General features: G+C 39.1%; 2 protein-coding genes and 1 long non-coding RNA gene across 3 annotated transcripts; 2 read left to right on the forward strand and 1 right to left on the reverse strand.

The window, feature by feature from the left end:
- The first annotated feature begins 33,709 nt into the window (after nucleotides 1-33,709).
- On the forward strand, nucleotides 33,710-40,640 carry LOC119772712 (UV excision repair protein RAD23 homolog A-like). The gene is made up of 3 exons (XM_038269261.1): nucleotides 33,710-33,864; nucleotides 38,862-39,023; nucleotides 39,424-40,640. The coding sequence occupies exons 1-3, from the start codon at nucleotides 33,799-33,801 to the stop codon at nucleotides 39,697-39,699; spliced, it is 504 nt and encodes a 167-aa protein (XP_038125189.1). The 5' UTR covers nucleotides 33,710-33,798; the 3' UTR covers nucleotides 39,700-40,640.
- LOC119772713 lies at nucleotides 36,723-37,238 on the reverse strand. Its single transcript, XR_005279294.1, has 2 exons — nucleotides 37,010-37,238; nucleotides 36,723-36,904 (listed from the first exon to the last, which is right to left on the reverse strand). It is a non-coding gene; the product is annotated as an uncharacterized LOC119772713 (long non-coding RNA).
- A 2,544-nt stretch (nucleotides 40,641-43,184) lies between the features above and the next one.
- On the forward strand, nucleotides 43,185-57,829 carry LOC119772705 (UV excision repair protein RAD23 homolog A-like). The gene is made up of 9 exons (XM_038269247.1): nucleotides 43,185-43,428; nucleotides 45,568-45,729; nucleotides 47,098-47,306; nucleotides 49,156-49,199; nucleotides 52,429-52,556; nucleotides 52,783-52,870; nucleotides 55,384-55,514; nucleotides 55,598-55,759; nucleotides 56,803-57,829. The coding sequence occupies exons 1-9, from the start codon at nucleotides 43,363-43,365 to the stop codon at nucleotides 56,914-56,916; spliced, it is 1,104 nt and encodes a 367-aa protein (XP_038125175.1). The 5' UTR covers nucleotides 43,185-43,362; the 3' UTR covers nucleotides 56,917-57,829.
- The last annotated feature ends 10,997 nt before the right edge of the window (nucleotides 57,830-68,826 follow it).

The following is a 68,826-nucleotide window of genomic DNA, read 5'->3' on the forward strand; positions in this document are numbered from 1 at the left end:
CGAGTGATCCGGTAAGGTCCGATGAATCTCGGGGAGTTTTCGAGACATCCCCTTGAGGGGGATGTCTCGAGTGGAGAGCCATACCTTCTGGCCCTCAGAGTACTCGGGGGCGGGACGTCTCTTGGCGTCGGCTAAACGTTTTGCAGATGCTGAAGACTGGTTGAGTGTGGCGATAGTTTCCCTCCAGATCCTCTGACAACGACGGATGTGATGATTGACGGACAGCACCAATATCTCTCTCTCATCTGCGGGGAAAAGAGGCGGTTGATACCGAGACTGACCTGGAATGGGGATTGTCCAGTGGATGCAGAACGGAGGGAGTTGTGGGCATATTCAATCCATGGAAGAAATTGGCTCCAGTCCACGGGGTTATTTGACGTGATGCAGCGGAGGGTGGATTCCAACTGTTGGTTCATGCGTTCTGTCTGACCATTCGATTGGGGGTGGTAACCTGAGGTGAGAGAGGGTTTGCAGCCGAGAGCAGAGCAAAAAGTCTTCCATACCTGGGAGATGAATTGAGGACCTCTGTCCGAGAGGATCTCTTGGGGGATGCCATGAAGCCGGAAAACATGTTTAATTAGAAGTTGAGCAGTCTGGAAGGCCGTGGGAAGCTTTCTGAGGGGAACAAGGTGGCAGGACTTCGAGAAGCGGTCAACAATGGTGAGTATAGTGGACATACCTCAGGAGACAGGGAGACCGGTGACAAAATCAATGGCGATATGGGACCATGGACGCGAGGGAACAGGAAGTGGTTGAAGCAGGCCAGAAGGAGGTTGGTGTGAGGCTTTGTTACGGGCACATGTGGGGCAAGCCAACACATACTCCTTTACGTCCCTGTGGAGAGTGGGCCACCAGAAGCGTCTGGAGATGAGAGCTATGGTTCTACTGACTCCTGGATGAGCAGAGAATTTGGCGGCATGCATCCACTGGATGAGACGGGACCTGACGGAAGATGGGACATAGGTACGATTAGAGGGACCGTTACCTGGATCGGGTTCAGTGGCCAGAGCTGAGTTGATGAGGTCAGTTATTTCCCAGTTGACCACCCCTACGATACAGGAAGCCGGAAGAACAGGTTCAGGAGTCTCGGGATGATCGACGGAGTAGAGACGAGAGAGAGAATCGGGCTTCACGTTCTTGGATCCGGGTCTGTAGGAGATGATTAGGTTGAAACGAGAGAAGAAGATTGACCACCTGGATTGGCGAGGATTAGCTTGTTTTGTTGACTGGATGTAAGCCAGGTTCTTATGGTTGGTCCACACAAGAACCGGGTGCTCAGCTCCCTCCAGCCAATGCCTCCATTCTTCCAACGCCAGTTTGATAGCCAGGAGCTCTCGGTCACCCACATCATAGTTTTGTTCAGCGGAAGAGAGCCTACGGGAGAAGAATGCACAAGGGTGTATTTTCTGGTCTGAGTCGAGCCTCTGGGATAGGACAGCTCCAACACCGGAATCTGAAGCATCCACCTCTAGGATAAACTGCTTCGCAGGATCAGGTTGAATAAGGACAGGTGCTCTGGAAAACAAGGATTTTAATTTTTCAAATGCTGCTTGAGCCTCGGGAGTCCACTGAAATGTGCGTTTAACAGAGGTCAGGGAGGTTAGAGGAAGGGCGGTCTGGCTGTAGTTTCTAATGAACCGACGATAGAAGTTTGCGAATTCTAAAAACCTCTGAAGTTGTTTTCGGTTCTCAGGAACTGGCCAGTCTAAGACTGCCTTGATCTTGTCCTCAGAAGGTTTTACCTGGCCGCCCTCTAGCACAAACCCCAAAAAGGTGACAGAAGGTTGATGAAATTCGCACTTCTCGGCTTTCACGAACAGCTTATTCTCCAGAAGTCTCTGTAAGACAAGACGGACATGTTTCTTGTGTTCATCGAGGTTCTTGGAGTAAATGAGAATGTCATCAATGTACACGAAAACAAACACGTTGAGAAAGTCTCTGAGAACATCATTTACTAGAGCCTGGAAGCAGGCTGGAGCATTAGTTAAACCAAAGGGCATCACTAGGTATTCGAATTGGCCTAAGGGTGTCTTGAAGGCAGTTTTCCATTCATCGCCCTCACGGATCCTGAGGAGATGATAAGCGTTTAGTAAATCCAGTTTGGAAAACACTGTTGCACCCTGTACTGGTTCAAAGGCAGAGGCGAGAAGAGGCAGTGGGTATTTGTTTTTGATTGTAATCTGGTTCAAACCTCGATAGTCTATACAAGGCCTCAGGGAACCATCCTTCTTCCCCACGAAGAAGAACCCGGCGCCCAATGGAGAGGATGAAGGACGAATTATTCCAGCAGCTAATGATTCGTTGATGTATTTTTCCATTGTTTCTCTTTCGGGCTTGGAAATGTTATACAGTCTGCTGCTAGGAAGAGGAGCACCAGGTAAAAGTTCGATGGCGCAATCGTATGGTCTGTGTGGAGGTAGGGACGTCGCACTGACCTTACTGAAGACAGGGGCTAAGTCATGGTACTCAGAGGGGACTGAAGAAAGGTCAGGAGAGTCCATCTCCCCCCCACCTCTAGGAGACCCCAACACGGGGGCAGCAGAACGAAGGCATGTCTCGTGGCACGGAGTGGACCATGATTCCAGATGACGTTTAGTCCAGTTAATGTGAGGGTTATGCTTCTCCAACCATTCGAACCCGAGAACCAGCGGGGAACAAGCAGAGGGAAAAACAAAAAATGTTATTGTCTCTCGATGGTTACCTGACAGAAGTAGCTCGAGGGGCTGGGTTTGGTGGGTAATTCGATGGAGTCTTTTCCCGTCAATAGCGGATACACAGAGAGGCTGAGAGAGAGGAATGGTTTTAATCTGGAGTTGCTGGACGAGGTTAGAGTCGATTAGGTTACGTTCACAGCCTGAGTCGACGAAAGCAGAGAAGGAGAGGCTTTGATTATCACAAAAAAGCGTGGCAGGCAACAACAGTCGAGGAGATTTCTTCGTGTTTATTTGGCCCGCCAGACTCCTCAGATCCTCTGGCGTGCCCCGGCTTTTGATTTAGCCGGGCAGGAGGCGATGAAGTGTCCACTCTCACCACAGTAGATTACATAGTTTGCTAAGAAAACGCCTCTGTCTCTCCTCTGGAGTGAGCCTGGTGTGTCCCACCTGCATGGGTTCGACATCCCTTTCGCCCGAATGAGAGGCCTGAACAGGCAACGGTAGAGACTGGGGCTTAGACCTCTGAGTGGGCAACTGCTCTGTAGAGGGAGAACAAACAGTCACGTTATGTGAGGCAGAAGAAAATGTACTCTGCTTCTTAGAACTGTTTCTGGCTCGAATTCTATTATCTAATCTGATGGAGAGGCGAATTAGATCCTCGAGGGTGGCAGGTTCATCGAGGGTTGCGAGTTCATCTTTAATCTGCTCGTTCAATGCCATGAAAAAGGCTCCTTTCAAGGCGCTTTGGTTCCATCCGGAAGCTGCCGCCTTAACCCGGAAGTTAATTGAAAATTCAGCCACCGAAGAATTTCCCTGTTTAAGGTTGAAAAGGGCTCTAGAATCAATTGTTTGGTCAGTTTCTTGGTTGAAGACCTGGGTAAATTCAGCAATGAAATCAGAGCAATAGCAATTTAAACTGTCGTCAGCGGCAAATCTTGCCTGAGCCCATTCCAAGGCTCTTCCTGTTAACTGAGAGAGAATGAAAGTTATCTTCTTGTGATCCGTGGAAAAACAGCCAGGGGAGTTCTGAAAGATCAACCGACATTGAAATAAAAATCCTTTGCAATCCTTCATGTTGCCAGAAAATCTTTCTGGGAGACTAGGACGGAACTCTGATGACGTCACAGCCTGTGACCTCGGAGGTGGGACTGGACCCGGAAATGATTGTGGTGCAGCATTAGCGCTGTTCAGAAAATTAGCACAACTCTGTAGCATTTGGTTATGAGTTCCAACTAGATGGTATAACTCACGGAGCGTTTGGGTTTGTCCCTGAAGTTGGGCATCCTGCTCCTCCAAACGACGGGTAAGGTGATCTGCTGGGCCTTGAGTTTGGCCGCAGTGTTCTGTCATGATGGGTTCACTGAAGGAGACCCAGTTATGCAGAACACCACTGACGGACACAAGGATGAAAAGTTGAACAGTTTATTAAAGCACAAAACACACAGAATGTACTGATTCTGGTTCGGGCCTGGGAACTGGTTCACCGGAGTCTGCGTGAGAGACAGCACAGTTAGTGACTGCTGACAGGGTTTGATTTCCACTGGTTCACTGATTGTACCTTGAGGGTTCTTCAGGTTAACCTTGGGAGAGTCACTGTTGGTTCTGGAGAAGGGTTTGTCAGCAGAGTCCGTTTGCTGCTTCAGCATCTCACGTCTTAGCTTGAACAGACCTTGGCTTAGATTTCCCAGCTCTAGTCCTGAGCTGCTTGGGGGCTCTCTGTGAATCTTCAGGGCTTGGCTCAGAGGGTCGGCTCGGCAGGTTAGCTCTTCCAGAGATCTCACAGAGGAGGCACGGGTTTCCTGGAAAACAGAGACAGTAGTTAGAATCCAGACTGGATTCAAAGTCATGGAGATACACTGAGGATCTAGGCTTTAGCGCTGACCAACTGGAACAACACTGCGGCGTTGAGGCAAGGTCTGAAGACAGCTTATATAGTGGATCCTCTGATGATCTTTGACGAGCTGCAGCTATGCAGGAGGCTCCCTCAGAGGATCCACGGCGGACTCTGCTGGAGAAAGATGGGATTTCTCCAGCTCCCAACAGTGTCTGACATTTTATAATAGCTGTTATTACACAGGTACAAGCAAATCTTTTACATTTTAATTTGACTTCAAAATCTAAAAAAGAAGCTTTTTTATATATATATTTATATATTTTATATATATTTGGCAGACATGAAACTAATAACTTACCCTAATAACTAATAATAACATCAAACAATCAAAATCTAGATAAGTAATTTTTTCTTAAAATAAGTGCATTTGTTCTTGGATTGAGGAGGTAAAAGAGACATTTTACACTTAAAAAAAGAAAACACAATTGCATTTTCTTATTTCAATTTCATATTATCTAAATATCTTATTTTAAGAGTAAAAAACATTAATTCCACTGGCAAACTATCTTACCTACTCAAATTATGGGTAAATACACTTAATTTAAGAAAATTTAACTAAGATCGTTTTTCCAGTTTGCAACACTAATTTATTCAATTATTAAAAACTAAATAACTTACTTTTTTGGATTGCTTTTACATCAAAAATAAACGTTTCTCAAATTGTCTATTATTACAGCTAACCGTTGATCTATTCAAAATCAATCAGGGAGATCAAACTTTTAGGCTGCAAGACGAAACCTGGAATAAAGGACACAGAATATAATGTTCTTTTCTCGGACGTCATCCTAAGTATTGAAGCTTATGGAGAGAAGATTAATGATCTACTTCATAATGATCTTAATTTAGGATCTGATGCTAACACTGAAGGACGACAATTGACCTCTTCTGTTTCCCTAAGATGGTAAAGTTCAACTCCATCTTTCTCAGCGTACTCATCGCTCACAACCTCGCTCCCTCTTGTATGTTCCGGTTTATCTGTCCCTCTTCCTCCCTGGCCTCACATTGTCGCAGTCCCTCGTCTTCCTCTGCCCGTTTGACGTTTCTCATGTATAAATGAAAAGATATGGCCCTTCCACTTCATTTCCACCTCTTGCCGCCAGTGCGTCGGGAGATGTGGGTCAGACAGGGGGCAAACTTCATTTCCGTAAATGAGGACAGAAAAAGAAATCCATCCACGGCGGTTATTTAACAGCACCCTACCGCTGTCTCACCCCAAACACGCACACACGCTGCAGAGCAAGCAGAGACCTGTTTGTGGAGCTAATTAGCATCGACTTGCTCCGTGTGCGGGTATGTGTGCGTGTGAGCCCACACGCTTGTATGGATGTGCTTCCCTGTGCAGCAGCTGGGCTGCAATCAGTGGCCCACTTTTGGCTGAATAAGGTAGAATACTGTAGGCCGGATGAAGATGCAGGGGTCACAAAGGGCGGGTATAGATAGAAGTGAGAAAACGAGAGGGTGGGACGGCGGGAGGAGGGGGAGGAGGGAGGCAGCCGTGCAGGAGTCGTTAGCAAATCAAGCGCTGGTGTCTCTGGTGGATTCAATGTGTGTGTTTGTAGCTGTGTTTTTTTCCTCCGAGGGTGTCATTACCGGTTGTCCCTCTCTCAGGGGAGCACATGTTTACACAGCATGGCCTCTGAGCCATCACTGTGGGTGTCACGCATCTGTAATCACTATGGCAACCGATAAATGTACTGTTTGCTTTCACCTTAAATGGTTAGGAGCTGTTTTTTAACTCTGCAGTATTTAAGATTTCTGGTATATGTTTTAAACATTTCCATTTTTTCTAAGTTTTATTTGACACTTCAGATGTTTTACTTCTTACTTTGACTGGGAGTTCCTGGTTGGTATCTACATGGATTACAGAGGAAGGAAATGTTGTGTTTGTGCAGTGCCTGGAAAGGTCAAAGCTGCTGATGGGAAAATAAATCAAGAATCTCAAATGATTCGCTATCAATTTTGGTCTTTTTCATCTATTAAACAATTTTTTTTGCAGCAATGTCATCCTATTAGTGACTACCTCTCTATTTCTGTTAACAAAGGCCGTTTGGACCATGCATTCAATGACATGCCCCTGTAGTCAAATAATTTGTCACACATCTGAAGCACTCAAAGAGTTTTCCCTCAGTTCCTGAGAGGCTAAAATACATCTCTCTCTCGCTCTATATATCATATAGCCAATATTTTTTGTGACATTACAATGTTACAAGTACAGCACAACTACATTTATCCCCAAGGGGATGGGTTAACAGTGGGCTGCCTTTTACAGCACCCCGGAAGCGGTGTGGGGTTAAAGGTCTCGCTCAGAGACCCAGAGTGGCAATCTGTGGAAGTGGGTTTCAAACTCACAACCTCAGGATTCCAAGCTCTCTGCCCGAGGTCACACATTAGCGGACCAGGGTCCGGATCCGGACCCACCTGCTGGCTAATCCGAACCCAACCTCTTAACCTATCGAACCCACTTAACCTATTGTTAAGTGCACATTGGCTAATGAAGCTGAGTTCGACAAGCTGCACAAGTGGTTCTCGGGAAGTTATCCAAACTTGTTCTCCAAACTTGGGAATGTTCTTAATTTTACAACCTTTTGTGCTTCTTTAAAATTCCCAGCACATAAAGATCAATGCAAATAGTTTTGAGATGCTCTGATAATGTTCTACTTATTTGGACAGAATTTTGACTTTTTTTTGTAATTTGAGGTCAATTCCTTTTTTCATTCTGCTTTTGTTTTTAAATTATGCACAAAAAGGGTCCTTTTTTATTTTGCGTCTTTATAAGTATTGTGTGTTTTTGCTTTGTTTCCTGTTGCTGGGATCTTGTTAAAAGTCCAATATTGGACTTAAAAGACATAATGTAGCAGGATTATTAGTGAAAAGCTTTTAGCTGGTTAATATAAAATGTTTTAAATTTGAAACCAAAAGTTTAAATTAGTTGATTAGTGCAATTGTATGCGCTCTATTGTTTTTGAAGGTAATTTAAACATATTGTGATATCAGTATATCAAATAGAAATCTTACATTTATTCATATTAATTGATTAATCTATTCATATGTTTCTTATTTAGTTATCTTACCCCATATTTAAGTCACATCTTTACATCTCACCACTAAAAACTCTGCAGAGGTACAACTTTTACCAACCTTTAAAAAAACAAAGATGCTCCAACAGGCAAAGATCCCGGATCAAGATAAGTTTAATTTCCCAACATAATCCACTAGAGGTTTGGAGTAAATAGTCTATTCTCCCACTCTCTAGTAATTTTTAGTGCAATCTCTAAAGCTACGTTCTCTATTTCTCTCCTCTCTTTTTCTCATAGCAGCTTCATCCGGTCTGTTCCTGTTTGGCTGTGACTCCTGGAGAGAAATATCAGCTGTACTGCTGCCATCAATGCCTTACTGTATAGATGATTGAGCTTGGCCTATTTTTCAGTGTAGTCCTGTTTCTCTGGCTGTGACTGTCTGGATGTGCTCTCTTCGTCCTCTGACATTGGAGCTGGCTCAGAGCTTGTACGCCTGGCTGTGTGTTTCTTGGACGGGGCCAACTTTTACAGTTGCTTTTTGTATCTCTGCTTCTGTCTCCTTGAACCCCAGTTGGCCTCGGCAGATGGCCGCTCACAATGAGCCTGGTTCTGCTGGAGGTTTCTTCCTGTTAAAAGGGTGTTTTTCCTCTCCACTGTCGCTTAGGGATTGCATTTGAGTCAATGAGTCGATGCAATCAACTGTATTTCCTTAGATGACACTGACACTCTCTGGAGGGAGAAACACAGGTAAGGGACCCCTATCATCTGATAATCTGTGTGAGTCACTTACCTGGTTTAACAGTTCAGTCCATCCGCTAGAGCGAGGTAGGATTCAGCCGATAACTGTGATACCTCAACCTTGATGGCATGTTTTCTCATGGAAGTGCTTCAGAAGAAAACCTGACAGAGGACTATTTCTCAGCATAAGTACTGGATGCTTGACAGTAGGATGTAAGTTGGCATGAGTGAGGTGTCAACCAACACGAAGAATGCCTTGCTCGTCCAAAAATGGACAGAACTTGTGTAGCTGGTTAATTTTGCCTTTAGACAGCAACGTCTTATATTGTTGAGGGATTGTATTTCTTGAATGAAAGCTGACCCTTGAAACATTTTTAAGAGTGTTAACTCTGTGTAATTTCTTTTCTCTAACTTGCTGACTTCACATGATCTTGGTATGTGAGCCTTTGTTTCCAACACCATAGCAAACCAAGCGCTCTTTCCATATGCAGTCCACACATTGCCATGTCCATGTCCTTGAGAGCTAAGGCACTTTCTTCTTTAGGAAGCAAGCCTAGGACCTTAGGATTGTTGAAGTTGAAGTTGCACAAATTTGTACAATTGTGAGGGATTGCATTCAAGTCAATGAGTCGATGCAATCAATGGGTTGTCCTTAAATATAAAACTTTTAATCAATTTGACTGTATGATCTGGTGAAGTGTAATGTGTCTGAGATGACATGTGTTGTGAATTGGTGTTATAGAAATAAACTGCATTGAACTGAATTGGATTTAATAGTTTTTACATTTCAAAAACAGAACATTTAATTATGCATTTTAGCCCCATGTCATTCATTCACCCTATATCTTTAAATTAGATTTTAAAATGTTCTCACTCAAAGCTGAAGTTAATTAGAAATGAATCACTCAAACGGATAGTGAAATTATGTGTGTTTGTTTATAAAAATAATTCAGAATTTAATAATTTATCTTGAGCAAATCCTCCAAGTTGGTAAAGTAGCAAGGCCTTCTTGGCATCATCCTAATCTTTAGCTCCTTTCACCAACTGTTCAGTTAAAGTCACGATTCTGGCACCAAAACGTTACTATTACCTCCACCGAGATAAAACATGTTGGTTGAATAAAAAGATAATTTTAAACCCTTATTCTCTATGGGGTATGAATAATTTTCAGCTTCAGTAATACAGGCTGATTCTAATTAGCTAAATGTTGTGAGTGTTTTGGTGGTGAAGGCTTTGGGCGTCCCAAAGTCTCACATTAAGAACTGCATCCCCCCGGGTCTTCTATGTGATTCACTCATTGTATCAGTGACAGCAATAACTTGCTTGCATGCACACACTGAGCACTATGACATATCATGGTTATGCAGATGATAGCATGCTGTGTGGGTGTACCTGAAGAAGAATAGAGGATTTCTCCCAGAAGACACGGACACAAAGGAAAAGTGGAGGAGGAGTGACACAGTCAGCTACTCCTCTGCCAGTTACTCCCCAACTGATAAATTATTTCAAGATTTTTTTCCTACTTCTTCCCAACGTGTTTGTGCATCTGTTTCTCTTCACCATTTGAAATGATTTATCAAAGCTTTCATTTTCCCAAATAATATAGCATTTTTTGACTTGTTGCCAATGTGGAAAAAGTTCTTTTAGCAGCTTATGCAAGAGAAAATCAAGATATTTCAACCCATTGAGTGTAGAGCACCTTTCCTGGTCTTTTCTGAGGCCTTCTCTCTTGTTGAAACAAGCAGAGAAATAGTTTTGACTAGACATTTTTCCACCAAATATCGGTGATAACCTAAAAAAATCCAAATGTAACTTGTGCTGATAATAAGTGAAGGGTTTGGTGTGACCGTCTGTCATATAGGACCAGACTATAAATGTCCCGACAAATAAACGTCTACAGAACAGATCCTGAGTGTCAGGAATCCAGTTTTTGTGGGTTGTTTTTGTGTTTCCTTTTTTCCTCCACCAGGTGGTGCCCCGTCCTCATTGGGCCTCCCTGCACACCTGCAGCTCGTTGCTTCATTACCTGTGGAGTGCTCTTAAGCTGCTGACTGCTACTACCTCAGGGCCAGTGTGTTTGCCAGTTTGGGGTACTCTAGCGATGCTTAGTTTAACAGAGTCTAACCTGAGTTTTTGTTTTGCCAGTTTTTGGTACACTAGCCAAGCTGAGTTTTGCTGAGTCAAACCTGAGTTTTAATCTTGTTTTTTGTTGTCTTTGCCTCTCGACAGGAATTCATCCTGGAATCTGGATTTTTCTGACCTTCTCTCCCTGAAAGGATCAGCTGAGCTTCAAACTGAGCTGGGGATACAAACAGGAGGTTTGGATCCACTTTCCCCCGAGGAATCGTTTGAGCTTCACATTGAGCAAGGGATTCATCTGCACTACAGTCCGTTCAAGTACCGCAGGAAATCTGAGTGGCAGTCAGCTTCTCCGTTCACCAAGGAACAACCACAGACTGAGTAAACCCTATCAGCCCACCATCAAACAAGACAATCACTGGAACATCCCACACAGACTGGATTCCATAAAGGACACCTTTTTCTGGAGAGGTGAGTCTGTAACCTATTCCTCCTCTTCAAGCCAAAGAATCTAATTTCCCACTGATCCTGAACTAACCGCAGTGTCTTCCCCTCACCTTTCAGTTCCGGTTGAGCTGTGTTCAGAGCAGCACTGGACTAATTTCACTATACTAAATAAACCTGTTAAACATTTTTACCTGGTCTCTCTGTTTGGTCTTCTGCATTTGGGTCTGATCTTTAATTAAATCATGACACTGAGCAGAAAACGCAGGATGCTAAACCAAGAGGTAATTTGGAGGAAAGAAAAAAAAGGTAATTTCTCCTATCTAATCTTTTTTAAGCGCTTGATCTCTTCTTTTTGAGGTTTAATGGCGGTTGGCAAACAACTTGAATGTGAATTACCGCCACCTACCGCATGCATTATGAAAAAAATGGCTGATATTGTATTCTAGCTAATACATTTACCTGCTTTAGATTGTATCCTAAATATAATAATTGAATATCCTCCATTTTTATCCTATACTAATACTATTTATAATCAACAATATCCTAAATTTATCTAAAGCTCCTGTTCTTCCCTCTATCTCCAACCTTGTCACTATATTTTCCCAACTAACTTCTTTGAGTCCCAAAATCTTATCAGCTCCTCTCACAATGATTGGGATTTTCTCTGTCTTATTCTTGCTTGGTCTGTTCAGTTGATGATATAGGCTATGAATAAAAGGAGTTTCTCTGGTGTCAAAATTAATTATCTTCTTTTTCTACTTTATTTTGCTTTTTAACCCGATTCTGCGCTTGATTCATTTTCACCTGTCCTTTAACTCTCTTCTCTGCTTCTGCGTAGCTTATATTTTTGGTTGGTTTAACGTGTTGCATCTCCATTGCTTTCTTTCTCACCTCATATCCTCCATAGTTAACTCTGTGCTTGCCTCCACTTTTGCAGCATCTTTCTTCAGCTTCTTCCCTGCATTCCTCGATTCTGTATTCTTCTCCTCATCTTTAACACCTTTGCTTTCCCCTACAAACTGCTGACACAGCTGTTTTCCATTGGGAGATGTGATGAAAAGGGAGCCAGACTCCTATAGTTTCAACGTTATTCAACATTCCTATTTTGAAGCGACAGTTTGTATATATTTAAATGTCAAATTATTCTGGCTTAAACATGTATATAAATATACTCTTTATCAGACCATATTGTCCCAAAAGTTAGAAAATTTCTGGCTATAAAAAAATCCTGTATTAAAATCTGTGTTTTTTTTTCCCATTATCTTATGCAGACCAGTTAGTTATATGTCAGCCTGAACACCTAAATTGAGCCAATCATATATCAACGGTCATCTGTCAATCAAATCTTTTCGGTCATAGCATCTTGATTCTTATGTCGCAGCTAATATACGCAACGGTTGAAATAAGAATCATTCCCTTTCCCATTGAGTTCCGTCCCAGTGTTCACGGGGATGGACGTCTGTGTCTTCAGCAGGCGTAGAGCTAACAGAACTGGCAGCGTTGCGAGGCAAGGGCTCAAACATGTACGGCTGTAAGCCTTCTACACCAAACCAAGCTTCTGCCGCCCTGGCGTCCTCTTCCACAACATCTTCGTCCCCGCTTTCCTCGTCTAAATAAAAAATGGATGACGGAGGAGACTCATCCATGACCTCCGACACTAAACTCTCCTCCTCTTGCATGTTTCCTCTGTCCATAGCGTTCCTTGACAGTGTCGTTTCTAAGTCACCAATTTAGTGCCACTTGGTCCCAATGGAATTTCCCATTGATTGGGAGCTGTTGTTTGTTTTGAATGATTAAAAGAGAAGAAATAAAGCTTAAAATGTTCATGCTTTGTTCCGATGCATTTTAGATGGCAGTTTTTGGCGACAAATGTAGGCCTACAATATTATGTTAAAAACGTCAGCCACAGCCCTCAACATAATGACGTCATGTGTTTTCCAACCCAGCCATCAGCCCCCCTCGCTTGAAACAGCTTCCAGCGCGCCTGTTAGCAAGATGCTTCCGACAAACCAGCCACAATCAAACTTGCTTGCGAATGTTCCGCCACAACAATCCCACCGACCAAACGACCAATCACATTCACTTTATTTGATTCGGAAATGCAACAGTTGGAACAGCCGCTTCCCTACGACTTTAAGTAATTAGTGTCATTCTCTGTCTGACCAGAACAGACAGAACATTGGTGAGGACTGTATCTCTTTTCTTTACAAGAATTGATACATTCTGCTTGAATTCTGCTAATTTTTTCAACTGCTGGCTTCACAAACAGGATTACGATGACTGTTTTTTCCTGAAGCAGAAAAGACTGATCTACCTGGGATTATGTCCTGGCCTCAACAAAAAAAATAGACCCTTTAAGGGACTTCTGACTAAATGTTTTTCCAGAGATCAGCAGGAGATTATAAACTGAATTTATTTAGGGGGTTTTTCAGACGGTGAGAAATATAGAATCTTTATGTTAATAATCCTGGTTGATAACTTGCTGATGTGTCTTGCTTGATTTTAGATCTAATGACACCTATAATTAACTTAAAGGGATAGTGTGTAACAAATGTGTCTTTTTATTTATAATAATAATAACAATAATTGAACTTTATTGATCTGACATTGGAGAAATATAATCTCTGCATTTATCCCACCCCCTTGGGGACCATCGTGTGGCACCCAGGGAGCAATCAGGGGTTAAGGGTCTTACTCAGGGACTCAGAGTGCAGGCTGTGGAATCGAACTGGGTACTCACAACCATCCCAGAGCACAAGTGCACTTCTCTAACCACTAGGCCATCACTCCCCTATTAACAAAAATCAAGTACTACTTTAATAAAAACACATTCTGTTAAGATTTAATAATATTACATTTTTAATAAAAGCGTTATCGTAGCTTAGAATTTGTATTTTAGAAAGAAATAGGGGGTGGTGCACCCAGAGGGAGAAGCCATGTTGCATCGCCATGTTTGATCGGAGTAGCCAAATGGGGAAAAGAATTGTTATCCTTACGTATTTTACCGGTATCTAAAAAAAACATGTCAGGGCTCGATGTTAACCATTGCCCGATCCCCCGGGCAAGTAGTTTTTATTGTCGTGAGAGTACAAATTTCATTGCATTTGCCTGCCGGGCAAGTGCAATGATGGCAAAAAAAAATTATTTATCACTCAAAATTACTTTAAAATCACCGACATTCACTGAAAACGACCCACAAGCGTTGCCGGCGCCATTTTTGTTGTTTTGTACACATTCTCGCGTGATTTGAAAAAGCCGCGAGATTTTCCGCCAGATGGCGTGATTTTTGTCCACCTAGCGGTAATTTTGATGTAGTTACCAAAACGACAAACAAGCTAGAAAGGTCTATCATATGGCAGTCTTCTGTACAGTGATGCAGGACACATTAAAAAGTTGTTCATTAAATTTTTTTCTCTCAGACATTGGAGAGGTGCATTTAAATGTTATAGAGCATGTTAAATTGGTGACCTGTTATATTATTGTCTTGTTGCTGCATTTATTTTGTCAGGGAAAACTAATCCCGAGTCAGTTAAAAGTCAGGGAATTATGAAATGATGTGAGACTGTGGAAACCCTGTATAAAATAACTATGTATAATGATTCTCTAGAAAAGTCACATTATATTAATAGTATTATCTTGTATAAACATACCGTAACTCTAAAATAAGTTATTCTTTTGTAACATTGACTTCTGTCTTGTGATTTATCTTAAGTTTTTAACCTGTCCAGTTTTTTTTTAGGTTTTTAACATTACAATTTATATTTTTCCAAGCACACAACAGTTTAAAGCAAAGTTTAGTTAGAAAAGAATGAGCAGGAAGAATTGAAAAGCATGTTAACACGGTAATGTAATGTAGGCTTGAGTTCATTATCTGACGCATGCAGATACACACCAGGAACTTGGAAACTTAAAAAATACTAAATTACAAAAAACATTTAAAAAACAAACATGTTTCAAAAATGAATATTAGGAACTCTATTTATCAAACATTATACTGGGCAAGTAAAAATTGTTTCTGGGCAAATGAAATGTGAAAGAAAAATCCTTAACGTCAACCCCTTCATGTTGTTGCTGGTGGAGGACTTTAGTATATATATTCAAATGTCAAATCATTCTCTTTATCAGACGATATTGTCCCAAATAGAATTCAGAAATGTGGTTGAAATACGGTTGGAATGGCCGCTTCCCTACATCTTTAAAACTAGGGGGGAACAAAATGTAGATCATTCTACCTTCTACTTTCTGGTGTAATGGAGGACCATCCATACTCTTTGTCCAGTGAAATAATTAGTTTGTTTTTTATCCTACACATGACGACCTCAAATTGCAACACTTATGACCTGCTGTTATTTTTCACAGAACTCATACCAGCTTGCGATCACCTGTTTTCAGAGTAATGTTTGGTGATGGAGGTTGATGTAGGGTGGCAAGACGTCCTCTTTTTCCAGGACATTTCCTACTTTTCATACCTAAAAACGGGGGAAAGATTTCAAAATCGTCCAGGATTTTGGTCGACTACAGTGCAGCAGAACCGAGCCGTCAGGTCCTGGGTCCTTTGGTTCTTTGGTTTTTGGATTTTTGCCTCACCTTTCAATTAAATCCTCAAGAACTCACCTCTGCCTCCTCACCTCACCATTTGGGTCCTCAAGACCTCAAGCAAACCCTGACATCTGATCCTTAGGCACAGATTTTGTTTTGGTTTCATAAAATACCTTACAATACCTTACTGTAAGATAGTTAACACTATTTTTTATAAAAACTGAATATACTGTTTTTAGAATCTTAAATCTTAGGAGCAGATAAAGTATATTGAACTTAGCTTCAGGAGCCTGCTTACTATCATCCAAAGGATCCATGTTTTTCCACTACCACACACTAAAACACCCCCAGGGGTCCTTAAAGTCCACCCATGCATATGTCAGAGCTTTTTCTTTCTTTTCTTTTTTTTTTAGCATTGTGAGTAAGTTGCATAGAGCATTAAATATTTACTTTTCCTTAAAGCTGTTTGGAGCTTTGACAATAACGTAGCTTCTAACTGTGTCAGATTCTGCACTAAAAAAATGCAACTTAACCTTATTGTTTCTTATGCATTTATTAGACAAACAACTAAGGATTTTGATGAAGTTTTCCAAATAAAAAAAGCTATTTTTATAAGGGATTCAAATGCATAAGGAAGAGGCTATTTCTACAGTTAAGATGTTGTTTTTAGAAGATAAATGTTTTTTTTTTTGCAAAGCCCAAATAAACTGTGCACACAAGAGCGCATATTTAAGCAGGTCTGTGTTTTGAGCCTTTTGCCTTGTGAATGTGGCTGGTCTCAATAAAACATGGCGGTGCGTTGTTAATCTTTAATAGTTCTGTCCTTTAGAGTTAACCCAAATTAACACACATTTAGGGCACCATCCTCACTCTTGCTTATTGTCTGCAGCTTCACAGCAAAAAATGGATGATTGACTGGAGCTCAATGGAATAAAAACTGATTTTAAGTAAATGCAAAATATTATTTTTAAATGATATTTTCATTTGTAGAAGTTAAAAAAAGAAATTTTGACTGTCTGACCAGCAGAATCAAGGAATCAACCAAACAGAACCTATTTGGCAACATGAAGTAGGCAGAGGTTCCCAAGCATTTTCATTTTCTGAATCACAAAATGGTCTCATGACCCCAAATATTGGTTTGAATGCAAACATTTCTAAAAACTCTTTAGTATAAAACTATTAAAACCAGCATCATCAACTGATGTATATTTGTTTTTTATAGTTTTTTTTTTGGAAGTGATGTTTGATTATCTTTAAATACTCTTCAAAATGATTATAATTTTGATGCGTAGCTTAATTTTTGTAGAGTATTAACACCCCATGGTTGTTACTTCGTCACCCCAAGTGGGTTTCTGACCCCAGCTTTGGGAATCATTGGGCAAGATTATGTCAAAATCAACACATCATACTGTAATTAAACAAGTTGCTCCTAAAGAACATCAACATTTCATCCAGGAGGTCACAAAACGATTCAGGATAACATCTAACAGCACAGCCAGGGGTGTTAAAAGTATTCATGTTTCTTACTCAAGTAGAAGTATTCATCCTACTGTTTAAAAACAGTTTTTTAGAATACCAATCGGCCTTGACAAGAATGAGGTTAAATGAGACATTACTAACAAGTTTATTTTTAAAATGTAAGGATTATAAAGTAGATAAAATTGCAAATAATTTAAGGAGAAGCAAAAAGTTGTTTAAAAATGTATTGCTCCAGTAAAATATAGATAGCAGAAATTTCTACTTAAATAAGGTAATAAAGTATTTGTACTTCGTTACTTGACACCTCTGAGAACAGCAGGCCTCTTTTCCCTTAGTTAATACCAGAGGTATCAAGTAACAAAGTACAAATACTTTGTTACTGTACTTAAGTTTACCTCATTACTTATTTTTCTTCCTACTTCTGACTTCTACTCATTACATTTTCACACAAGTATCTGTGCTTTCTGTTCGTTACATTTTTAAAACAAACTTTACTCGTTACTCTTGGCTTCGGCTTTATTTTAATAAATATTTATTCATGTCATGTGCGCCATCCAATGCAGATCATTGGCTCCATCCACATCTAGTGAAAACTAGTGTCATTGGATGAGTCATATAACGCAAACACTCATTGGTTAGCTAAAGGAAGTCATCAGAAGCAAGCAGATGTTCTTCAAACTGCAAACGTGAATTGTCTATGCCATGCTACAATGTGGGATTCAGAAAAAGCTGTTGAATTGTCTGAAAGGTCGGACACAGGCGAGAGCGTATCGGTAGATGGAAACCAATCAGACCTCCCTCATCCTCGGCCCTATCTCAAAGAATTCTTCGAAATAGTCGAAAAATTGAGCTTTCAATTCATATAGTGGCATCTGGCTGTTTTTGTTTTTTTTTACTTAACTTTAACTTTATACTTTTATACTTTAAGTAGTTTTTGGAGCACATACTTTTTCACTTTTATCAGAGTGTTTTTAAGCTGCAGTATCTATACTTCTACTTAAGTAACAAATGTGTGTGCTTTTGACACCACTGGTTAATATCAATGATTGAGAACTGGTGGATAAATAGTGCTTCTTTTTCATCTGTAACTCGTCCCTCCAGGTCAGATCAGTTCAATTAAGATTCATTTATTTTCCATTAAAATGGAGAAGTATCTCAGTGGGGCCATGATCTTTATTGGCAAGGAGGTCGTACAGTCCAATGTGTTATAGTTTACAGATTAACCACAACAAGCTGCTCCGTTTATGGCTGCTGTCAGACTCTGAGTGAAAGCGGAGTACCAAAGAAGGCTGTGGGCAGCGAGATGAAGCAAACTGGATATGAACAGCAGAGAGAGAGAGAAGCTCTGCAGAATTAAATGGAAGAATACGAGCCACGGCACATGTAAAGTTAGAATAACACTACCACTGCTGGATTGCTATAATAGAGCTTATATAGTACAGGCCTAACATAAAATTATTAAATTCCTGGATATCCATCCATTCTTTTTCTGTCATGCTTACCCCAAGCGGGTCGTGAGGGTCGCTGGTGCCTATCTCCAGCTGTCTACAGGTGAGAGGCGGGTTCCACCCTGGACAGGTCGCCAGTCCATCGCAGAGACAAAAAGGACAAACAACCATTCACGCACACACTCACACCTAAGGGGACTTTTAGAGAAGCCAATTAACCTAACAGTCATGTTTTTGGACTGTGGGAGGAAGCAGGAGTACCTGGAAAGAACCCACACATGCTCAGGGATATAAAGGGTTATTAAAAATAGCTGTGACTAGTGACCCCGCCCCCTGATCAATGAAAAACTCAAAAATGAAAAATGGGACGGAAGTTACATTTCTATAGTTTAAATGTAAGGAGTAAGTAGTAGAGATAATTGCATAAAAATGTAAGTTTTATAATTAATCTCTATAAAAAATAATAACCCCTAAAGCAGGGGTCCTCAACGTTTTCCAGGCCAAGGACCCCCAACTTGACTTGGTGAGATGGAGCGTGTTCTATCAACCTGGTCCTATATTCACTCTTTTACAGATGGAGTCATGTAATGAAAGTAATTCCACCCTGGGATTATTAAAGTATTTTTGATTAGTTGAAATTGTGTTTATTTTCCATTATATTCAAGCAGTCTTTAGTTACTCTCTGTTGCTCCCTTGTGCTTGTTTCCTTTCCCCTTGGCTTCCTTCTAGTTAGTTCCATCCACACCTGCTCCATATTCAGCTCATTAGTCCATCATTAGTTATATTCCCCTTATATACTCCAGGGTGCAGTCACTCAGGCTACGTTCACACTGCAGGCCTTGATGCTCAATTCCCATTTTATTGTGAAATCCATTTTTTTTTGCAATGCCCTTCAAATTTCAAAATATATGCAACTTGTATGTGATCTCTTGTGTGAACTGCATTCACACAACGCAAGTGTCCAGCATGCTCAATAGAGGACGCAATGACATCACAGCCCAGCGTGCTCTGTCTTTACGGAAGTAAACATGGATGGTAGTGCCGAAGCGCATCTAGCGATCTTTCCCAACCATAAAAAAACAATATATGTAAAATGGTTAAACATAAATACTGCTCTCCGCATTATCATTTTTGTCGTTTTGTTGTTTTTCTTGCCGCTTATTCATAGCAGGACCCAGAATAGTGACCTTTGTCTGGTATTAATGACCTTCAGGTCAGATGAATGCAACCTGGTGGTTCAGACACAGGTCGCATTTGAAAAGATCAGATTCATATTGGATTCAGGACCACATAGCCAAGCGGCCTGGGTTGCATTGGAAAAAATCTGATCTGTACTGTTCAGACTGCAACGAAAAGATCAGATCCAGGTCGCATATGGGCCAAAAAATCAGATTTGGGTCACTTCAGGCTGCTGTGTGAACGTAGCCTTAATGCTGGTACCTTGTTGTTATTTGCTTCCTCTTCTCTGGCTCCCCAGCTGAGTTTTCCCTGATGTTTTCTTTCTTTTTTTTTGGTTCTTTGTATTTTGGATTTTTGGATGTCTGCCTAAGTTTTCATTAAACCTACAAGAACTCATCTCTGCATTTGGGTCCTCAAACAACCAACGTTCCCTCTAATCTAAACACACAAGCCCCCTGAGTACATTGAGGAGCACTGTGAACAACATCAGATGTATTTTTTATTACTGATTTTTATTATAATAATGATACATTGGTTTACTTTTAATTTCAGTGACTTGGCCCACTTACAGTGGAAAAATAAATATAAAACTTGCAGATCTAACCTTTTGGTCACGTTAAATCGTTCACATTTTGCACAATGAAATGTGTGCTGAAGCTTGTGATACAGTGGAAATTCCTGTAACTCTTTGTCTGTACATTTATTAATTACTCAGTGTTTTAGAGTTTCTACTTGCATAAATTATATAACAGTAAAATAATTTCATGGTTTATATCCATAAATAAAAAAATAACTTTAAAAATGTCAGAATATGAATAAATGTGATTTAATTTTGATCTACTTTTCATGCTTTTCTGCCGCTTTAAGACTGTTTGATCTGATTCATTGAACTAAATGTACTTTCCCAATCAGCACAGGATGGTTTAAATGTTTAAATGTAGCACACATAACCAGAAGCAGTGAGATCTCTTCATCTATAATAAGTGCTGCAGCCACCATATCTGAAAATTTATTTCTGGAATTCATTGACCCTGTTTACATTTTTGTGTCATGATGTACTTCGATTTAGCGAAAAAGAGGGAAAAAAAAGTAACAGAGCATAGCGCTGGGTGGTGAACAGGTGCATCTTCAGCTGTGTGCACAGCAGGGCTGTTAGAAACCGTTGAGTTTCATGGTTCCAGAAGCCCATACTGGCAAATAATTTGGCCAGCCATATATTCTTCCTGTTGAATTATTTATTTATGCACCTGTAGTGATCCGTGATGTGCTGAATAACATAATAAAGACTTTTTCTGAACTATTTTCAAAAGGACACTCACAGTTTATTAAACATATTGAAGAGAATCCAAATACGGAGTCTAAGGCTCAAGGTGGTTTCTTGCAGATTTAATAAGAAAAGGTGGCAACTAAAGAAAAAAATCCAAAAACAAAATACAGAAAAACAAAATCCATCATGCATGAGAGGACGAGGAACCAGCAAACAGTGACTGAACAGGAGGTGTATATATAACAAAGACCAGGCTAATCAGCTGATTGGGAGCAGGTGTGGACAGAGGAACCTAGAAGGGAGCTAGGAGAAGGAGACTGACACTAGAGGGCACCAGAGGGCAAAGAAGAATATATAAGAGCTCAAATACAATCAAAAACAACTAGAACAACACAAAAGTAAAAATAAAACCAATGAAAACTCGAAAAGAAAACTTAAACAGATCCACAACCATGACAATAACCAAATAAAACTCTTAAATGTTTCAGTTTTTTATTATAAAACTTATTTGATAGTAATATTTGAATAATATTTGAGCAGCTGATTTTCAGTAAAGCCGGCTGGCACATCCAGCAGGCAGCAGGCTGAGGTCAGGTGCTATAAGACCCATATGAGCCAAAGAAATAGAAATAAGAGGAATGTATTTTCTACTCATTTGTTTTTTAATACATTTAATTGAATACAGTAAGCAAAAATAACAGTTCTCCATTTCTCCACAATGTAACGAAGTTTTAAGTTGAAAAAAAAACTGATGTTTCTTGTCTCTTCAGTGCTGGTTGTAAGTTGAAAAATGAATGATTCATGGGTTCAAAATGATACAAAACAGTTTATGCTGGATTTTATTTTTGTGCTGCATGGATTTTGTTGAGCACAGGGAATGTGTGCAGTTTAGAGGGAACACTGAACGGAACCAGTGAAAAAGGAGCTTAATTTTCAGTGGAAGAGTTTAAAGAGTTAACCCTGCTGACTGAAGAGCACACAGACCAATCTCATTTGCAAAACAAAGTTGCGATGATCCTCACTAAACTGGGGAAGAACGTTCAGTGAAATGATCAGTGGTGGTTCTACACCGAATTTACAATGGGGGCCATGATGGGGGCAGCAATTGTTACATGAGGGTACGGAAAAATAATAAAGCAAGTAAACACAGGAGAGTAGCTTTATCTTTAATTCATCAAATGAGCCAGAGAGCCACTTGTGAATCTGAAGCTGCAGGTTGCAGACCCCTGATCTAGCAGAAAACTTTGATCATATGTTGTTGGTGAAGTGAAGTCAGCCTTGTTTCCCCAAAAATAACTATAATAGAAGACCAGATAGTTAAAGAGTAGGCATGAAACATCCAAGCTGACTGTCTGCACAAATGATCAGCAGCAAAGGAGGAAAGTAGGGCATCACCAAAACGCAACGATGCTTCCTCCAAGAAGATTCTCCAAGTTTCTCCACACCAATATGAGCTTCTATACTTATATGTTACAATGCAATCAGACCAGAATGACCTGTAATATATCTTTTATATAAAGCAGCAGCCATTCAAAATGCCAACTGAATGGCAGCCAACTTCCAGCCACTGGAGTGACCCCCACACTTCTCCTGGCCGTGCATATTCTTTACTCCGACTCCACCCTTTCACTGATTACAGGGTCTGACCAGGAGATGATGCTTCTTTTTAGATCTTAATGTCCACAAATCATGACAGAATATTTTAGTACAAAGATTGATGTTTAAAAAAGGAATCGGGGACCAGCCAAGGGCCCATCAAGGAAAGTGGGGAAATTATGGCAGCACATAGGCATACCCTTATTCTGGGATTTGGAGTTTGATTATTCTTAGACAGAACAGCATCTATAAGCGACTCTACAGGTTGCTGCATCATGGCTCTGAGCAAGAATGAACTTCATGGCCAGTTGTTACAACAACAACCAAGTGGAAATACAGAAAGGTTTACATTTTAATCTTGACTAAAGACGAAACATCAGAAATGAAATGGGTGGCAGGAGGACCGTGGAGAAATCAGGCAACATGTGACGAATCGAGCAGAGACTCACTAAAAAATGTATGGTGGGAGATTTAACTGGTGTTCACAGAAGGTACAGTGTGTTAGGTATGGTGTGAACATGTGCATCAATATCTAATCTACTAAATGGAGGTTGAACCAAATCAGCAAATAGACTCGTTCATTGGGTTAAATCTGATTTTGGAGGATTCACACTGCAGCCATTCTGCAAAGCTTTTTAAAAAATCAGTCTACAGACCATATATGTATAGATATATGACTAACTAGATCTATTTCCTGCCTCTCTGCAGGAAAAGTTGCATAAGTTTCATGAGTCCACCCACTCGCCTGTCCACCCATCCCGCTCTGAGAGAATCTCACTGGTCTCTTCTTTTCAAAAGCTTCAACATAAACAAGCGCAGTGCTGACACAGACAAACATCCACAGACAGGCAGAGTTTCATCACGGAAAAAACACATCTTCATTTTCCACAGTCCCTATCACCACTCCATGCTCTCTGTGTATGGTGTAACTCTGCCCCCTGCTGAAAGCATTAGAAAACAACATTTACTTTGTTCTTTATTTTTTAACATAAATAGCAAAAAGCAGCTGGTTTCATGTTGGTTTTCTGCTGATACTCTATTGATAGGTGAATTAACCACTCCATTTCAAGGCAGAAATTTTAAGTCATCTTATGTTGGATTGTACACATCAACTTAAGAGTCATTTTAGAGGGTTTTATTTGACTAAGTCAGGAAAATATCCAAGAGGCCCATGGTAACTTTTAGAGGTAACCACAGCTCAGGAAGAAGATTCTGATAACAGGAAAAATATTAGTTATTCAACCCAAAAATATGGAAAGAAAAAAAAGCATGTTAAAAAATAAAAACTGTAATGAATCATCTTATGCAATTTGTAACAAAAAAAATTTAGATTTTTTTTTAAAGGTGCTCTGGTCAGGACAGACTATTTAATTCAATTCAGTTTATTTCTATAGTGCAATTTCACAACACATGTCATCTCAAGGCACTTTACAGTTCACCAGATCATACAGTCAAGTTTTTTTATCTAAGGAAAACCAGCTGATTGCATCGACTCATTGACTGGAATGCAATCCCTCACACTAAGCATGCTTGCAGCGACAGTGGAGAGGAAAAACTCCCTTTTAGCTCATTGTGAGCGGCCATCTGCTAAGGGCCGACTTGAGTTCGAGTAGACAGAAGCAGAGATACAAAAGGCAACTGTAAAAGGCGGCCCCGTCCAGGAAACACAAAGTTAGACAGATGAGCTCTGAGCTCCCATGCCAGAGGATGAAGAGAGCACATGCAGCCAGTCACAGTCAAGAGAAACAGGACTACACTGGAAAACAGGCCGATCTCAAACATCTATAAACAAAGGTGTTGATGGCAGCAGCACAGCTGATATTTCTCTCCAGGATGGAGTCACAGCCAAACAGGAACAGACCAGATGAAGCTACTATGAGAAAAAGCAGAGAGAGCACAATGTTAGAGATTGAACTAACAGATTATGCAGAGTGGGAGAATAGAGATAGAATGAAGAAGAATGATGAAATAGGGCTCCCTATGTCCTCCAGCAGTCTAAGCCTATAGCAGCATAACTATAGAGATAGCTCAGGAACTGAAATTTTCTGCTCACATGCTAACATGTTTGGCAGAAAATTGACAAAAAAAAAATCAATTACAGTGAATTTTGTTCCCCAAATGTAGCAAGTAGAAATCATATTTTGTCAATAGAAATAAAAGAAAACAACATTTAGTAAAGTAAAATAAAAAAAATCCAATAACATTAGATTTTCAAATCTAATATTTTCAATTATTTTTACAGATTTGATATTCAAATTTCTGGGTTTTTTTTTAGCTAAAGTTTTACTACTTGCATTAATTTTAAATTGCTTTTTACAGATCGTATTCTCTTCACTTCCACCCCAGTACAAATGCTCACTCTTGATGCACACTTTGACCAATAGAAATGTTGTTGCTCATGCAGGCAAATAGAAATGCATCTATGCTCCTCGCTCCAGAGGAAAACCCACTCAAGAAGTAAAGATAACTGTCTGAAAAAATGCAATTTGAAAAGAATGTAAAACTCATTGTGAAAAATTATGGGGAAAAAACCAACATATAAAATCTCAAAAAAATGTAAAACATAATATTTAAAAAAAAAAATCCATATGTAAAAAAACTGTTAAATAACATTTGGAAAAATAAATAATAAAAAATTTACTTGATAAAAAAAAATTGTACACCAAAGTTCCTCTCAAAACCTTTTTTCTAAATAAAATGTCTTTTAAAATTTAAAATCTGGAATGCTTCTAATTTCCCATTTCTATTAACAGAGGTTGCCCTTTGCTTTCAACAGTAATGGAACAAAATTCACTACATAAATAAATTTTACAGACTAAAGCTTAGTGGTGGAATTAAGATTGTCTGCAGGGATGGCAAAGCTGGCCTGGGTGAGATTAGCTAAAAGTCTCCTAGTGGACATTTTAGAATCTGTGGCAAAAAAACAGAGAACTGATTTTCACAGACTCTGTATTTCAATAAATGTGAGCTGCTTCGCTCAAATATGACGTCTTTTCAGAAATTTAAAAGCAGAGTTGCTTTTGGCTTCAAGCTTCTGCTTTTACTTTCTCCCCACACGTGCATGAGTTCTCTCCAAATACTCCTGTCAGGATTCCTGTCTGTGTGTTTGTGTTTCTGTGTTTGTCTCCCTTCCCAGGAGGCGCCTTGTTCTGGTCCGCCTCCCCACACACCTGCAGATGGTTACCTCATTAACGGAGTGCTCTTAAGCTGCTGACTGCCACTATCTCGACGCCAGAGTGTTTACCAGTTTTGGGTACTCTAGCCAAGCTGAGTTTTGCAGAGTCAAACTGAGTTCTTGTCAACCTGAGTCTTAATCTTGTTTTTGTCTTTGCCTCTTGGCAGGAAGTCATCCGGCAAACTGGATGCTTTGGACCTTCTCTCCCTGGAAGGATAATCTGAGCTTCAAACTTAGCTGAGGATTCGAGCTTGTGGTTTAGATCTACTTTTCCCCCAAGGATTGTTTGGGCGTCTCTCTGAGCAGGGGATTTATCTCCACAAGTACCGTTCAAGTACCGCAGGAAAATTAAGTGGCAGCCAGCTCCTCCGTTCCTCAAGGAAAAACCGCAATCTGGGTAAACCCTGTCCGCCCTCCAACGAGCAAGTCATTCACTGGAACAACTCACACCGACTGGATTGAACAAGAGATACCTTTTCCTGGAAACGCGAGCCCGCAGCATTAATTCCATTCTTAAAATCTAAGACACAAATTTCCCACTGAGCCTGAACTAACCGCAGTATCTTCCCCTTCATTTTTCAGTCCCAGTTCGACAGTGTTCTGAGCAGCGCTGGACTCTTATCACCAACTCTCAATAAAACCTGTTAAACTTTTCCCTAGTCTCTCTGTTTGGTCTTCTGCATGTGCGTCAGAGCTCTAGATAAAATCATGACAGGGACCTCACAAATGCACTTCTGGAAGAACAATCAAAAATTCCCCGAAGCACAATCTTAAATCTTGTGGACAGCCTTCCCAGAAGCGTTGAAGTTGTAATGGGTGGACTGACATCATATCGGACAACTATGGATTAGGATTGGGATGCCACTTAAGATTGTATGTATGTGAGGAAAGGCAGGTGAGTGAATACTTTTGGTTATATAGTATGTGAACAGGAAGGAGGAGCAACGATCTGAGATATTCAGATTGAGCTCCTGTCTCTGGTATCCTTGTCATCAGCTGCAGGGTGGGCAGTGTGTGCAGGTGTCCATCATCCAGGCTGTGTAGCACAAGTGAACCATGAAGAGTGTTCCAAAGTTCACCAGCAGAGGAACGCAGTGGATCACCAACTGGAAATGCTGCTCAGTGGGAAACTTCCTGTTGGAAGAACTGCTCCCCCCTCCCCTACCCGCGAAAATCTGTGGATGTGCCCAGAGCTGTTGTGCCAGTTGATAAACTTCCATCTCATTAAATGGCTCATGGACAAATTGAATGCACTCATCAAACATACACAACTAATTTCTCAAATGTCAGATTAACTTCATGTGGCTCCAGTCTCCGATGTGACCCTCTACTGAAATGTTTGTCTCGTGTTTTATGTGTTTTTCTTGTGCTGAGTTTTTCTTTTTTCTTTTTGACATCTCAAACTGTATCCTGTCAAGGATAAAGTGTGAAATATGCTTTTTTTCCCGTCTCCCCAATGTGGCTCCTATCTTTCCACAAAATAAAGGCAGAGCTATAGGGAACCGCCTCACGGTGGGGCCCAAGGCAGCACCACTGTGGCGGCACGGATGGCCTCAGTAAACAATTCCCCATCTCAGCAACTGGCCCAACCCCACCCCACACCCAACCCAAAGTGTGCGATGAACGGTTTTCTACTGAAACAGAAATCTCGATTACAATGTAAATCGTAGTAGTTGACAATAAAGAAATTGATTGATTGATTGATTAAAGGCATAACAGAACAACCAAATGAGGAGAACAGGGAGAAACAACTAGTACAGCTGGTAGCCATTAAAATAGATGTATTTCAACACTTGCCCTGTTTTTGTAGAATATATCCAAAGACACACACCACAAAAGAGCACAGCTGAAGAATTAAAAAGCCCAAATTTCACTTCAAAATTGGCTTCCAAAACTTTCACAGATTTTCCTATTTTCATTTTTAGTAAAAAAAAAAAAAAAAACTCAGCTGAAAAGACCGTGCTAAGAAGAGGGGGGAAACTTGTGATTTCTATTAGGATTTCTTTTTTTTAATTAAATTTTGAGTTGTTTTCCCTAAACAGCAATGAGCTAGCACAGACATGTCTAATTGTTCATACTGAGAAACACAAATATATAGGTTTATGAACTATTTTCACTTACAAAAAAAAATAATGTAAATGTCCCATTTCACCACAACAAGCTTGTTTTTTTTATTATTCCCTCAACTAATACAAAAAAATCTATTTCTTTAGTATGTCCAAATATAAATCAGCAGGTTTGGATCATGAGCCTCAGTGAGCAGTCAAACTTAATGACTGATCTGAAAATGAGTTTGAATCTAAATCTGCCAGGGGTACAAATAATTTTAGGCTTAACTGTATGATAGAAATAGTTTAAAGAAATATCACCACAGATCTGTATCCAAAAACGAGGCAATGAAAACTAGGGCAGCTCAGTCATACACAGAAAAGGCCTCCAGGCTCCTAAGTTTTAGTTACTGCAGAAAGAGATTTTACAGTCGGTGAGTTGACCTGGATAGGAGGTCCTTCCAAAGTAAAAAAAACAAAACAATTGTTTAATCATTCCTCAGAATAATTATGACCTTAATTTAGTTACCTTTTTCCCTTAGAAATGTTTAATCTTTAGAAAGGCAGAGATAAGGAAGGAAGATTTCAGTGTTACTCCAAACGCCATCATTGGTAATAATGAGTTTAAACAGGAAGTGTCTTGAAAAATAGATCTGATTTCTCTCCAGAAATAATCTGACAGATTATCTTCTGGTTCTCAACATTAGAGTGAATCCTTTCCTCTGCGTTTGGAGAACAGAGCAGTTTTCATTCAACCTTAAAATGAAAAATCCCCAAACTGTCAGTGGCTCTAAGTTTTCTCAAGATCTTTTCAAAATTCCTCAGAATAATAAATCACATTTTTATCAGCAGGATGGCAAATGTGATTGAGGTCAACCGTATTAAAATATATCAGATGGATACATGAAGTGATGGTATTTTCCAGGATGAATTTAACACAAGTCTTTCCCAAAGATGATAATTCCATTAAATCAAAAACCTAAAAGAAGCTCTTTAAACATCTGACATGAGCTCAATAACTGTCTTTGGTACCTGTGACTGTAGAGAATAGTTTGAACTAAGATATTAAAGAGATGCACCAGAATAATGGGAATATAAAAATTTAAATAGCTGGAGGGAGTTTCTTAATATCTAGTGTGCAACATAATCCTCTTGTAGCAGCCAGGTTTCTGTACGACAACACAAATCAGTTTGATTATCACAGATTAAGTCATTAGTTAACAGCATTTTTGAAGTAATCACTGAAAAACAGGTCCAACTCTCTAATCCATAATGGAAGATGCTGATGCCATTTGCACAGCTGATACTTCCCTCCAGGATGGCGTCACAGCTAAATAGAAACAGGCCAGATGAAGCTACTGTGAAGAAAAAAGCAGAGAGAATATAAAACTAGAAATAAAATGAAGAAGAAAGAGGAACAGTGGTTTCTATGTCCTCCAGCAGTTTAAGTCTATAGCAGCATATAAACTCAGGATCACCTGAGCCACTCTAAGTATTAATTTCCTAGTTGTGCACACAAAACCTGTGAAAATATGTCAGCTTCTACTGCTTTTGCTCGACAGATCAGGCAGACATTTCTCTAGAAATATGTGGCAAGCAAAAACAATTTCCATTGCAAGTGGAAAGTCCCACTACATCTGCAGATCTGATGCTTTTCTGGTTCACCTCTATATGGCAGACAAGGATTTTCTTCTGGCATCCCTGAATCCAGCAGATTCAACAGACACTCCCAGTTTGGGGGATCCAGGAGCAACTGGATCAGGGCCACTCTCTGTAGAGCTTAAGGTAAATTGAGATGGTGTTCTGGACAGGAGTTGCAAGGAAATCAGAACAAGAACCTCAGCAGCGAGAGCACCAGATCCAGGATGATGCCATAGTGGAGGAGAGAGAATGGCTGGCCAGGGTTCACCCCTGGAGGCTAAGGAGCAGAGTGGTAGATCGGAGAAGATGAGAGGTTGCATCAGCTGGGTGGTATCTAAGGGCACTCAGGGAGGTTCATGAATAATCTCTCTAGGGCTAAGCTACCTACAAATCTCTTAAAGGAATAGTACACCCAAAACATGATTAGCCTTCATTTTCTACTCACCCCCATGCTGAACAACACTCTGGAGTACTTTCTTGACATTCTAAATGACTTCGTTTCGAGTAAATTATGGACGCTACCCACTCAGGACACTTGGAATACATTGGACGAGCAGTATGGAGGAATATTGACACGTTTTTTGTGGACTTTTATGGACCTTTCTGTCTCGGGCGCCATAGACCTCCATTATTTGAATGTCAGCAGACAGCAAGAAGCCTCCCAGATCTCCAGATGCATTTGAGATATCAAAAAAGTACTCCAGAGTGTTGTTCAGCATGGGGGTGAGTTGAAAATGAAGGCTAATCATGTTTTGGGTGTACTATTCCTTTAAGAGCATCCCTACTTCAAAGTTTGTCAAAATTTTGATTGAGAAAAGCTTGTCTCCGCTGGACTCATTCATGCTACAGCACAGCCATATTTAGTCCCTGATTTATTGTTGCAATCCAAATCTAAACAAAAGTTTGAATTTTACAACTCCTTATGTACTTCACAGCTGTGCCGGCGCTCTAGTTTTGCAGTATTTGCCAAAGACATGCCTTTTGCATCGCTAGAATCACAACCTTTACCCATCTCCTAGAGCTCATGAGCCACCCTCTATATACGGATAAGATTTAAATCGCTCGCTTAGTGGAGGAAATTCGGGTTCGGTGTGAGCACACCTTTAGAAGACCGTGTCATACCTTTCATTGGGGTCAGCCATATATCCTCACAAAACTAAAAGTTTCTGGCCCCTCCTTGCTCAGACTTTCTCTCAGCAATTAGCTGAATCACTTTGAAGCTTAAACGCATTGCCAAAAAGTGGTGAATATTGTAAGTGCAGTTTAATATAATACAAGTCTGAACAATTTTGTCTTAAATTAATGAAAATAGTTCATTTAAATGTCTGCAGGCATGTTCAAAGTCGGTCCTCAAGGGCCGCTGTCCTGCTAGCTTTAGAGGTTTCTCTGCTTTAGCACAACTGATTCTGATGATTGCAGTTCAGCAAAATCTTGTTACTCAACAATCATTTAAAATCAGCTGTGCTGGAGCAGGGAAAACTCTAAAACAGGGGTGGGCAATTCCAGTTCCTGGGGGCCGGTATCCTGCAACTTTTAGATCCATCCTTTGTCCAACACACCTGAATCAAACGGCTGAGTTACCTCCTCAGTATGCAGTCTGTTCCTCCGGAGTCGTTTTAATCACCTAATTATCAGATTCAGGTGTGTTGATCCAAAAGCACATCTAAAAGGGACAGGCCCTCAGGAACTGGAATTGCCCACCCCTGCTCTAAAAGCTGCAGGACAGAGGCCCTCAACGACTGACTTGGGGTCAGTGAGTCAGAGATGACGAGACTAATGTTTGGTTTATTGAAAGGTTTTATCTGTCTGTGCAAATGTGTTTGGTTGACATTTAAGAACAGATTCCAATACCTCTGCAGTGTGGGACTCCAGGTATGCAGGGTTCCTTCTGGAGGACGCAGCTGCTGAAACTAAACGTACCAATAGAGTCTATAGGGTGACCAGACATCCTCTAAAATTCCATGATAATTTTCCCATTTTTTTATTTTTATTTTATTAAACTGAAATCTTTTTTATTTTCTTGTTTAAAATCTTTGTCTTGTGCAGGACTATAATGTCTCGTTTTAACATAGAGGGAGTCAAGAAACAACAAAGTTTATTTTAATTAATAACTCATTTTATTCACAGATCCAGACGGATACCAGCGTCTCATGCCATTTATCATTAAGTTTTAATACGTTTGTCTCCTGTTATAAATCTTACATTTACTATTTTTCTCCCATTCACCCATAATCAAATCTTAACCTAACAAAAGCACTTTGACAAAACTATGTTGCAGAGTAAAACATTGGTTTTAGTCTCTTTATATTAAATTGGACATGATGGGTAATGTTTATATTTGTTTCATTACATTTTATTGTTTTATTTAGCTATTTTTAAAACTTAGTTTCCATGGGCATTAAGAGGTAGTAAATATAACGCAGGAGTGGTAGGTGAGTGTGAGTTTAGTACTCCTTCACTCAGGGAAATAAAGGTAATCTAGTTAAAAATCTTAAAATATGTAGAGAATCCTCCACCTATTCCACATCAGGGATTCTTTGAAGCGCAGGAAGTTTTTGAATAAAAAAATCTATAGTATTTTTTTTGCTTGAAATTCATAAGCAAGCAATTATTCTAATTTAGAGTACAAGAAAAAACAAATAGTTAAAATCTTTTCCCTCGTTTTTCTGATCAGTGTGTGTGTTTTTAGCGTTTATAGGAATTGGGCGAGTACCAAATATTTCACTATTAGCCGACATAGCAAATTGTAAAGCCATAAGATACACAAAAGTACGGAAGAGAATTAGGGCCACTGAAAAAAATTTAAAAAAGGTTAACTTTTCTTTTAAAAATTCAGTATAATAGCGAAAAAAGTCAGAATTCTGACTTTTCTCTTATTATACTGAAATAAAATTAAAAAAAATCTGTTTTTTCAGTGACCCTAATCCTCTTCCGTAGTACGGCAGGCATGTTGAACAAAATAAAGAGAAAATACTTAAATGTATAGCCTTTGTATGGAAATGTACAAAGAAAGTGGCCTTTGTTTTGTTAATCTCAGAATTCTTGACTTTTTTCACAGAATTCTGACTTGTTTCTCACAATTCCTACTTTAATCTCAGAATTCTGACTTTTTTCTTAAACTTTTTATTTCAATCTTTGAATTCTGATTTTAATATCAGAATTGTGGATCTTAATGTAGATGGGCACCATGGAGGCAGACATGTGGGAGCACTCAGCTTCACTGACAAAGATGTGAGTTGTTTGAAAACACATTGGGCGATTTATTATGTGCCCGAGGGTCCCAGTGATGCTATTTCATTAATGGAAGAGGAGAAGGTAATTAAAATAAGAGAGCTAGTTTAGTCTTTAAACAGACGTGGCTAATGCTTGATGCTAACATGTTTTTTTTTATCGGTCAGAATTCTGTGAAAAAAGTCAGAATTCTGAGATTAAAGTCAGAATTCTTACTTTAATCTCAGAACTCTGATTTTAGTTTTAGAATTCTGACTTTTTTTTCCAGAATTCTTACTTCAAACTCAGAATTGAATACAGTCAGAATTCAGAGATTAAAGTCAGAATTCTTCTGCGCGCTCACGATCCAGCCCTCCTCTCTCGCCGCTCCACCAACTTGTCACCAAAGAGGGCGATTTGCTGAGTGCTCATGGATACACACATTTGTCGGTTAGCTGTTATCCGAACCAAAACGACAACTTGAAAAACAATATGTACCGACTCAATGGCTATGCTAAATAGTCTTCTAAGTGGAAAATCTGAAACTAGGCAAGATTTAATATTTGAAGTATTTCAAAATCTATTTAGAATAAGGCAGTTAAGAATACTAGTATACTTTCTCTGGGTGCCAGCACATGTGGGTGTAGATGGAAATGAGAAAGCGGACAAGCTAGCAAAGAAAGCATTAAATCAGCAGCAAATAGAAATGAATGTATTTTTAAGTAATTCAGAAATGAAAACATTGATTACAATTGAAACTCGAAAGAAATGGCAAACGATATGGAATAATGAGTCAAAAGGAAGACATTTATATCAGATTCAAAAGTTTATTGGAAAGGAGAGGAAAAGATGTGGAAATAGGAAAAAATATATAATTATTTCAAGGCTAAGAATAGGTCACACAGCATTAAACTACAGTCTTTTTAAAATAGGGAAACATGAAACAGGAAATTGTGACAAATGCGGAGATCCAGAAACAGTAAAACATATTATTTGTGAGTGTACTGCGTATGTAAAGGAGAGAATGAAGTTCATACAAGAGTTGAGAAAAATAGGGATTAATGGGAATTCAATAAAAGCACTGTTAGGAAACGAGATAAGACAAACAAGAGTTAATGAAATATTATTAAAATATCTAAAAGATACAGGAACTATTAATAGGATTTAGTTATAGGATTCTTTTTTCTTTTTTTTTTTCTTTTGGGTATAGCGCAGTCTTCCAAAATTGTGCACTCCACACTCCAGAGCAGTAGGTGGCGGAAATGCACCTTTTACGTTGGCCTGCCAATCCGCCATAAAACAACAGAAGAAGAAGAACTTGGAAAAACAACCAACTGCTAAGCGAAGCAACCATTTCTTCATTGGAAGGACGCCGGACATCGCTACCATGCTGATCAAGCTGAAAACGCTGCAGCTGCAGACTATTCAGATTGAGATAGACCCCGAACAAACGGTGAGTGGCTAGCTGCTAACTAGCATTGCTAACGGCAGGACGTGTTGCTGTGAAGCAAACAGCTTTAGCGTGAAGTTTAAAGCAGCGTGTTTTGGGAAAAGAGGCGCTTATACTGCAAACTGGCAGCTCTGCTTAAATCCTGAAACAACGCGACATCTCCGCTGCATTCGGGGCTAACGTTAGCCTGCTAATGTTGCTACCGTTAGCTTGAGAGCCCAACAACAAAGTCCCATAAACGCTACCGTACACTAGTCATATGACAATCTAAATTTGTCAGTCGGGCAAGGGTTGTTTGTTGCTTCCTTTATACCACCACCGACATAGTTTATTACCCTGAAAACTAAATAGTTTAGGGATGAAGGAGGGGGATGCTAATGCCAATGCTTATGACTCTGCCAATTACGGTTAGCTTGGCTGCTAGCTCAGTGGGAAGCTGTCTCAGTTTAACATGCTTTCTAATGTGGGGTGGATCATGTGAGCCAAAATGCTAAACGAGCTGCAGGTGTGACAGATCAACTGGGGACGAGATTAACTGGTTAGAATCTATGCGCACCGCAGATGTTGCTGAAGCTTAGGTTGCTGTGTTGATGCCTGGCGAAAAAATATTCCTAACGTAACAAAACTGTTCGCCAAAAAACAATCAACCGACATATCTAATGAATAAATTTCTGTTTTGTTTTGTTTTTTCAGATTAGAACGATGTGGTAAAGAACAGCAAAGCAGAATCCCACACAGAGAACAGCGTCGTTCACAAGTGTAAAGAAAAAATACAAATAAAAGTCTGTCTCACACTGGAGTGTCATTTCTCCTGTTGAACGATAAGCTATAAATGAAAACCTGTAGCTTGGACAATAAAGTCCGCCCACTTTATAAATTCCTGAATGTAAAATTATCCATTAATGAGGCCTGTCATTCAGAATGCACGTGTGTAAGCAGCACATTTTAAAGAAAAACTGACTGCAAACAGAACAATTGGGCTTCTCATCCTTCCAACTATTCCCACTTTATTTTTTGAATATTGACAAAAAGTTATTTTCTTAGATTCAATGCTCTCATATTTCCTTTATTCTCCTGTCTGGACACAAATACAAGTCTCTACTACGGTGTTGTTTTTTTTAGTGGATCCCAAAACTTTGTCCCGTTTGATGAACTGTATCAGGTCAAACACCTTTATTTTTATTGCTATTGTGTTCGGTCTGTTCACAATATCCAGTTATGAGACCATAACGGGCTGCTGCTGAGCTGGTTTTACTGCCCCATGTGTAAAAAGGGGTCAAATGTATTTACTTAGGCGCATTGCAGCTCATAGAATCTGAATCACATACCTGTTGATGCGGAAACTTTACTTTTTCTGTCTTCACAGTAGAATTTAAATCCCAGAGTTAGCGGCTACCGCTATGGGGTGGGTATGAGTCGCCATGACTGCTTTATGTTTTATCCTGTAGAAAAATGCAGATATTCTTAAACGAAGAACTAGATTAATTTGTGACGGGGTTCACAGCACAGCTGTTTGGAGAGATTAGTTGGCTGCGTGGTTGCCCGATCAAAATACCGCAAATGTAAACAAACGGGTCAGAATAAAGGTTATAATTTATCCTGGCCTAATATCTATTCAACACACGTCTGTAGTCTGTGGATAATGTGAAATATTATGAGTAATTTAAGTTTGGGGATCAAATAAACGCATCGTGAGGATCTGAAAGCGTCAGAATCTGCAGAGTGTCACAGATTAACTTGTGATCCAGCGGGATCTGGAGGAATATGGGCTGTAAAACACTCCATCTCCTGGGATGTTTGGATGTTATTATCTTATCCTCAATTAGGGTTGTAGCAGGCTACTTTAAATTTTTAACTGTTATTGTTGATTATTTTTCTTACCGCAATTACGAACCTGTCATGATGTGTGACCGTGTTAATGCTGTCAGCTATCATCGGCACATTATTTGTTTTGCATGCAGAACAACTTTAAATCATTCACGTTTTTCAAGTTACTGGCAATAGAGTAGGCCTATTGCTTCGTCTACTTTTTACTATTGGTCTAAATTGTTTGCTTCACTGGTACAATTAGAATGACAAAAAGCAACTCAGCACAAAACGCTGATTGCGAGGAAATGTTTGTCATTTCAGAGTTAGGAGATAATATTATCTTGCCCATCTGTGGAAAATCTGTTAAAATAAAAGGAGGGCATAATAGTATATGTGGGATCCAACCCTCGTTATTTTAGTTTGCAAAGCGTCTGTTTACCTGCTGAGCTATAGATACGAACACTCCATCTGACCCCACCTGCGATAATGAACCTGTTGTGTGTGTCTGCTTTGCCTGTTGAACAGTTGGTCTAGATCAACTGGTGACAGTTAATGTTTCAGAGTCCGCTGTTCGCTTAAAACATGTTTGAATTCCAGAATATCAGATATTATTACTATTTTTTCCTTCTTTACTCTAAAAACAGAATGGGGTCACCCCGTTAAGAGATAGTTAGACAGTAGGTTATGCTATGCTATTAAAAGAAAAAATAATAACCAGATCTTTTTTTTTTTTCGATCAGATATCTACCGTAAAATCTCCCTGTTTTATTTATTAATTGTTTGGCAGCAGTTAGCCTGGAGGCTGTGCTGCTTCTTTTAATGCTTTAGTACAGCAGGTTCTGCATTTGTTCACCCGATGCCCAAAATATCACATATATTCACACAATATATAAACTGAATTCAGAGATTTCACTCTTCCCCGCAGCAGTTATGTTATTTTGCTTTGTTCCTGCAACACATCTTAAACTTTAGAGACATGTATAACTCCTCTGGAAACGAGTTGGGCTTTAAGTAATTAGTTTCCCTCCATATAAACAGTCAGCGCTTTTGAGAAAAAAAAGAGGAACATTTTATTTTCGCTCGTTTTAATTTACAAGATATACAGGACGACAGAAAAATGCAGAAAAATACACCGTTAGTTGTTCCCATTGACCTTTTATTGCACTGGCTGTTTTTACTTCTCATACAGCTTTCTGTGGTTTTTCTACTCATTCTTTCTCTCATCGCTGAGGCTCTGAAACAAACAGATAAACAACAGGACAAGTTCCTCAAATCTCTGTGTGCGGGTTTGGAGAAATCCTTAAAACATGCTATATGTTTTCTTAATGCAATTAAATACCTTGCTGATGGTGACTCCTTAAGATCTCAACGTATTTCGCATCAATCAGATAACAAAATAATTTGTAGTTCTTGGAGTCTACACGCAGTTTACTTCCTGTTTGAGGCGAGGGGTCCTGAAAAGCCCCGCCCACAAACACATCTGCAAAAGTCAGCGGTTTTCCAGCTGCCGTCACCAGTTGATCTCCTCCCCAGTTGATCTGTCACACAGGCTTCTTAACTGCGGTGTGACACACTGACACTCCTAAACATTAGAAAATAACACAAAGGGAAAGACACTGGCTCAGATGGTGAGCAAACAAAAGTTTTTATCTATTAAACTCTGTTTATGTGTCTTAGAAATGGAGTTTTGCTGTTTGAAGAGGTTAGAACAGAATAATCCTTACTGTTTTGAAGTGCTGAAATTCACACATATAAGCAGCAAGTTGTGGTGAAAAGTCAACATAAAAGGGAGAAATGCTGTGTTTGAAAAATAAAATGTGCCACTAAGGTTGAAATGGACTGAATTCCTGTCTTGTTTGATGTATTTTGGCACAAAACAGACTAGTGATCAATTCTTTCACATTTCATTACTTTCCAAAGTATTTTACTTTTATTTAATGTCATAGAGCATTAAATTAACTTTAAAGTCTTAGAGAAATTCTATATAATTGTCAAATCATTCTGGCTTAAACATGTATATAAATCTACTCTTTATCAGACGACATTGTCCCAAAATTTAGAAAATTTTCATAAAAAAATAAAATAATCCTGTCTTAAAATCTGTGTTTTTTTTGTTTTTGTTTTTTTGTTTTCTTATGCAGGCCAGTTAGTTATACGTCAGCCTGTACACCTAAATTCGGCTAATCATATATCAACAGTCATCTGTCAATCAAATTTTTTCGGTCATCTTGATTCATATGTCGCAGCTAATATACACAATGATTGAAATAAGAATCATTTCCTTTCCCATGGAGTTCCGTCCCAGTGTTCACAGGGATGGACGTCTTTGTCTTCAGCAGGCGTAGAGCTAACAGAACTGGCAGCGTTGCGAGGCAAGGGCTCAAACATGTACGGCTGGAAGCCTTCTACACCAAACCAAGCTACTGCCGCCCTGGCGTCCTCTTCCACAACATCTTCATCCCCGCTTTCCTCCTCTAAATAAAAAATATATGATGGAGGAGACTCATCCACGACCTCCGACACTAAACTCTCCTCCTCTTGCATGTTTCCTCTGTCCATAGCGTTCCTTGACAGTGTTGTTTCTAAGTCACCAATTTAGTGCTACTTGGTCCCAATGGAATTTCCCATTGGGAACCTCCTAGCACTAAGTTGCTAACTGGTTAGCAAGATGCTTCCAACAAACCGGCTACAATCAAACTTGCTTGCAAACCTTCCATCACAACAATCACGCCCCCTTCATAAACGACCAATCACATTCACTTTATTTACTCGTGTAAAGTCCTGCACCACTCGGGAGAATACGGAAATGCAACAGTTTGAAAAGCCGCTTCCGTACGACTTAAAAGAATCTCTTGCTTTCCGATTGTTATTCGAATAATAATAAAAAAAAAGCTGTGGTCCTAGTTAGAATGACTCAGTCCAGACCTGAATTACCGATTGAATTGGCTAAATATCACTATATTTAGAAGAATTTCTCTCATTTTCCTTACTCAACACGGTTAGGGACAACTTCCTGTTGGTCTGCCACATAAAATGCATTTAAATGTGTTTCTTTAAAACTTTACATGCTTTAAAACATTTGTAGGACAATAAAGAATGACTAATCTTGTCACATGTTCTAGGAGCTAACACCAGCAAGCATGTCGACATGCTAACCCACATCATGTCCTCTGTTTTGTTCTCTCTATCAGGTGAAGGCCTTGAAGGAGAAGATTGAGGCTGAGCGGGGAAAAGACAACTTCCCCGCTTCTAGGCAGAAGCTGATTTATGCTGGAAAAATCTTGCAAGATGACACGCCTATTAAAGACTACAAAATTGACGAGAAGAATTTTGTGATAGTGATGGTCTCCAAGGTCAGAGCGGGTTTAAATCTTATTATTTATTTACTGCATCAGAGGATGGCTGTGTTCAAATGTTTTCCTCTTTCTTCAATTCCTATCATTTGAAGAGAGGTTAGCCTGCGTTTGCTGAGGTATTTCAATGCCTGAGGATAAAAAAACTGCTGTTTGAAGACATTGTTTTTACAGTCTGTTAAAGTATGGAGCACACGTTCATTATTGTACAGGTCAGAATAAAGTAAAACTAAAATAGTAAATTTGAAGAAAAAAATAGGTCAGAATATGTGTAGATAAAAGATAAAAAATTTAAATGATAGTCTATTGCAGTAATTTTCACAATGATTAAATAAATTACAAGGATCTGTGTTTGATTAATAATCTTCAATCTGTTTATTTTGCTAATCATCATTCAAAGATGATGAAGGGTCTGGTGTACCCCTTCTCACGTCGTCCCCTAGTAACACGTCGCCCCAGCATATACAAAACCAGAGGAAAGGGAAAGATGCAGCGGTTGATCCGAAAGCGCAATGAGCTGAGACGTCAACTTCAAGAGGCACGGGCGACCATAATCACCTTACAGGGGTTGCTGCAGCTGAAAGCTGATCAAGAGCGCATGGCTACTACCACAACATCTCAGCAGCTGCCGGGGCCACAGGCTCCAGGAAATACCAATGCAAGACCATCGGGATGATGCCTTCTAACCCCCAGGGAGCCCCGGGCTATTATTATTCTCAAACAACACTATACTGGATATAAAGGACTTTGCTGATTATGTATACCTAAAGGTCCTCATAAGTGTGCCAAGGTTTCATGACTTTCTCCATTTTATTACATTTTATCATGTAATCCTATCATCTATCACTCACTATTAGTATATGGTGTGTTCTAGTCTCACTCTTAGTTTTGATGTGCAAATATATAATCACCAGTTACTTTTGAGAGTTCACATTTGTAGTATTCCACTTTTGACAATCACCTGTAGATTCACTTTGTGATCCTTTTCAGGATCACATGGGGGAAATGTAGAGAATTAAAACTGCACCATGAATAGAATATAGTGGATAAATGTCTCACAATAAATATATTTGTGTTATAATGGTCAAATGGTGTGCATGGCTGTTTGAAGTCGAAGAAAAGTAATATGTGCATGGCTGTTTGAAGGTTGAGATAAGATTAGGAGGGATGAAGAGTGGTGTTGGAAAGAATCCAAGGCTCTGATGTTGAGTTGTATGCATTGGGAAAACCCAAGGATGAGTTATTTTGACATATCAAGGTTAAACAACAAAAGCTATACCGCTGTATGTTTTAATGGTCAAACATCAAAGTTATGTTTGATGTTTTAATGAAATTTTAAACATCAAAGTTATGCTTGATGAAACGTTGTCTTGACATATTAATGATAAACATCGAAGTTATCCTGATATGTGAAGTTTTTAATGAAACTACAATGTGTATCACCATGGCCTTCAAAGGGGCAAGGCTTTGATTAAATTATATAAATTGTACTTTGGGGGGTTTCCACCGGGGGCTCAGGGAATGAATAAAAGCGGGACTGTTTCTGTATGATATTCAGATGTGCACCGGTGAACATCTCAGGTGGTTGACTTGTACAATAAACCACTCTGGACCTGACCCAGCTGCCTCTGTTTTTGACCAGTTGTTTGAAGATTTTTCAACTGCTTTTAAAGAACTTTGAATTTTTATAAGACTTAGCATAAATTTTTACGTCGTTGGGAGGACATTCCACGACAGGTGACCAGACATCCTCTTAAATTCCATGATAGCCCCCCATTCCGTTGCTTTAGAAGCACTTCAAGGTATTCCCTACTGTGGAGCAGTAAAAGTGTTCCCTGCACTGAAAAAAAAAATGCAACCGCTTTTGGCATTTACTTAATCATATACTTTAACACAATTGTTTCATGTTAGCAGGGTAGGATGTAAAACAATTGTGTTAAAGTAACTAAATATGATTAAGTAAATGCCAAAAGCGGTTGTATTTTTTTCTGTGTGGGTACATTTGCAGCAATTGTTCAATGTGTAGTAGTAGCAGCACTTCTATATATAGATGCACGGTGGCGCCATCTGCAGGTAAGTATAAGGTAAAGACACAACCGCCACATCCGAAGATCTGATGAGAGCAATTATAAGCAAGACTTATTTACCACAATGCCTGAAAAGATTTTTCACATTCAATAAATATTTAGAAAAGTATTAATACTTTAAAATTTATATGATACTAAGAATCTTCACCAGTAAATTTATGATATAATATTAATGAAATAAGAAATGTCTTTTTTATAGCAAAAGTGATACATGAATTAAATTAATTTTACACATGAATCGTAATTTTGGAGTCAAAGATTGGGAATTTATGAAGAGATCTTCCAATTTGGGCCAATTTTCCCATTTTTATTTTTATTTTATTTTATTAAACTGAAATGTTTTTTATTTTCTTGTTTAAAATCTTTGTCTTGTGCAGGACTATACTGTCTCGTTTTAACATAGAGGGAGTCAAGAAACAACAAAGTTTTTTTTTTATTAATAACTCATTTTATTCACAGATCCAGACGGATACCAGTGTCTCATGCCATTTATCATTAAGTTTTAATACGTTTGTCTCCTGTTATAAATCTTACATTTACTATTTTCCTCCCATTCACCCATAATCAAACCGTAACCTAACAAAAGCACTTTGACAAAACTGTTGCAGAGTAAAACATTGGTTTTAGTCTCTTTATATTAAATTGGACAGGATGGGTAATGTTTATATTTGTTTCATTACATTTTATTGTTTTATTTAGCTATTTTTAAAACTTAGTTTCCATGGGCATTAAGAGGTAGTAAATATAACGCAGGAGTGGTAGGTGAGTGTGAGTTTAGTACTCCTTCACTCAGGGAAATAAAGGTAATCTAGTTAAAAATCTTAAAATATGTAGAGAATCCTCCACCTATTCCACATCAGGGATTCTTTGAAGCGCAGGAAGTTTTTGAATAAAAAAATCTAGTTTTTTTTTTTTTTTTTTTTGCTTGAAATTCATAGAAACTTAGATATAAGCAAGCAATTATTCTAATTTAGAGTACAAGAAAAAACTGTTAAAATCTTTTCCCTTGTTTTTCTGATCAGTGTGTGTGTTTTTAGCGTTTATAGGAATTGGGCGAGTACCAAATATTTCACTATTAGCCGACATAGCAAATTGTAAAGCCATAAGATACACAAAAGTACGGAAGAGAATTAGGGCCACTGAAAAAATTTTAAAAAAGGTTAACTTTTCTTTTAAAAATTCAGTATAATAGCAAAAAAGTCAGAATTCTGACTTTTCTCATATTATACTGAAATAAAATGTAAAAAATCTGTTATCTTTTTTTCATAATTTTTTCAGTGACCCTAATCCTCTTCCGTAGTACGGCAGGCATGTTGAACGAAATAAAGAGAAAATACTTAAATGTATAGCCTTTGTATGGAAATGTACAAAGAAAGTGGCCTTTGTTTTGTTAATCTCTGAATTCTTGACTTTTTTCACAGAATTACGACTTGTTTCTCACAATTCCTACTTTAATCTCAGAATTCTGATTTTAATCTCAGAATTGTGGATCTTAATGTAGATGGGCACCATGGAGGCAGAGATGTGGGAGCACTCAGCTTCACTGACAAAGATGTGAGTTGTTTGAAAACACATTGGGCGATTTATTACGTGCCCGAGGGTCCCAGTGATGCTATTTCATTAATGGAAGAGGAGAAGGTAATTAAAATATGAGAGCTAGTTTAGTCTCTAAAACAGACATGGCTACTGCTTGATGCTAACATGTTTTTTTATCGGTCAGAATTCTGTGAAAAAAGTCAGAATTCTGAGATTAAAGTCAGAATTCTTACTTTAATCTCAGAACTCTGATTTTAGTTTTAGAATTCTGACTTTTTTCTCAGAATTCTTACTTCAAACTCAGAATTGAATACAGTCAGAATTCAGAGATTAAAGTCAGAATTCTGAGTTTCCCCCCATATTATGCTGATATAAAATGTAAAAATCAGTTAACTTTTTTATCTTTTAAATGCTATAAATGTAGTTATTTTCTCTTTATTTCTTTTAACACGTCGGTCTCCGGTAACTTTTTGCATAAATAATATTTTTTGTGACGCGCTGCCTTCATCGTCGCGTGCTTCTGCGCGCTCACGATCCAGCCCTCCTCTCTCGCCGCTCCACCAACTTGTCACCAAAGATGGCGATTTGCTGAGTGCTCATGGATACACACATTTGTCGGTTAGCTGTTATCCGAACCTAAACGACAACTTGAAAAACAACCAACTGCTAAGCGAAGCAACCATTTCTTCATTGGAAGGACGCCGGACATCGCTACCATGCAGATCACGCTGAAAACGCTGCAGCAGCAGACTATTCAGATTGAGATAGACCCCGAACAAACGGTGAGTGGCTAGTTGCTAACTAGCATTGCTAACGGCAGGACGTGTTGCTGTGAAGCAAACAGCTTTAGCGTGAAGTTTAAAGCAGCGTGTTTTGGGAAAAGAGGCGCTTATACTGCAAACTGGCAGCTCTGCTTAAATCCTGAAACAACGTGACATCTCCGCTGCATTTGGGGCTAACGTTAGCCTGCTAATGTTGCTACCGTTAGCTTGAGAGCCCAACAACAAAGTCCCATAAACGCTACCGTAAACTAGTCATATGACAATCTAAATTTGTCAGTCGGGCACGGGTTGTTTGTTGCTCCCTTTATACCACCACCGACATAGTTTATTACCCTGAAAACTAAATAGTTTAGGGATGAAGGAGGGGGATGCTAATGCCAATGCTTATGACTCTGCCAATTACGGTTAGCTTGGCTGCTAGCTCAGTGGGAAGCTGGCTCAGTTTAACATGCTTTCTAATGTGGGGTGGATCATGTGAGCCAAAATGCTAAACGAGCTGCAGGCTTCTTAACTGCGGTGTGACACACTGACACTCCTAAAGATTAGAAAATAACATAAAGGGAAAGACACTGGCTCAGATGATGAGCAAACAAAAGTTTTTATCTATTAAACTCTCTGTTTATGTGTCTTAGAAATGGAGTTTTGCTGTTTGAAGAGGTTAGAACAGAATACTCCTTACTGTTTTGAAGTGCTGAAATTCACATATATAAGCAGCAAGTTGTGGTGAAAAGTCAACATAAAAGGGAGAAATGCTGTGTTTAAAAAATAAAATGTGCCACTAAGGTTGATATGGACTGAATTCCTGTTTTGTTTGATGTATTTTGGCACCAAACAGACTAGTGATCAATTCTTTCACATTACATTACTTTCCAAAGTATTTTACTTTTATTTAATGTCATAGAGCATTAAATTAACTTTAAAGTCTTAGAGAAATCGTATATAATTGTCAAATCATTCTGGCTTAAACATGTATATAAATCTACTCTTTATCAGACGATATTGTCCCAAAATGTAGAAAATTTTCATAAAAAAAAAAAAAAAAATCCTGTCTTAAAATCTGTGGGGGTTTTTTCGTTTTCTTATGCAGGCCAGTTAGTTATTGTCAGCCTGTACACCTAAAGTCAGCTAATCGTATATCAACAGTCATCTGTCAATCAAATTTTTTCGGTCATAGCATCTTGATTCATGTGTCGCAGCTAATATACACAACGGTTGAAATAAGAATAATTTCCTTTCCCATTGAGTTCTGTCCCAGTGTTCACGGGGATGGACGTCTGTGTCTTCAGCAGGCGTAGAGCTATAGGAACTGCCAGCGTTGCGAGGCAAGGGCTCAAACATGTACGGCTGGAAGCCTTCTACACCAAACCAAGCTACTGCCGCCCTGGCGTCCTCTTCCACAACATCTTTGTCCCCGCTTTTCTCCTCTAAATAAAAAATATATGACGGAGGAGACTCATCCACGACCTCCGACACTAAACTCTCCTCCTCTTGCATGTTTCCTCTGTCCATAGCGTTCCTTGACAGTGTCGTTTCTAAGTCACCAATTTAGTGCTACTTGGTCCCAATGGAATTTCCCATTGGGAACCTACTAGCAGCAAGTTGCTAACTGGTTAGCAAGATGCTTCCGACAAACCGACCACAATCAAACTTGCTTGCAAACCTTCCATCACAAAAATCACGCCCCCTTCATAAACGACCAATCACATTCACTTTATTTACTCGTGTAAAGTCCTGCACCACTCGGCAGAATACGGAAATGCAACAGTTTGAAAAGCCGCTTCCGTACGACTTAAAAGAATCTCTTGCTTTCCGATTGTTATTCGAATAATCAAAAAAATAAGCTGTGGTCCTAGTTAGAAGACTCAGTCCAGACCGGAATTACAGATTGAATTGGCTAAATATCACTATATTTAGAAGAATTTCTCTCATTTTCCTTCCTCAACACGGTTAGGGACAACTTCCTGTTGGTCTTTCACATAAAATGCATTTAAATGTGTTTCTTTAAAACTTTACATGCTTTAAAACATTTGTAGGACAATAAAGAATGACTAATCTTGTCACATGTTCTAGGAGCTAACACCAGCAAGCATGTCGACATGCTAACCCACATCATGTCCTCTGTTTTGTTCTCTCTATCAGGTGAAGGCCTTGAAGGAGAAGATTGAGGCTGAGCGGGGAAAAGACAACTTCCCCGTTTCTGGGCAGAAGCTGATTTATGCTGGAAAAATCTTGCAAGATGACACGCCTATTAAAGACTACAAAATTGACGAGAAGAATTTTGTGGTAGTGATGGTGTCCAAGGTCAGAGCGGGTTTAAATCTTATTTATTTACTGCGTCAGAGGATGGCTGTGTTCAAATGTTTTCCTCTTTCTTCAATTCCTATCATTTGAAGAGAGGTTAGCCTGCGTTTGCTGAGGTATTTCAATGCCTGAGGATAAAAAAACTGCTGTTTGAACAGTCTGTAAAAGTATCGAGCACACGTTCATTATTGTACAGGTCAGAATAAATAAAGTAAAACTAAAATAGTAAATTTGAAGAAAAAAATAGGTCAGAATGTGTGTAGATAAAAGATAAAAAATGTAAATAATAGTCTATTGCAGTAATTTTCACAATGATTAAATAAATTACAAGGATCTGTGTTTGATTAATAATCTTCAATCTGTTTATTTTGCTAACCAGTATTTTCATTTTAGTTTACAGATTGAATGTTTGCTGATTTTGTTTCATTTTTTTTGTTTTATCACCATTTGGGCTCAGTAAAACTCTAAACTCACCTCCGTTTCTTAGATAAAGTCCAAAATCTAGCTGCAAATATTGAGCACATTCTGCTTTAAATGTTCTTAGAGTTTACATTCCTCTCTTGAAAAGTTAAAACATTCGAGGTTTAAAAACCTGCCTTATCTAAGCTTTTCTAGATTCCTCTAAACTAGTGAAACTACCTCATACCATCCTCTGGCGCTTATGTGGGGAATGTACAAGAAAGACCCGACTAATATTCAAATTGGGGTTGCTTCAATGCCATTTTTTAGCCCCAATACCGATACCATCTGTTTGAAATTTGATGTGACTCCTATGTCAGAGGATGAAGAGAGCACATCCAGCCAGTCACGGTCAGAGAAACAGGACTACACTGGAAAAACAGGCTGATCTCCAACATCTATAAACAAGACTGTTGATGGCAGCAGAACAGCTGATATTTCTCTCCAGGATGGAGTCATAGCCAATAACCATTATACTGATAACACTATTTTAGTGCTGGATCGGTGCAACACTAATTGAAACCCATTCAAAGTAAAAAGAAAGAAATAACAGGAAATTCAGAAATTTGTGTCTGGAAAAGCTAATTTTTTTTGTGCCCAAGATTTTTGTAGAAACTACAGATGCACTGATGCGTCGTCTGGCTGATATTGTAGGCGGACGTTAATGCAGATATTAGCTGATTCATGGATGCATTCAGCAGCCATGCATCACTGCTACCACCATTTAATAATCAATGCTTTGATTTGTGTAGCATTTTCATAATCATTGTCTCTTTTTTTCCCCACATATGGTGGATCAGTTAGACTGGTGTTAAAATAACCGCTGCTGGTAACTCTGGTAAAAGACGGCCGCTGACCCCCAGAGCTCTTTACCTCTAACCCTCTTTCACTGTGTTTGAATTTATAAAGGTTAAACCTGCAGCTCCAGCCTCTCCGCCAGTCTCAGAAGCACCCAAGCCCCCCGTACAAGACTCTGGCTCTACTTCAACACCCGCCCCAGCTACAAACCCCGCTCCAGCCCCGGCCCCAGTCCCGGCCCCTGCAGCTGTCCCCATTTCTTCAGAGGAGGCCAAACCGGAGCCAAATACTGCAGCCACAGAACCACAGCAGCCAGCCAGGTATACCCTGCTCCAGCATGCAGAGCTCTGCTAAACTCTCAGGAAACCAGAAGAGGATTTTAGACCAGTTCAAACCCGTTCTGATTACTAGTAATTCCATTCTGATATGGGTCTGACAGCAGAATTGATTACTGTTTGGTTGTCCGTTGCAGGAGTTCAGCTCGCGCTGTTTTATAGCAGCTGCTAGGTTAGTCTGAAAAGTCACTAAATCAATGAGCCAATGAGCGGCAATCAACAAGGAAGGAATCAACAAATCAAACTTGATTTTAGATCTAATATAAGCTGATTCTTGAGCAGCTGGAAACAATACGGGGTGAATGTTGTTCAACTATTTTTGCAAACATAGGAAACGTTTGGTAGATTGAAATATAGAAAGAAATTAATACAGAAATGGAAAAACTTCTCATTAAAAAAATGTAAGAATGTTTTTCTAAGATTTTATTGAAACGTTTTTTTTATTCATTTTAAATAGAATTTTGTAATTTTTTTTTTCTTAATAGATTTTATATTTTAGAATTTCTGTGATTCAGATAGAATTTTATGGAAAATTTTAAATTAAATTTAGAAGAAAAAGAAGTAATTAAAAATATAACATTGTGAAAATATAAATAACAGAAAAGTTTTTCTAAAAAGTTTTTTTTTTTTTTGTTAAAATGTTTTTTTCAGATTCCTTCCCGGATTCCATTTTTTCCCCTTTTTTCATTTTTTTTCCCACATTCCTTCCTGGATTCCCCTTTTTTTATTTTTTATTTTTTTTATTTCTTTTTCAAATTCCTTCTTTGATTCAGTTTTTTCCATTTTTTTTCTTTAAAATTTCTGTTAAGAAACGTGTTCTTTGCCTCCACCAAAATTCACCCCGCGATAGATAAAACCCTAAATCAGACCTTTTCTGCTGTCATAGTTTATTTTTTAATTCTAAGTAGTAGTTTTAAAAATCTATTTTTCTCAACACTAAGAAACGTTGCAGTGTTTGTGGTTTTTATATGTGGCGTAAAACATAATTCATCCCGTCATCAAAGAGCAACAGTTATTTCCTTTCCTGCTAAAATGTGGCATTGTTCTAGTTATAGTTATTTGATCAATAACAGTTTGATGCTCTTCAAATATTTATCACACAGAATATTCCCAGTTTTCATAGTTCTGGTCTCTATAGAGAAACATAAGTCCAACTAGCTGCTATGAGAAGGATGTTTGGTCAGTCAGCTGCTCAGCAGACGAGCCTCATGGCTGCCAACAGCAGCAGGGCTTTAAGGGGCAGAGTGGCTCCTCAGTTTCCAAAGCCACACCTGTCCTTGTTTTTCAGCTCCGGACGTTTTTATAGAGGATTGATTTCATCTTCCTAGAAGAGGAGATAAGGAAATCACATTGTGTCAGCCAGCTGACGGGCAGTGCTCAATAACCCGCGCAGCAGTTGGTGGTTGTCTTATCTGCTGCTCCTCAAGCGGAAAACTGAACTGGTAGTTCGTCTGTCATCCAATCAGAGAGCAGAGGATAGCGGCGAAATACTAATCAGACCTGATAAAGTTTTTCTCTGCACATCGATCACTGATCCTGCAGCAGAGCCAGATCCACTGATCTCAGAATTTAAAATCCTTCCTCTACGTTTGGATTTTTGTTCTCTGATCTCCTGGAAGTTTGTTTTATGCGTTTCTCTACTGCTGGTCTAAAAATACTCATCCATCTCATTACAGTTATAGTCTAAAAATGTCCTGGAGACGGTGACATCTGCTAAAAATATTCCACATTCTTTTCCACTGATCTTAGACTTTTTTCTTTTGCTCTGACTGATCAGTCATGTTGACAGATTGAGGTGAAGGTTTAACATGGTTGCTTCTCCTTTGTTCTGCAGCTCCAGCGGTGGGAGTCAGGGTCTGGACGCCTCCTCGACGCTCGGTGAGTAAAACACCCGTTTTTTTTTTTGTGACATTGTTGGCTGCAGCTGTTCCTGCTGTCAGTCCTGACTGCGCTGCATACCGCTGCTATGTTTAGAGGATGACAAAAGCGAGCCCTTCCTTGTTGTGGTGTCACAGAGAGTGATGGGGGGGATTCCCGTATCATCCGCTGATGGTACGCGCTGGGCTAGAGAAGGAAGTGGTGTCTGCCGCTCAGGCGTCCGTCAGCGAGGAGCCGAGTAGCTGAGGTTTTTCTCTCTACTAGAACTGGAGTCGCTTTAGAGCTACTGATTAAAAACCATCAAACTAACAGCAGACGTATTTAAGGATTTTGTTTTTATAATAGTTCATTTAAAGCGAGGAGAGATTAACACGTCTATCTGCGTTCACTGCGACACGCAGACGACCTGCTTTCTGAGTATAAATCAGCCTTATGACATGAAGACTGCAAATAATACAGAAATTCAGCTTTGGTTTTATTGGTTTAATTTCTGCTCTAAGCAAGTTATCCTTTTAGCTGTTTTAAGGATTTTATTCTTAAATTGACAATAACAGTAGCAGCCATTCAAAGTGGCCACCTAAATAGCAGCTCACCTCCATGCATCTCCCAACAGAATCCCCTCCAACTTCCAGCCACTGCAGTAACCCCACCCCTTCCCCTGGGTGTGCATATATATTTACTGACTCCCCCCTTTCACTGAGTTACAGGGTCTGACCAGGAGATTATGCTTCTCTTTAGATCTTAATGTCCACAAATCATAGGCAGAAAGAATAAGAATCTTTTAGTACAAAGATTAATGTTTAAAAAGGAATTGTAGGGGACCAGCCAAGGATCCATCAAGGAAAGTGGAGAAATTTTGAATGGCTGCTACTTTATCTCAATAACAATTCCAGTTCATTGTTTCAACCATGATTTGGTTGTGTTTTGCTGTGTTTTTGTTCCAATAGCTTGAAGACCTGAAGGGAAATAGGACTCAAGTTTGGGTTATGCTTGATATAATCCATGCAGAAACTTAGCTGCCCGTCACAGCGTCTGCAGCGTCTATACTTTCCCGCATTGTTGCCATAGAACCAGGGTCAAATCTAAAGCACCAAAGCCAGTGCTTTACCAGTTGGTTCCCTGTTTATTTCCAGAAGAGCTTTCAGGTTTACTCAGTCGGGAAGTCTTTAGATATTTGAGCTATTTGTTTTTGTTTTTTTTATTTTCTTTTTTTGTTTATTTGTTTTTTTGCTGAACTGAAACTTACAATGGAGTATTAGCGCCAGGCTAGAGATCTTTTTTCTTCTATTTTGAGAATAAATTCATAAAATTACAAGAATAAAGTCAGACGAGAATAGGGATAAAATTATGAGAATAAAGTCCTAAAACTAGCAGAAAGAAGTTGTTTTATGACAACTCTTACAAGAAGATCTTTCTGCCCTAAAATGAGGAATGTGGAGCATCATGTGAAGTTATACTTTGGCACCGGTTTGACAAACAAGGAAATCTTTTAGCAGCAGCGTCTAATTGGGCAGTACGTCAAAGTGAACTTGTTATGTTGCGACTTTATCCTCGTAATGTTGCGACTTTATCCTCGTAATGTTGCGACTTTATCCTCGTAATGTTCCGACTTTATCCTCGTTATGTTGCGACCTTACCCTGGTAATGTTGCGACTTTATCCTGGTAATGTTGCGACTTTATCCTGGTAATGTTGCGACTTTATCCTGGTAATGTTGCGACTTTATCCTGGTAATGTTGCGACTTTATCCTGGTAATGTTGCGACTTTATCCTGGTAATGTTGCGACTTTATCCTGGTAATGTTGCGACTTTATCCTGGTAATGTTGCGACTTTATCCTGGTAATGTTGCGACTTTATCCTGGTAATGTTGCGACCTTACCCTGGTAATGTTGCGACTTTATCCTGGTAATGTTGCGACTTTATCCTGGTAATGTTGCGACTTTATCCTGGTTATGTTGCGACTTTATCTCCGTCATGTTGCGACTTTATCTCCGTCATGTTGCGACTTTATCTCCGTCATGTTGCGACTTTATCTCCGTCATGTTGCGACTTTGTCCCCGTCATGTTGCGACTTTGTCCCCGTCATGGTGCGACTTTGTCCCCGTCATGGTGCGACTTTGTCCCCGTCATGGTGCGACTTTGTCCCCGTCATGGTGCGACTTTATCCCCGTCATGTTGCGACTTTATCCCCGTCATGGTGCGACTTTATTCTCAAAATAAAAAAATAAATAAATCTCTTGCCTGGCCCTAATACCCCATCATAGAAAGTAGTTGAAATCTAATAATAAAAGGTTTTTAGAGTATCTTCATTCCGTTTCTCTGAATTTGTTACATTTTTATCACATTTAAATGTAACTTTTTTTACACATATAATTTAATATTTTTTAATCTCTTTTAGGTGCAATTTTTCTTTTTCAAATTTCTGTTTTTCAGATTTTTACAAATTAAGTTTCACAGATCTAATTCTCTTCACTTCTAGATGTGATTTCAATCGTCCAGCAGGCCAATTAAAAAGCATCTTTGCTCCCTGCTACAGAGAACATCCACAAGAAGTGAGGGTCTGAAAAATACAATTTAAAAGAATAAAGTCAATAAATCTCACTCTGAACAACAGAATTTTGAAGAAAATTCTTCAAAAAATTAAATCTCTTAAAACATTGGTTAAAAAAAATAGAGAACTGCATTTGTAAAAAAACAGAATAATAATTATACATTTTGAGAAAAAAAAACTTAGAAAACAAAAAAGCTGCTCTCTACCTTTGTTTTTTTTTTTTGTTATTTCAATTTACAAAAATGGTAAAGTTTCCATTTACAAAGTGCGTTCTTTGCAATAATGAAACAAAATACACTCCATACAGATGTTCAGATGGATTTAGGTCTGGACTTTGACTAGGCGATAAATTTCATATCTTTTGTTTTCTTCCATGAACTATCTGAGTGTATTTTCCTCCATCTTCCCAGCATCATGCTGCCACTGCCGTGTTCCACAGTTGCGAAGAATGTGTTGATCTTTATACTTTTCTTCTCTCACCTTTTACAGCTAATATTATCCAGAAGCCTTTTATAAAACAAACGCATCAGATTCATAGATGAATACAAACAAGCAGCTGCTTCATGATGAATACTTAGTATTTAGCGGTTTAAAGGAATGAGTATTTTGTGTTATTGTCAGTCAGCCGTTTATTGTTTGGTTTCTGCAGTCGTGTCTGACGTGTTTTCTTGTTTACAGTGACCGGAGCCGAGTACGAGGCCATGCTGACAGAGATCATGTCTATGGGCTACGAAAGGGAGCGAGTGGTAGCTGCACTACGGGCCAGTTTTAACAACCCTCACAGAGCCGTGGAGTACCTCCTCACTGTACGTCCATCTCTGTTAGCTTTTAAGGAACAGCTGGAAAGTCAAACTTTTTTTCTGACCTTGTTAGAAGTCAGATAATTATGAAGAAACAAAACTTCATGGCGTCGCCAGGAGTCAGACTCGCTTCATTGGTTTCTGTTAGAGTTGACCTTTTAAAACGTGACATTTCTGTCTTAGTGTGTTAAAAGAAGCTGTTCATATTTGAGGAATCTGTTTTTGTTTGCAGGGAATCCCCAGCAGCCCGGTTCAAGAGAGTAACCCACCGGCCCAGGCCCCCACATCCGGCCCCACAGAGCCCCCGTCTCTAGCAGAAGGTAGGGGCCCCTCACTGTGACGCTCTGATCAGACTTTGAAAAAGGAATATTTCAATGGATCTCCGCCTCACCGAGGGGGCTGAAAACCCAAGATATTTACTGGAAACTAGCGAACAGAAGCAATGAGCCCGTAATCAGTCAATAAGTTCACTGGCCAATATTCTTATCGGATTAAAAAATTAGAATAGAAGGATTTTTTTTTTCCAGTTTCCTGGATTAATGGCTTCATCTCAGACGGCCTGTCACTACCAGATCCATTATCCATACGGCGCTCCTGGTTCTCTCCTGGTCCCACCGCAGCCGTGTTAAAGGGGAATTTCATTTTTTTTTTTTTTTTTTTTACATTGGTTCTTTGATTTTGCGTTATTACATGATGTTCTACTCAACCATATCAGTTTTGTGTCATTTGGAGCTGTTCTGAAGATATTCGGTTAGGTTATATCCAAGTAATGTCTTCCTATGGGCAACGACTTGAAGGCACAAACTGAACTGTTCATAATTTATTCTTTATGGTACGCCAACATGTAGGCGAATTGCTGTCCCAGTGAAACAGTGAAACCCAGACATCTGTAGTTATATTTTTTATATTTCTAATTTTTTTAAACAAAGTGGCGCATGTATGACGTCATCTGCGCACCTGAATGGAGTTGTTTTTTTTTTTTTTTTTTTTTTTTTTTTTTTTATTTAACCAATGTACATTACACCAGGCGGCTACGCTCTACCCCTTCTATTCATTCTAGCTAATCTGAATCGTTCAATTCCATTTGGAGAGCGAGATCTTCTGTAGTAGTAGCACTAGGCATCTTCCAGGGATGGGAGTAAAACTAGCAGCAGTTCAGCGGACAGGAAGAATGAACGGTAGCCGGCGTGCGCGGATGACGTCATACACACTCTGCTTTGTTTTTAAAAAATAGAAATATAAAAATATAACCGCGGATGTCTGGGGGACAGTGATTCACCTACATGTTCTGAATGCTGGCGTACCATAAAGAATAAATTATGAACAGTTTAGTTTGTTCTTTCAACTTGTTGCCCATAGGAAGACGTTACTTGGATATAACCTAACTGAATATCTTCAGAACGGCTCCAATTTACACAAAACAAATCTGGGTGACTAGAACATGATGTAATAACGTAAAGTCAAGGGCCTAATGTAAAAAAAAAAACAGCGTTCCCCTTTAAAGCTACAGTGTGTAATAATTACAGGGATATACAGTCAGAAATGTAATATATTATACATAACTATGTTATTTATCATCATCTACGAGCTCAGCCTCTTAACCTTAATATTTGCGTTGCCTTAGAATTCGTTATTTATAATTACATAGGAGCAGGTCTCGCAGCCATGGAGGCAGACATCTTTGCGCTACGGCAGCGCAGAGGCAACAAACTAGTGATTGCGAGATCGCCAAAACGTCACAACGATGTAGAAAAAATTACGGTTATATTTATTATCTTAAGTCTACATGAAATCTATACCCTACACAGACTAATGAAATACTATGTGTAAAATTATCTATGTAAACAAACCTCATCACTTGAGAAGGTAGGTGATGCAGACGTCGTGGAAGACATTTTGTCCCGTAACGCTCGCCATACTGTTGGGGGGGAGAAGCGGTGGGGGGGAGATGTTCATGTTGCTGCAGTCTGACCGCTAGATGTCGCTAAAAGTTACACACTGTAGCTTTAAGGATCTCTGTGTCTGAACGCTGATACTCTATCTTTCTGGTTCTTTTTCCTGAAAAGAGATCCCTCGGGACAAACTCTTTAAATAACACTTCATAACTTCTATGTGTTAAATAACCAGGAGACGTGACGACAGATTTTGATAGAAATTGTAATCTTACTTAGATCAGAGAAATTGCTTCGAATATACAGAAGGTTGCTGCTCCCCCCTGGGCTCACCTCTCAGGAAGTGGCCGCGATTTATAGTTAAAAACGCATTTTATTCATCTCCAGTCTGCCACGTCATCTTATTTTACATCATTCACTTTAGCAGATTACATCCATGACTCCAGCCTTATCAAAATATTACACTTTGTTCTCAGCTGAAGGACGCCGCTCTCATTCCATTCCCAAACCTTTGCCACGTACAGAATAAAGATTATAACTGTATATCCAGACAGAGAAACCTAGTTGGATCAAAACGTCAGTTCTGACAGCAACTGGCAGCCAATACCAGGATGTAATAAACTCACACATCTTCAAAGATAATTACCCTAACGGGCCGATTTGATCAGCGTTCAATAATCAGTCTTATTGCCTGACGTGTGAATTACTGCTGAATCGTCAAGCGAGCGACGGCAGCAGATTTCCATCGCAACGCACCATAAAAGGAATTTATGAAACGTTACCCTCTTTACGTTACTGCTCTCTGAACCACAGAGACGGATTATACCGCCCCCTGCTGCTGACTGAGTGAGCTGCATGTGATGAGTTCTGTCCTCGGTTTGTTAATCTGTTAATGATCAACCTCTGGCTTCAGTTTAAGATGAAACGGTTTGTTTCTCCAGGAGAGAACCCCCTTGCATTCCTGAGAACCCAGCCCCAGTTCCTGCACATGAGACAGGCGATCCAGCAGAACCCCGCTCTGCTCCCAGCCCTGCTCCAGCAGCTAGGTCGAGAGAACCCACAACTTTTACAGGTAATCCTGACTGCTTAATGTGAGCGATGGCGGCACCTCACCGCTCGGAGGGCTGTGAATGAGCTTCGCTCTTTTTGCTGCAGCAAATCAGCCAACATCAGGAGCTGTTCATCCAGATGCTGAACGAGCCGGTGGGAGAAGGGGGCGACGCGCCGGAGGTCGGTGAGATGGGGGCGGCGGGCGAGGAAGGAGCGCCTGTCAACTACATTCAGGTTACACCACAGGAGAAGGAAGCCATAGAAAGGGTGAGTGAGGTTAAAGTAGGGGTGCACCGATGGATCAGCCGACCGGCCCCGATTTCATTAATCTGATTGGTGGATCAGCCGATAGTGGGAGGGAAAACGATTCTTCCTCAGTCAGTTAAACTTCTCATTTAAAATTTAAACACATTTAAATCAGCGTTTTTTTCCACAAATGTATAGAGAGAAATCTGTTCCATTATTATTTCAAGCAAAAATCTGTTTTTTTTTGTTTTTTTTTTAATACCCTAAGAGAAACATTTTTCGAAATATAGTTATTTTGGATTTGTTTTTTTTTTTAACCTTTTTTTTTCTCTAAATTTCCCCTGAAGCCCAATATAAGCTCTCATCACCAATGAAAATGGTGATGTTGCTAATGTCGATGTAGACCAATAGAAATGCTTCTTTTCTGCTCACTCAGCCCGCCCCCAGAAGTGGAAAGAAGATCTGGAAAATGAAGGTTTCAAAAGAATGCAATTCATAAAATTCAATTTCAAAGAAATAAGAGAAAAATTGACATAAAAAAATCTATTTAGCAAAAACATTAACTATTTTGTAAGAAAAGAAAAATAAATATGAGGGGAAAAGACCTTTCCAAAGTTTTATTTCTGGATTGCCTTTTTTATTTCAATTAGCAAAATCTCGGTTTCCATTTACAAAACGTAGTCTGAAGTAAAAAGAAAAATATATAAAATTTTAAAGAAACTAGAATAATAACACGTGAAAAAAATTATTTGAAATGAAAATGTTAAATATTTCTTTATTAAAACATTTTTCAGTTTTAATTTCTGAATTGTAAATTTTCTTTTTTTTTGGATTTCAGTTTAGAAACATATATATATATTTTTTCACCTGCATTAATAATGGAATAAAATGAACTCCATACGTCTGTGATCTTATATACGTTTTGCTCAGTCGGTTTTGGTCCGTCAGGCTTTTTAAGGATCGGCGATCGGCCGACCGCTCCAATCGGTGCCCCCCAGTTTAACCAGTGGATGACCTTCTGGTTTGTTGCCAGCTGTTTTTAACCCCCCCTCCTCTGTGAACAGTTAAAAGCGTTGGGCTTCCCCGAGGCGCTGGTGATCCAAGCCTACTTCGCCTGCGAGAAGAACGAGAACCTGGCAGCCAACTTTCTCCTCAACCAGGGACTGGAAGACGACTGATCGGGAGCAGAGCGCTGCCCCTCCCCCCTTCTGCCCCACCCACCTCCACCGCTCCCCCTTCCTCAGCTCAGCATAAAGACTGCACCCCCGACCTTACTGTCCAAGCCCAGCTCGAAGCAGAGGGGAGGGGTGGCGGCGTGGGGGAGGGGGTGGGACGTTGGGGGCGCACTGGGATGGGGCGGAAGGGAGTTGGTGTTGGGGGGGGTTTAGGGGGGAGGGGGTAGGGAGGGAGGAAGTGTGGACGGGTGATGAAATCCACGTGAATTCCAATGGAATGAGTGGGGTCGGTTTAGGAAGATTATAATCTGATTTTAGACGCGCTTCGTGAACATTAGGGAGGGGGGCGGGTCTGCGTGTGTGAGAGGACGTGTCTGTGTATGCCTGTTCAAGATGGACGAAAACAAAACAAGCAAAGTGTCTGGCGTTCTCTAAGTCCGTTCATGCTGTAGCCTACGGAAGCACCGCCGCCGCGGCGGCGGCGATGACATCATCAGCGTGTGTAAACTGCTTTTCTGTGTCCCTCCTGTCAGCCTCACACATATGTCCAAAGACGGAGCCAGGGAGCGAAGAACCGACGACACGGCGGTCCATTAAAGCAGCCTTCAGAACGGAACCCCATCATCATCACCAACCGGGCCTTTCAGTTAATCGAAAATAAAACGTTTGTCGTGGTTCCAGATGACACTACCCCTTCAACGCCGGCTAGAAGCGCTTCCTGTGCTCCTCTCAGTGCTTTGGGTCGGTTCTGATCGGCTCAGCGAAGGCAGCCATCTTGTTCTAAACCGCCTCGGGTCCAAAAGAATCGGAAATCCTCTGTAAACAAATGGGTTCAGTCTGGTTCTGGTCCGGTTTCAGATTATCCTGTCAGCCTAGAAATGAAGATCACATTTATAATAAAAAGAAGGAAAAAAAACTGCAAATTAGCCAATTTATAAAATAAATAAAAATAGAAAATCAGGAAATTCTCTTCCTGCTTAAAAATAAGTTTATTTCAGTTAATTATAAAATTTTATTTTAATACAGAAACAAATTTAAAGTTGTTCATAATTCTGTTTTTTTTATTCATTGACATTAGATCTGTTAAAGTTTATTAGTTTGCTTCTTTTATTTAATAATTTTCCTCCTTTTCAGACAATCAGACACAAATGAGTAGAAAATAAATGTAATATTCAGCCCACAGACTGATTCACTCTTTGTTTTGATGACTTAACGCATCAAAACAAAGAAACAGAGAATCTGATTCGATTTTTTAACATTTAAGCTGCAGATTAAAGTAAATCCAGAACTTTTGGGTCTTATTGGAGCGACTATCCGGGTTATCAGTGTTAGCCAGCCTGAGTTCAGCTGATCTTAGTCTGCAGATTTAGTGAAAAGAAAAAAAGCTTATAAAGCAGCAACAGGTGTGGGAGGGGGTCAGGACCCCCCTTTAAACCAAAGAGGGTTTGATGGGTTTTTTTTAAACCTTGGTTCTGTTTACCGGCCCAGACTCAGTCTGAACCCGTAGATCTAAGTTGGCTCTATGCGGTTCTATTCTGTGATTCTGGACGGGTCGGCGCTAACCGTTTCTTCCTCGCCGAAGGTTTTTTCGATACGGGGCGTTTTCATCGCTGCTATTAAAATATTTGGACCGTAACCTTTGACCCGGGGATAAAAACGACATGCAGCTCCACCTGAGGAAGACCTGCTTGATCTGAACTTCAAACTGCCGATCAGAGAACCACACCTGAACCTCAGCGCTGCGCTTCCAGTAAACATTAAGGACTTAGTTTGGACTCAGAACAAATGCTTTTTTTTTTTTTTCTTTAGAAATACTCAATCTAGCATAAAATGTATTATTGTAGATAAATCAAAGCATGAAGGACGAGGCCCATGTTCAGTTTTATGGGGTTCATGAATGGATGCTATCGGTCAAAGGTAACAAACGCGATCTCTCTCTCTCTGTATGTGAAGGCAGTCTTTACTGATCGTTGTCCTACAGCATCAACATGATCTTAGACTATGCTGTGCTACATTAAATATCAGCAAACTTTCAGCTCCCTGACTCTGTGTGCCTTCACATCTTTGTCGCACATCCCACTGAACACACAGCCGCATCTCAATAAACCAGAAAATAATCCCACTTTGTTTTCCTCCGCTTCAGTTCTGAAAGGGAAGCACTATTTGGATTCATTATTTTTTTTTTTTTTTAGGATTGTCTCCCTGCTAATAGAAACCAATAGTTCAGTGACTTCGAACAATGATAACCAATAAAATTCATTTTGTTACAGAGATGTGGACCTACTATGTGCTTCATGCTGCCTCTACTCTGCTCCCCCTTCCATAGAGCAGGGTTGGTGGTTATCCAGAGTTCAGGGGTAACTTCCTGCAGAAATGGACTTTCTGTTTCAGGAAGCTTAAAATGATAAATTACTCCTTTAACCAACGGAGTAACTGCAAAGTTTTCACTTTTTAGCAGCGATCTGGTGTTTTCTACAGAAGAGGATTAGGGCCACTGAAAAAATAAAAAGTTAACTGATTACATTTTATTTCAGTATAATATGAGGAAAAAAGTCAGAATTCTGACCTTTTTTTCCACAGAATTTAATCCCAGAATTGTGGATCTTAATGTAGATGGGCACCATCTAGGAAGAGATGTGGGAGCACTCGGCTTCACTGACAAAGATGTGAGTTGTTTGGTAGGGCCAATAACTCATTGGTGGAAAATGATGGAACTTTTTACATGCCCGAGGGTCCCAGTGATGCTTTTTCATTAATGGAAGAGCAGAAGGTGATTAAAATAAGAGAGCTAATCTCTAAAACAGACACAGCTTTATGCTAGCATGTTTAGCTGTCAGAATTCAGAGAATTCATACTGAAATAAATAAAAAATAAGTTAACTGTTTTTTTTTTCCCAGTGGCCCTAGTTCTCTTCATCTTCTGTAGTTTTCTGTAAGAACCATTGAAGATATTTTCATCATTCAAAAGGAATATCTCTTAAATTTACTGTAAGATTGCAGTTTTTAATATATCAGTAAATTATTTTGGAGGAAATTTTTATAACAGGATGAAATATTAGCAACGTATAGATGAAGTGCTGCACGTGTTGCACCTGGACTCATATTCAATGCACAAGTAAAAAAAATTGTGACCGGATGTAAGAAATCAGAAAAAATATACCGTTAACCTTTTTTCTTTGCAAAAGAAAAAAAAAAAAAACAATCCACTGGACTTTGTTTGCAGACGTTTTGCTTCCCGTCCAGGATTTTTTTTTATTATTCAAAAAGACGTTAGATATGCAGGTGGGCAAATATTTATATAGATTTTTTTCTTTAAGTCTAGTTTTTTGCCCCCCCTTCATGTTTAGTGGCTAACAAATCAAAGTTTTAAATCTATTTCCAAATCCTTTATATGAATTTTGAAAGTTTAAATATTAAATGAATGACTAAATCTATTATTTAAATCATACGTCTAATCTGATGGACGTGGCAGTTAACGGCCCCTTTAACAATTTGAGGCCACGCCCCCAGTGCATAAAGCCGATCAAAGAAGGTCTGACTCCGCCCACCTCCCAGATCAGCTATGCATGGGGGATGTTGCCACAAGATAATGCTTTAATTAGATGCTGAGTTTATTTACTTGATTAATAAACCTACAGAGGCCTGAACCATGATGCAGGATTACTGGTTAGTAAAACAAACTTCAGGCTTAATCCTGACTTTCTGGTACACCAAGCTGGATTACTTCTTGGTGAGGCTAGTCGTCATGGTTACTTACACTACTCAGTGAAATACTTTGAAAATAAAAAAAATTCAAGCCAATAGTGTTACTGGAATCCAGGACAAGACTTTATTACTTTTGTAAGAAAGAAAAAAATCTGGATATTTTGATGGCAAAAAAATGTCAATGTAATAAGAAACGCCTACTGGCCCGAATATATTAAGAAAAATAAGTGTTTCTATAAGAAACTTCACGAAAAACACATTTTTTGGTACAACATAACCTTAGAGGCATTAATGCTGATACTGGCACATTGTTTAGTTTATAAACCTAAATATAATTGTTAACTAGGCTAATAAACTTTTGAACTTTTCAATTAGCTTTTTACCTTTTTCTTGACTTGTTGACTTTTCCTACTTAATTTCCAGTAGGTAATATATCATTCAAGGGCTCATCTAATTGGTCAAATGCCAAAATCAGATGTACAGCCATGTAGCAGTATCTTTGTTGAATTGGTGGATATAGATCTTGTGCTTCTAGACCTCACTGGGGGGGGGGGGGGGGGGGGGGTCCTTTTGTAAGGGGTATGCAAGTAATCAAAGATGTTCACTTGCCCTATAAAAGGTTAAAGGACTGATCTGAATCCTAGAAGACGCTCCACGCAGCAGCCAATCAGCTTCTAGGGAAATGATGACATCACCTTTCATTGAAGACCTGATTTAGTTCGAAGGGAAAAATGACTTAAAACATTACAATAAAAAAAGTTGAAATCCAAAAAACATTAAAACAAAATATCTTTTTGTCAAACTGAATAGTTTATCTGACTTTTTCTTCTTTTTGACACAGCAATCTTTTACTATGTTGTTTGTTTTCTGCTGTATAATGTCCTCATACACTGCTGGCATTAGCTTGTTTCTTTTAGAATTGATGCATGAAGCTAAATTAAAGAAAAACAAATAAAAATCAGCACTAATTGAGAGATCACTATGATGATATGAGTGATTCAGGTTTTCATGGGCTGATAAAGCTTAGATCCTGGAACCGTGCATTGGCTGTGTGACAGGAGTTGGGGCCCTCACTGTATCAAAGACTCCTATTTATTGTCATGCAAAGTTACGCAACCAGCAGCTTCGTGTAAACCATCAGGGATGCTGAACAGCTCAGGAAGTCTCCAGCTGTCCATCAAGTATCCAGCGCCGTCATCACCTTCTGGTCACCTGCTTGTTCACCATATAAAAAAAGAATTACAGTGGTGATAGAATGATTCTAGAGGATGTTTGGTGCTGGTCTTTAAGGTCTCTGAATAGGGTGTGTAACATTGGTTGGGCTGAAAATGGCATATTTGCTGTTCTATGAGCCCTAATGCAGCCTGGCTAAAAGCAATAGAATGAAACGACAGGTTTTCTTCTTTTTATGCTAAGCTCATGAATATTTAGATGAGCTGTGCGCTGATTGGTTGGTTTACAACGAGCGAAGCTGCTAATCAAAGACGCATCATAGCAACAAGCACTCACTCACTGAAACATCAAATCGTTGATATGGTAGGGTGACCAGACGTCCTCTTTTTTCCCCAGACATGTCCTACTTTTCATACCAAAAAAATGTCGGGGGGTGGTGGGATTTCAAAATTGTCCGGGATTTTGGTCGACTACAGCGCAGCACGTAGTCGAAACAGGTTGCCAGCGGGGGGCGGAGCGACCGAACCCGACCCATTGAATGTAGCCTGGACAACGGCAAGGCAGACAGGGGAGGGCATACCGGCCCGTTTTGTGGTGGAAGTTTAGAATTGTGAGATTTGCAGAGAAAGGAGGTGTGGATGGGGTTTGAACTTCTCTGTACGTCCATTTCACAGACTGAACTATCGTTATTCATCTATGACAATGGAAACTCTGTTTTGCTGTCTATGACCAGAGGTGGCAAAAGTACTCACTTTCCGTACTTGAGTAAAAGTACAGATACTTGTGTTAAAAAATACTCTGGTAAAAGTGGAAGTACTGATTAAACTTCTTTACTCAAGTAAAAGTAACAAAGTACAGGCTTGTAAAATTACTTAAAGTATAAAAGTAAAAGAAACCACTTTTTTCATGCCGTTGCCTACATTTTAAATGGATGTCTGCCGATAGGACTAGATCTCCATTGTGTTCATTTTCAATCATCTTGTCGTCCATACTACTATGCTAACGCCACCGCCACCAAGCTGCAATGATTTCCCGCGAATGAATACCGCCGAATCTGTCGATTCATCTTGTAGTGGTGCGTCAAATGCAACGTAGATTCCCATCCAATTAGATTGAATTTGGTATTGAAGACATGAAAAATAATAACGGTAACTCCATTGAAAAAATTCAAAACTAAAGTAACGAGCCAATTTTTTGAAATGTAAGGAGTAGAAAGTACAGATATTTGTGTAAAAATGTAAGGAGTAGAAGTAAAAAGTCGCCATAAAAATAAGTAGTAAAGTAAAGTAAAAATATCAGAAAAATCTACTTGAGTACAGTAACAAAGTATTTGTACTTCGTTACTTCCCATCTCTGTCTATGACCCCTTTAAAGCCATCGCAGGTGAGTCAATACCTGGAAATTTCACCTCATAGTATTATGAAAATCAGGCAGCTAAATATACAAGTGGGTAAATATTTATACAGATTCATATTTTTTCTTGTTTGCTGTCGCACTATACATTGAAGGGAAAATGTTGCACTGAAGCTGAGGAGAGATTAATGGTGAACTGCCAGGTAAAAAAAACCCAACATTGATCATGCAGAAGAAAGACTCTGTATCAGGCTGAAACACAAATGCCATGAAGTTTTATTTAAGAAGAACGTTGAGGTATTTCAATTCAATTCAGTTTATTTCTATAGCGCCAATTCACAACACCTCACATCTGCAGGCACTTCACAGTTCAACCAGATCATCCAGTGAAATTGATTCAAAGTTTTCTATTTAAGGAAAACCAGTTGATTGCATCGACTTATTAACTTGAAGGCAATCCCTCACACTAAGCATGCTTGTAGCGACAGTGGAGAGGAAAAACTCCCTTTTAACAAGAAGAAACCTCCAGCAGAACCAGGCTCAGTGTGAGCGGCCATCTGCTGAGGCTGACTGGGGTTCAAAGAGACAGAAGCAGAGATACAAAAAGCAGCTGTAAAATGCGGACCCATCTAGGAAACACAGCCAGGAAGACGAGCCCCGAGCCAGCTCCCATGCCAGAGGATGAAGAGAGCACATCCAGCTAGTCACAGTCACAGAAACAGGACTACACTGAAAAACAGGCCGAGCTCAAACATCTATAAACAAAGGTGTTGATGGAAGCAGCAGAGCTGATATTTCTCTCCAGGATGGAGTCACAGCCAAACAGGAACAGACCAGATGAAGCTACTGTGAGAAAAAGTAGAGAGAAAATGTTAGAGGTTGAACAAACAGATTCTGCAGAGTGGGAGAATAGAGATAGAATGAAGCAGAATGATGAAATAGGGGTCCCTATGTCCTCCAGCAGTCTAAGCCTATACCAGCATAACTATAGAGATAGCTCAGGATAACCGGAGCCACTCTAACTATAAGCTTTATCAAAAAGGAAAGTTTTAAGCCTAGCCTTAAAAGTAGACAGGGTGTCTGCCTCACGGACTAAAACTGGTAGTTTGTTCCACAGGAGAGGAGCCTGATAACTAAAAGATCTGCCTCCCATTCTATTTTTAGAAATTCTAGGAATCACTAGTATACCTGCAGATTGAGAGCGAAGTGCTCTCTTAGGAACATAAGGAACAATCAGATCTCTGATATAAGATGGAGCTTGGCCATTTAAGGCTTTATATGTGAGCAGGAGGATTTTAAATTCTATTCTGGTTTTACCAGGAAGCCAATGAAGAGAAGCCAGGATAGGCGATGTAATTATTTCCTAGATTTAGGGCTGCATGGTGTATGGGCCTCAGCTTCTCCTCAGGGTTTAACTCAGGTGACCAAACAGATCCAATGATCATGGAAGCAGGTACAACGAAAAAGTATTTGCTAATTTAAAAAACAATTATCGAGATCAAACACATTTTAATCAGCATAACCTGAGTAAATGTTACTTTTTATTCAATTAATTATTAAATGAAAATAGGTTCAAAATTTATTTTAAAGAAACCTTTCTGAAAAGGGAGAGGTTATACTGTAAAGGCCTTTCTAAGGTTTTGGGTTAATTGGTAACCAAAATGAAAACTAGTTAATTGTTTCTCCTCTTCCTTCACCTTTCATCAGGTTGATTGTAAGAACTCTATTGTCTAAAGCAGGGGTCTTCACCAGTTTCCAGGCCAAGGACCCCCAAACTGATGGCGAGATGGAGCGGGGACCCCCTGATTATATTGTATGAAATTGTGTTATATCAAACTGGTCCTATAGTCACTCTATGGAGTCATGTAATGTAATATCACCCTATTAAAGTATTTCTGATTCTGATTCCTGGTTGATGGGACAGGTGTTGTGAATGAAACGGTGCCCAGCTTGAAAGAGCTCCTGTGTGTCGCTGAATGTGTGCATTGATGACTGAAAGACATCTTGTGCCTCCATTTATCTGTTTACTACAGTGTGTTGAATTCATGTAAATCTGGATTTAAAGACAATTCAATTTGGGGAAAAATTGCAGAGGGGAATATATATAAAAAAAAAAAGTAATCAACCAAAACTTTCGTGAACCCCATGCAGTACCTCCGTGGACCCTCTAGGGGTCGCGGACCCCCTGTTGAAGACCTTTGCTCTAAAGTATTATTCTTTCGATGTACAAATAATCCAGAAATCTAAAATCAACAAGAGTGGGAATATGCAAACGGAACTTGTAGTGTATCGATTCTTTTGGATCATCCATACTTTTGTGAACCCTACCCACTATACACACATTTGTTATCTACGGAAGCGTATTGCTGTCACTTGAAAAAATTAATTTTTGCTCATTATATTGTATAAACGTGATAATTATATTATATAAACGTGATAGTTATATTGTATAAACGTGATAATTATATTGTATAAACGTGATAGTATATTGTATAAACGTGATAGTTATATTGTATAAACGTGATAGTATATTGTATAAACGTGATAGTTATATTGTATAAACGTAATAGTATATTGTATAAACGTGATAGTATATTGTATAAACGTGATAGTTATATTGTATAAACGTAATAGTATATTGTATAAACGTGATAGTATATTGTATAAACGTGATAGTATATTGTATAAACGTGATAGTTATATTGTATAAACGTGATAGTATATTGTATAAACGTGATAATTATATTGTATAAACGTAATAGTATATTGTATAAACGTAATAGTATATTGTATAAACGTGATAGTATATTGTATAAACGTGATAGTTATATTGTATAAACGTAATAGTATATTGTATAAACGTGATAGTATATTGTATAAACGTAATAGTATATTGTATAAACGTGATAGTTATATTGTATAAACGTGATAGCTATATTGTATAAACGTAATAGTATATTGTATAAACGTGATAGTATATTGTATAAACGTGATAGTTATATTGTATAAACGTAATAGTATATTGTATAAACGTGATAGTATATTGTATAAACGTGATAGTTATATTGTATAAACGTAATAGTATATTGTATAAACGTGATAGTATATTGTATAAACGTGATAGTATATTGTATAAACGTGATAGTATATTGTATAAACGTGATAGTATATTGTATAAACGTGATAATTATATTGTATAAACGTAATAGTATATTGTATAAACGTGATAGTATATTGTATAAACGTGATAGTATATTGTATAAACGTGATAGTTATATTGTATAAACGTGATAGTATATTGTATAAACGTGATAATTATATTGTATAAACGTAATAGTATATTGTATAAACGTAATAGTATATTGTATAAACGTAATAGTATATTGTATAAACGTGATAGTATATTGTATAAACGTGATAGTAAATTGTATAAACGTGATAGTTATATTGTATAAACGTAATAGTATATTGTATAAACGTGATAGTATATTGTATAAACGTAATAGTATATTGTATAAACGTGATAGTATATTGTATAAACGTGATAGTTATATTGTATAAACGTGATAGTATATTGTATAAACGTGATAATTATATTGTATAAACGTAATAGTATATTGTATAAACGTAATAGTATATTGTATAAACCTGATAGTATATTGTATAAACGTGATAGTTATATTGTATAAACGTGATAGTTATATTGTATAAACGTAATAGAATATTGTATAAACGTGATAGTTATATTTTATAAACATAATAGTATATTGTATAAACGTGATAGTATATTGTATAAACGTGATAGCATATTGTATAAACGTGATAGTATATTGTATAAACGTGATAGTTATATTGTATAAACGTAATAGTATATTGTATAAACGTGATAGTATATTGTATAAACGTGATAGTATATTGTATAAACGTGATAGTTATATTGTATAAACGTGATAGTTATATTCAATTCAATTCAGTTTATTTATATAGCGCCAAATTCACAACACATGTCATCTCAAGGCACTTTACAGTTCAACCAGATCATATAGTCAAATTGATACAAAGTTTTCTATCTAAGGAAAACCAGTTGATTGCATTGACTCATTGACTCAAATACAATCCCCCACACTAAGCATGCTTGTAGCGACAGTGGAGAGGAAAAACTCCCTTTTAACAGGAAGAAACCTCCAGCAGAACCAGGCTCAGTGTGAGCGGCCATCTGCCGAGGCCGACTGGGGTTCAAGGAGACAGAAGCAGAGATACAAAAAGCAGCTGTAAAAGGCGGCCCCGTCCAGGAAACACACAGCCAGGCAGACGAGCTCCAAGGCAGCTCCCATGCCAGAGGACGAAGAGAGCACATCCACTCAGTCACGGTCAGAGAAACAGGACCACACTGGAAAACAGGCCGATCTCCAACATCTATTAACAAGGGTGTTGATAGAAGCAGCACAGCTGATGTTTTTTTTCCAGGATGACGTCACAGCCAAACAGGAACAGACGAGGCAAAGCTACTCTGAGGAAAAGCAGAGAGAGCAGAAGGTTAGAGATTGAACTAACAGATTCTGCAGAATAGGAGAACAGAGAGAGAATGAAGCAGAATGATGAAATGGGGGTCCCTATGTCCTCCAAAAGTCTAAGCCTATAGCAGCATAACTATAGAGATAGCTCAGGATAACCTGAGCCACCCTAACTATAAGCTTTATCAAAAATGAAAGTTTTAAGCCTAGCCTTAAAAGTAGACAGGGTGTCTGCCTCACGGACTAAAACTGGTAGTTGGTTCCACAGGAGAGGAGCCTGATAACTAAAAGATCTGCCTCCCATTCTACTTTTAGAAATTCTAGGAACCACTAGTAAACCTGCAGATTGAGAGCGAAGTGCTCTGTTAGGAACATAAGGAACAATCAGATCTCTGATATAAGATGGAGCTTGGCCATTTAAGGCTTTATATGTGAGAAGGAGGATTTTAAATTCTATTCTGGATTTAACAGGAAGCCAAGCAAGAGAAGCCAGGATAGGCGAGATATGATCTCTCTTTTTAATTTTCATCAGAACTCTGGCTGCAGCATTTTGGATCAGCTGAAGGCTTTTAACTACAGTTTGTGGACTTCCTGATAGTAAAGAATTACAATAGTCCAGCCTTGAAGTAACAAATGCATGGACTAGTTTCTCAGCATCACCCCTGGACAGGATATTTCTAATTTTTGCAATGTTCCTCAGATGAAAGAAGGAAATTCTAGAAACCTCTTTGATATGGGATTTAAATGACAGGTCCTGATCAAAAATAACACCAAGATTTTTTACTTTATTATCTGAAATCAGTTTAATCCCATCCAAATGAAGTGACTGGCTAATCAGTTTCTTTTTCAGAGACTCTGGTCCAAAGACTATAACTTCTGTTTTGTCTGCATTCAGAAGCAGAAAATTAAGAGTCATCCAGGTTTTTATGTCTTCAAGACATGCCTGTAATCTATGTAATGGGTTAGCTTCATCTGGATTTATAGACAGATATAGCTGGGTATCATCAGCATAACAGTGGAAATTAATCCCATGCTGTCTAATAATTCTACCAATTGGGAGCATGTATAAAGTAAAGAGAATTGGTCCTAGCACTGATCCCTGTGGTACTCCACAGGTAACCTTTGAGCGTGTTGAAGATCTATCATTAACATGAACAAACTGAATTCGA

Source organism: Cyprinodon tularosa, unplaced genomic scaffold (assembly GCF_016077235.1).
Source record: "Cyprinodon tularosa strain WSP-4 unplaced genomic scaffold, ASM1607723v1 ctg726, whole genome shotgun sequence".
Lineage (NCBI taxonomy): Eukaryota > Metazoa > Chordata > Actinopteri > Cyprinodontiformes > Cyprinodontidae > Cyprinodon > Cyprinodon tularosa.

What these genes read in the sequence shown, in the direction of transcription:
- LOC119772712 (XM_038269261.1), top strand. Translation starts at nt 33,799, where the DNA reads ATGCTGATCAAGCTGAAAACGCTGCAGCTGCAGACTATTCAGATTGAG. An exon ending in AGATAGACCCCGAACAAACG is followed by an intron (nt 33,865 to 38,861) that starts GTGAGTGGCTAG and finishes TCTCTCTATCAG; the next exon opens with GTGAAGGCCTTGAAGGAGAA. An exon ending in TGATAGTGATGGTCTCCAAG is followed by an intron (nt 39,024 to 39,423) that starts GTCAGAGCGGGT and finishes CATCATTCAAAG; the next exon opens with ATGATGAAGGGTCTGGTGTA.
- LOC119772705 (XM_038269247.1), top strand. Translation starts at nt 43,363, where the DNA reads ATGCAGATCACGCTGAAAACGCTGCAGCAGCAGACTATTCAGATTGAG. An exon ending in AGATAGACCCCGAACAAACG is followed by an intron (nt 43,429 to 45,567) that starts GTGAGTGGCTAG and finishes TCTCTCTATCAG; the next exon opens with GTGAAGGCCTTGAAGGAGAA. An exon ending in CCGTGGAGTACCTCCTCACT is followed by an intron (nt 52,557 to 52,782) that starts GTACGTCCATCT and finishes TTTTGTTTGCAG; the next exon opens with GGAATCCCCAGCAGCCCGGT.